Genomic DNA, 72089 nt, shown 5'->3' on the forward strand with positions numbered 1-72089 from the left:
ATATTTCTCGTGTTGTCAGACAAGTGTCTGCCCGGGAGAAAGCCAGCTTGGTCTTTATGTATCTCCTCAACTAAAACTTTTTTCAATCTTTTAGCCAATATATCTGCAAAAATTTTGTAATCCACATTAAGCAGGGATATGGGGCGGTAATTCTTAAATTGTGTCTGTTCAGACTCATTTTTCAGTATTAGTGTAATATAAGCTTCCTTCCACGACTCTGGCGCTTTCTCCCCCTCCAAAATTTCATTACAAACCTCCTTTAGTGGTTGAATTATCCAAGCCTTCAAAGATCTATAGTATTTTGAGGTTAAGCCATCTGGCCCTGGAGATTTGCCCAACTACATGTTCTGAATGGCACCTTCCACCTCCTGTTCTGTTATTTTGTAGTTCAACATTAACTTATTTTCTTGAGAGATTTTCTGAAGTCCATGTGTTTTTAAGAATTGGTCTAAATCAAACTCTTTCTGTGGCCCTTGTGTATATAACTGTTTAAAGTACCTCTGGAAGCATTTTCTAATTTCCACTGGATTCTGGATGTTCTTTCCTTCCACTTCCAAGTTGATAATGGTGTTAAGTTTTTGTCTTTTCTTCACTTGCCAAGCTAACAGTTTTCCACATTTATTAGCTGATTCAAATGTCCTTTGTCTCATCTGTTTAATTTTCCATTCTATTTCCTGATTCATCATCTTCATATATTGAACTTGGTATAGCTTTATTTCTCTCAGAATCTCTTGTGGCTTTGGTTTCGCTCTCAGTTTCTTCTCACCCTCTTTTATTTTTTCCAAAATTTTATCTTTTTTCTCATTTTGAGTTTTCTTCTTTATTACATTCTGTTGAATTAGAAACCCCCTCATAACTGCTTTACTTGCGTCCCAGATTACTCTTTTTTCGATGGTAGTGTTCATATTTATCTCAAGGTTTTTTGGGCCTTCTTGGTAACTTCTTGATCTCTAAACAAGGTGTCATTCATCCTCCATCTGAAGGAACTGGTAGGTGTTAATTTCATCTCCATTTTCACAGCATTATGGTCGGAGCAAGTTTTAGGGCAAATTTCCACTTTTCGAGTCTTAGGTGTCAGTCCTCTAGTTATCCAGATTTGGTCAATTCTTGTCCATGTCATTTTGGCTTCAGAGAAGAAGGTTCCCTCTCTGCCCAAGGGATTCTTTATTCTCCAAATGTCAATCAAGTCCATATTGTCAGTCATCTCAAAAAAGGTTTTTGGTAGTCTGCCATCTTTAGTAACTACCTGTCTCTGCGACTTATCCATGTTTGTAGATACCACTCCATTCATATCTCCCATCATGATAATGTTGTAATCCATATAGTCTAACAATGTCTCATGCAACTTAAAAAATTCAGATTTCCCCTCATTTGGTGCATATACTCCTACTATCAAAAAATTTTCTCCTTGTGTTTGGATTTCAATTGCCACATATCTTCCTTGGTCATCTTTAAAAATAAATTTCGGTGATAGGCTCTCTTTTGCATAAATTACTACTCCTCTCTTTTTAACCTTGTCCGATGAAATAAACTCTTGGCCCAATCTTTTATTAATCAATACTTTCCTATGAAGCCTTATCACATGTGTTTCCTGTAGACAAATCAAGTCCAATTGTTCCTTTTTCAATAGATGAAAAACTTTTTTCCTTTTCTCCGGGGAATTAAATCCATGAATATTCCAACTTAATAGTTGCAGGGACATGGTGTATTTATTTTGCTTTTCCTCCAACTGCACCAAGTAGTTGTTCTTGTTCTGTCGGTGGTATCACCTTCTCTGACTTGTCCAATCCCAAAGGTAGTGGTACTATGTCTTGTATTCCTGGTTTTAAGTCTCTTGGGTCTTCTTCAGCTTCTTTTTGCAGGTCTTCTCCGTGTTCTTTCAGAAATTTTCCTTTATCTTCCACTGATCTTATTTTAAACTTTTTCCCTTTAAAGGTAAAAGATAGGCCTTGGGGGAATTCCCACCTAAAAATGATTCTGTTTCCTCTTAACAGGGCCACTAGATCTCCGTAGTTGGACCTGAGATCCAAAAGATGTTTAGGAATGTCCTTAAATATCTCCACTCTTGATTCACTTATTTCCAAGGTCTTCTGGAAGTGCAGACTTAATATTCTGTCTCTCTCCTCTCTTGATCGGAGGGTAATCAAACAGTCTCTCACCCTGTTCTTTCTCCCCCCTCTTCCAAGTCTAAAAGCACTTACTATCTTGAAATCTAACTTGTCTGAGTCTAAGTTCCAAAAGTCTGCAAATTCCTGCATAAGAAAGTCAATCAGACTATCCTTCTCAAGTTCAGGTACAGCCCTGATCCTTAGATTTGTCTGTTTTTCTTTTAATTCAATCATAGACAGCAGTGACTTGTGGTCCTCCAGCTGTCTACATATCGGTGGTATCTTTTCCTCTACAGCCAATACTTTTTCCTTGGCTTCTTCAGCTGTTTTTCGGTTCAAAGTAGATTCCTGCAGCAGTTTCTCAATAGATTCTGTATTTGAGTTCACCTTCTGCCCTAAGTTATTAATGCTTGACGTGTTTTGATCAATTTTAGTTGTCGCTTCAGCAACTTGTTTGCTTAATTTTTCCAAAGATTCAAAAATTTTATCTAGTGCTGAAGCTAAACCCCCTTCAGATGCCATTCCTTTAGGCGCCACCTGAGCTGGATCTTCCCCTGGTGGGGCAGGGAGGCCAGGTGCTGACGGTCTACGCTGCTGCAGTCTAATTTTACCCGATCTTGTTGTTTTTTCCTGAGTCAAGTCTGCCATAACACTTTATCTAAGAATCAAGGTCAATCCCATGGTTTTATAGTGTAAAATTCCCCTTGGCCAATTTGGAGTGGAAAATTCCCTGGCCAATTGTAGCGATTTCAAAGTTCCTCTAGGGGGACACAGCAGCAGTCCAGACTTGTAACAATAAAGTAACTTTTCCAACTTTCAGAAATCCCCCCTTTAACCAAGAAAAGCAACAATTTCAAGTCTGGAGAGACCCTTCAGAGTCAAAGTATCTCTCTTACAGAGTTAGCTGTCAAAGAGTTGCATTGTCCTTTAACAGCGCGATTCACAATACGGCAGTTCCATTGTCCCTTGACAGTCCGTTCCCAGGCATTAAGTGGTGGTTTTTGTTCCCTTTCTCTCTTCTTTTTTTTTGCAGGCAAAAGATACTTCCCCTTCTCCCTCCCCTCTCCCGCACCTCAGGGAGGGAGTTCTCTTTTAATTGATGTTAAGATTTGAGTCTTTTTCAACACGATTTTCAGGGTCTTAGCTTAGACAGTCTTCGCTTTGATCTATTTACAGAAAAACGGAAGGCGGACTTCCTTTTTACGCCTTCCCGCTTCAGTGCCAAATTAGTCCTTTTTTCCTTAAATTTCCCAATCTTCAAACTTAACCTACTCACGGGTAGTTGTTTGTTAGCCGAATTGTCACAGGAAAAAGGTCAGCGCTCTCCGGCAACAGCTGTGCGGCTTCACTCCACAGAAGAAGCAGTTGACTCTCAGCACCGTGCCAGACTCCCCGTTTCGCTCCGGAACTCTTTACAGGGTTCCCTCACAGATTGGGGGGGCACTAAGGGTGTCCGCCGAGTCCCACGGTCACAGGCTTCACCTGCCTGTGGTTTTCAAAGGGGTCCCCGCTTCACCGTAGCGGCAAGACCCGATTTCCGCGGAGCTACTCCCTCGAGGCTAGAGGGAATCCGCCATTGCCGATGGCGGCGCCTCCGGAAGTCTGGCACGACGACATTTCCCTCCCTAGTGCCACCCTCTGTCCCCGACCAGAGATAAAAGAGCACAGCCAGTTACGGGCTATGCCCTGTATGCCCACGTCTGCGAGGCGGTGGTCCAGAAGATCATGATCGACCATGTCAAAGGCTGCTGACAAATCTAAAAGGATCAGCAGTCCTGACCCGCCTCGATCCAGTTGTCTACGGAGATCATCTGTTAGGGCAACCAGAGCCGTCTAGTCCGGGTGCTGACACCCTTCCTCCACCCATTATAAATATTTTCACGATGTTCTGTTATTTATCACCTATATATTACAAGAATCATCCGAGGTCTGCCAGGAGATTTTTGTCGTCACAACAATTTTTTAAATACTCCTTAAATACTACACATTCTAATAGGAAGGCCTCCGGTCTGTTTGTAAATTGGAATTTGAGTATCTTTTTTAATTCATTGTATATAATATCCCAGAACTCTCTTATTCTTTCACATTCCTACCACTTATGCATACATGAACCTGTTCAGGTTCATGATGATTCAGTTTTAGGGTGCTTAAGTTTTCACTTGAAAATTGGGGTTTGTTTTGTTTCTGTTTCACCCGTTTTGATTTTTGTTTCTTAAAAAACGAATCTCTACCTATTCTCTTCGCTGCTAGGGCCCTGTCATGACTGACAATGGGAACTTCTTATTGGACTCGAAATTTGATAAAGTCCATAACTGGCGTGAAGCGAATGTGGCAATCAAGATGATACCAGGTAGGTAGTCTTGCGACAGAAGCGTATTTCATGAGGGTTTTAAAAAGAATCCCTTGTAGCAGGCATATTAACAGCTGTACAACTGTGGAATTAAAAATTCTAAAAAGTTATTAATTAGTGGGTCCAGTCCTCTTCTTTATAAATGAAGGAAAATATATGCCTAATGCCTGAATAACACAAGAGTAGAATTAAGTGCTTTGGAACTTATTTTTGCCCCTGACTGTACATCATCTTAGTACAGTGATAAATATGAATTCTTAGAAAATATTTCTTTTACCGAAAGCCTAGTGGAGGCGTTAATGCTGTATTTTCAACTGTTAGACAGCAGGTGGCGCCATTGGTGTAGATTGCTCTATATGTGGTTATCTCAGATCACCTGTGTTAGGATATATTGTAGCATCATTTATTTTATTTTACTTTTTGTAACTTTATTAAGAGTTTCAAAACGAATATTTTGTAAATACAATAACAGAAAAACCATCTTGAGGTGTAGGACAATGGCACATGTGGATAACATTTTTCTACCATTATATAAAGCAGTGGTTCTCAAACTTATTTCTCTGGACCACACTTCCAGGAAAAAAAATTGCTCCTGCCACACCATTTATTATTATTATTATTATTATTATTATTATTATTATTATTATTGATAGGAAATACATTGGAAAACAGAAAGAAGCAGCTCCTAGCAGTGCTTGCTTCATAACATAGAATGTGACTGCTTTATAATATGCAGCTGAGTCATCCAGAAAGTGTAAAACATAAATCATTCTCAAAATATAATTATGAATGAGCCTCTTACATATATCTAAGTATGTATATGCACCTTAAGTGTGTATGCAAACTCAACAAAAGTTGTGAGCTCGCAGTATCGCCTGACGCTCATTCCCTCATTTTGAAAAGATATCTATCTATATTCTGCAAATAAGAAAAAATATTTCGACGCTGTGCTACAATATACTGCACTGAAATGTTTTTAATGTTCCTGTTTATTATTATTATTTTTTATTGAAGTTTTTATCTCTGCAAAATAACAGAAAGAAATGTTTACACATATGTACATGTTAGTAACACAAAGCATCCCACCACCTCACAAACCCCACCCCCATTGGTTCGACATAACTCAAAATGTGAGTTAAAATCTGACTCGCTTCCACCGTTTCTTGACCTTGATTCTATAACTTATCTTTACAGTTGTGTTGTTCTATTGTATTTGACAAATATTCTGATTTTACTGGCATTTGTAACCTTTCCCCTTACAAACTTCATTCTTTACATATCAGTATTTCTGTACCGGAGCAGTGTTTTTTCGTATATTCATTCATGCAACTCCATTCTTTTATTAAATTTTGATTTGTTTGACCTCTGATAGCTGCCGTCATTTTGGCCAGTTCAACAAAACACCCACAATAATAGATTGGCAAATCAAACTTATTGAATTTGTTGAACTGGTTAAATGTTCCTTTGGTTGTTCTTGAATCTTCCTGCCATGCATGCCACCCTCTCCTCCCATACCCTTTGAGAACCACCAATATAAAGGATCAGTATGATCCTTTATGATCCAGTATGATCCAGCATTTAGCAAAACGTGCATTTCTGGTCTCTCTCTAATTTTATTTTTTTAAAATTAAAATGTAAACAGGCCCAAAGATAGCACAGGTCAGAAATTCATTCTTCTCCCAGTGGGATGAAATTACAAACCTATGACTTGTATCTTACAAGTCCAGTATTTTCAGTGGTTATTAATACTTTATTATTAGTTGCATTCAGACATGATTTTGCTTTGCTTTTCTAGGAGTGGTGGAAACAGGCCTGTTTATCGACATGGCGGAACGGGTTTACTTTGGCATGGAAGATGGCTCTGTCAGCGTCCGGGAGAAGCCAGTCCACTGACCGCCACCCAGCCCCCAAATCTACTCTGCCTTCAGCCCATTGCATACAGTTTTATCACTTTGGTGCCAATTTGACATCTTGCCTTAAAGCCTGTTTGTCCCGATCTTGGTGAACGTAACCAAATGTCCAGCAGATCTCACTAATACTGGAAATGAATGTTGTTTTAAATTATATTTTTTACTATTTTTCATGTAAATCTTTTTTTAAAAAATCAATCATTTTGAGCATTTTAAACCTTTTTTTCCACTTTGGTTTTTATACAAAACATTTTACCAAAAATGATATTTTATACAGTACTTGAACCATCGGGTTGCTCGGAGTGTGTCTAGCGGGGGGAGAAAATAGAAGTTGCATTTTGTGGTATTTGCATAAACACCCCCCCCCCAAAAAAAATGCAATGACGCAGAAGGGTTTGTGCCCAGTTGGTACTCACAGATGCCTTATTAGAATCTTTTTCAGTTCTATAATTTATGCCTTTCAATGATTTTTACCATAACTGTTTTTAACAGGGAATGTTTAGTCTCAGTATAGATAATTTGCTGATAATTTGTGCAGCTGGCCTCCATGGAATTTGTACAGCATGGGATCTGCCACGACGCCCATTCCATGCAAAGAATTCATACCTTTAAAATAATATATTAAATAATAAAATAATATACTTCAGAAATGTTTCAGGCCCCCCCCCAACTTCCCCAATAATGGATGTAAGAAATTCGAGGCTGCCTAGCCATCCGTACAGGTGAAGATGCCCTGGGTTAATGCCCAGTTTAACAATTTTGGGCCCAGTTGGAGTTTCAAAGAGTTCCTGGTCCTTCCCTTTGCATGACGACATTTTCACAGAATGCTGCCTCAAACCACGTCCAAAGAACGAGCCTTACTGGAAGGATTGTATTAATGTAGCGAGAGCAAGGCACTTTTTTAAAAACAAAAAACCTGTTGTCTCTCATCTCTTAAGTGCTTTGCATGATAACTGTGTCAGAAATGTACGACTCGCCGTTTTTGTTTTAGGCACTGAAATTAAAGAGCTGTAACGCCAGCCATTTGTGTGTTGTTGTTTGTTCTTAAATGTCTTCCTGATCTGCCCTTTGGTCCCCGGATTGGGCCAAAGTGCCCCGTGCCTCATCTGCCCCAAATTGGTGCCTGAAGCAATTCGGGGACAGGGCTATGGGTTCTTCAAAACCCCGTTTTAAAAACGATGTCAGTAGAGGTGAACTGGCATCATGCAAGATTGGATCCTGACACTTAACAGGATCCAATCCTGGGCCCTGTTGCTTCAGGTAAACAACATCAAACCTAGTGTTACGTAAAATACATTCAACAAACCCACAAAATGTAACCGGCTGTGCATGCACATAAACAATGCCCTTCTGTATTTATCACAGTGGTACGCTGGTGGCGCTGTGGGTTAAACCACAGAGCCTAGGACTTGCCGATCAGAAGGTCGGCAGTTCGAATCCCCGCAACGGAGTGAGCTCCTGTTGCTTGGTCCCTGCTCCTGCCAACCTAGCAGTTCGAAAGCATGTCAAAGTGCAAGTAGATAAATAGGTACCGCTCCGGTGGGAAGGCAAACGGTGTTTCCGTGCGCGGCTCTGGTTCGCCAGAAGTGGCTTAGTCATGCTGGCCACATGACCCGGAAGCTGTACGCCGGCACCCTTGGACAATAAAGCGAGATGAGCACCGCAACCCCAGAGTCGGACACGACTGGACCTAATGGTCAGGGGTCCCTTTACCTTTACCATTACTATTTATCACCGTATCAGATATTTCTCTTCCACATAATCAACACATAAAGTACAACAAAGTAAATGGAAATCCCAATAGATCAGTTCATTCAGAGAGTCCAAATATTTGCTAGTTTCTGTTCCACGTATGTCTTTGTGTGTTCATAAAATCCAAATGGGAGCTTACTACAGTTCCACAGAATCTTGACAAGGATTTCTAGAATAATGCCTTGTTTCGCGCTCCTGGGCTTCATCAGTTGTTTCTGCAGAAACCACCATGTCACACCTTATTTTTCGCTCTATAGGACGCACCCGACCATAGGGTGCACCTTGTTTTAGAGGGGGAGAACAAGGGGAAAAAATTCTCCCCCTTTCTGCTCAGCGCCCCTTCAGCGAAGTGGCAGGAGAAACGGAGCCCCTTCCATTTCTCCTCCCGCTTCGCTGAAGGGGCGCTGCGCAGCTCTCCCTCTCTGCTGAAGCCAGGAGAGTCTTTTTCTCCCGGCTTCAGCAAAAGGAACCCGAAGCCTTTGGAGCGCAACAGGAGCTCCCGCTGCACTGTGGAGGCTTCAGGCGGCTATCCCTGAAGCCTCGAGAGCGAGAGGAGTCGGTGCGCACTGACCCCTCTCGCTCTCCAGGATTCAGCGAAAGCAACGCGAAGCCTCCGGAGCGAGGAGGGAGCGCTCCCTCTGCGCTTTGGAGGCTTCGCGTTGCTATCGCTGAAGCCAAGGAGCCTGCATTCGCTCCATAGGATGCACACACATTTCCCCTTAATTTTTGAGGGGGGAAAGTGCGTCCTATAGAGCGAAAAATACGGTAAGTTCCATTATCTTGATATACTACATACAAACATGTACAACTCATGAAGGTAAACGGCGTTTCCATGCGCTGCTCTGGTTCGCCAGAAGCGGCTTAGTCATGCTGGCCACATGACCCGGAAGCTGTACGCCGGCTCCCTCGGCCAATAAAGCGAGATGAGCGCCGCAACCCCAGAGTCGTCCACAACTGGACCTAATGGTCAGGGGTCCCTTTACCTTTTCCCCCTGGGTTATCTCAGCCTGGCTCCTGACCCTTTGATAATCTCCAAGACCACAAGAGGGCGCTCCAAGCTAACCCAGTCCAAAATCCTGCAACAGCTTAGTGACTGGGCAGATCATTTCTTTCTCCACATTCTCGTTTTTAAGGAAAAGGAGGGTGCTCTTCCAGAGTGATGCCGTTTGAAATGAAAACTCGCAGCTGGTCCTGCTCCTCCCAAAGCTTGCTAATCTGAATTCCCACGAATGCAGAGTAATAATGCTTTTGAAAAACAACACAGTTTTTCATTTGAATTTATGTTGAAAGGTAATTGTGTGCATGTGGTTGTAACCAAGATGACTGGTTACTTCAAAGAACCCTATGTTCCGCAGACTTGTGAAATACGTTCTCTGAGCAAAGAGTGGAGTTTCGCTTTATCTTTTCAACGTCTGACAAGGCTACTGCCGCTAGCAAACTCTCTTTACCTTGCAGGGTGATAAAACTATTTTTAATTCTGTTGTTTGTGGGTGGTTAATTCTGTTGCTTGTGCTCTCAGTTCTGTGAGCTGGCTAAGCATTTGTTACCACACTGCTTGAATACAATGGACCTCCTGCACACAAACTCCCCACTTCCTCAGTACACGGTCTGTGGCTTCATTTCCAGTTTTGAACAGATTGTACCTTCTTTATAGAAAAACAACGCTTCAAGAAAGATGTTTTAACATAATTGAAGAGTACAAGAACCATAAAGTTAACTTTCTGTGTGAAAATGCACTTTTTGAAAAAATGAATGAAATAAGCCGAAGATAAAAGAACATAAAGGAATACTGCCATATAGCAAGTTGGAAGATGCACCTTTTATCATTACTTTCCTAAAAGCTGAACCTTATCAACAACAACAACAACAACAACAACAACAATAATACCCTGCCCATCTGGCTGGGTTGCCCCAGCCACTCGGTGGCTTACAACACACATGTTGTTGTTTAGTCGTTTAGTCGTGTCCAACTCTTCGTGACCTCATGGACCAGAGCACGCCAGGCACCTCTGTCCTCCACTACCTCCCGCAGTTTGGTCAAACTCATGCTGGTAACCTCGAAAACACTATCCAACCATCTCGTCCTCTGTCGCCCCCTTCTCCTTGTGCCCTCCATCTTTCCCAGTATCAGTGTCTTCTCCAGGGAGTCTTCTCTTCTCATGAGGTGGCCAAAGTACTGGAGCCTCAGCTTCACAATCTGTCCTTCCAGCGAGCACTCAGGGCTGATTTCCTTAAGAATGGATGTGTTTGATCTTCTTGCAGTCCATGGGACTCTCAAGAGTCTCCTCCAGCTCCATAATTCAAAAGCATCAATTCTTCGGCGATCAGCCTTCAACACACATAAAAACATAATAAAACATCAAATATGGGAAGCCTTCAGAATACCTTCAGAATACCTTCAGATTTCTGCAAAAAGTCATATAGTTGTTTATCTGTTTGACATCTGATGGGAGGGCATTCCACAGGGCGGGCGCCACTACCAAGAAGGCCCTCCGCCTGGTTCCCTGCAGCTTCACATCTCGCAGTGAGGGAACCTCCAGAAGGCCCTCAGTGCTGAACGATGGGGGTGGATATGCTCCTTCAGGTACACAGGGTGAGGCCATTTAGGGCAGGGGTAGGCAACCTAAGGCCCGGGGGCCAGCTGTGGCCCAATCGCCTTCTCAATCTGGCCTGCAGACGGTCTGGGAATCAGTGTGTTTTTACATGAGTAGAATGTAAATTAATTAAAATGCATCTCTGGGTTATTTGTGGGGCATAGGAATTCGTTCATTATTTTTTTTCAAAATATAGTCCGGCCCACCACATGGTCTGAGGGATGATGGTCAGTTCACGGCTGAAAAAGGTTGCTGACCCCTGTTTTAGGGGGTCAGCACCAACACTTTGAATTGTGCTCAGAAACGTACTCTTGTAGTGCTGAGTCAAACCTGCAGTGAAGGCAGCTGAATGGATAGACTCCTGATATTCCAGTGTGCTTCATATATAGTGGTACCTCAGGTTACATATGCTTCAGGTTACATACGCTTCAGGTTACAGACTCTGCTAACCCAGAAATAGTACCTCTGGTTAAGAACTTTGCTTCAGGATGAGAACAGAAATCGTGGCAGCGCAGCAGCAGCGGGAGGCCCCATTAGTTAAAGTGGTGCTTCAGGTTAAGAACAGTTTCAGGTTAAGAACAGACCTCTGGAACGAATTATGTACATAACCAGAGGTGGTTGTTGTTGTTTAGTCATTTAGTCGTGTCTGACTCTTTGTGACCGCATGGACCAGAGCACGCCAGGCACTCCTGTCTTCCACTGCCTCCCGCAGTTTGGTCAAACTCATGCTGGCAGCTTCGAGAACACTGTCCAGCCATCTCGTCCTCTGTCGTCCCCTTCTCCTTGTGCCCTCCATCTTTCCCAACATCAGGGTCTTTTCCAGGGAGTCTTCTCTTCTCATGAGGTGGCCAAAGTATTGGAGTCTCAGCTTCACGATCTGTCCTTCCAGTGAGCACTCAGGGCTGATTTACTTCAGAATGGAGAGGTTTGATCTTCTTGCAGTCCATGGGACTCTCAAGAGTCTCCTCCAGCACCAGAATTCAAAAGCATCAATTCTTTGGCAATCAGCCTTCTTTATGGTCCAGCTCTCACTTCCATACATCACTACTGGGAAAACCATAGCTTTAACTCTGCGGACCTTTGTCGGCAAGGTGATGTCTTTGCTTTTTAAGATGCTGTCTAGGTTTGCCATTGCTTTTCTCCCAAGAAATAACCAGAGGTACCACTGTACCAATAAGACCGCAGTTGCCCTCTCTTACAGGGTAGTAAACATCGTGTGCCTGATCTTGCTAGGCTGCAGCCTAGGGGGAACTGTTGGCCCTCCAGATGTTGTTAAACTACACCTCCCATCATCCCTAGTCCCTAGCTGTGCTCCTGGAAGTCATAGTCTATCAGCATCGAGGGCCACAGAGACCCCGTGCCTGGCTTAAACTATGGTACTTGCATTCAGAGTAATTTAGCGCCATTGGCCTCAGTGGGACAAAGTGTCTGTTCACGCCATCCATGAATTGCATATCAATGAGGAATAACAATGTGGTAGTAATGAGCAGCTTTGCAAGATTATGGTACAGATCAGTTAAAGAAGAACTGCAAAGTATATTGTACGCGAATAGTGCTAAACACATGATGAACAAACAAGGCCAGCCACCATCCTTTTACACATTGTTTTACAAGACAGAACCCCAAGGAGCAAAAGGCAAACTTTTGATAGCAATGCAAAGTTCTTTTTTTAAAAAAAGAAAAAGAAAATGGGCAGGGGGCAACGTCAGTCATTTTCTGCATTTGATATACAATGGTACCTCGGTTTACAGACACTTCAGGTTACAGACTCTGCTAACCCAGAAATAGTACCTCAGGTTAAGAACAGTTCAGGTTAAGAACGGACCTCAGGAACGAATTAAGTTCGTAACCAGAGGTACCACTGTATATAAAAACATAAGTAAACATTATACAGTGGTACCTCGGGTTAAGTAATTAATTCATTCTGGAGGTCCTTTCTTAACCTGAAACTGTTCTTAACCTGAAGGACCACTTTAGCTAATGCTGCCGCTGCGCCGCCAGAGCACGATTTCTGTTCTTATCCCGAAGCAAAGTTCTTAACCTGAAGCACTATTTCTGGGTTAGCGGAGTCTGTAACCTGAAGCGTATGTAACCTGAAGCGTATGTAACCCGAGGTACCACTGTACAATAAAAAACCTTCCCTATACAGGGCTGCCTTCAGATGCCTTCTAAAGGTTGTATAGTTACAGTGGTTCCTTGGGTTACAGACGCTTCAGGTTGCAGACTCCACTAACCCAGAAATAGTACCTCAGGTTAAGAACTTTGCTTCAGGATGAGAACAGAAATTGCGCGGCGGTGGCAGCGGGAGGCCCCATTAGCTAAAGTGGTACCTTAACCCGAGGTACCACTGTACACTGAAACTGACAGTGCCAGCACTCTCTGTGGTGCTTCAGAAATACATTGTGTTTCCTGATAAATGCTGAAACGCGATTATGGTAGTGGAATAGCAATAATGGAAAGTGTTGCCCATCCATACCTTCCCCCCATATAGAGCTCTTGCAGTTGTTGCAGACAAGGTAAACCTTTTACTTTTTGGGGGAGAAAGCATTTTTGGACACTGGAGTAAGGCAACTGCAATAGGCAAGTTAATTTTCATGACCCGTAAAGCTGTCTGTGGACAAATGCCGGCTCCGTCGGTTTGAAAAGCGAGATGAGCGCCACACCCCATAGTCGCCTTAACCGACCAGGGGTCCTTTACCTTTTACCTTTTATTTTCCTGAACTGAAGGCAGTTGCTCTAAAGTGAACAGAATTCACTGCAAAGCAAACCAGAAATATAGTATACCCAGCAAAGATGTCCTTCTGTCTTGTTTTCCAGTATAGTTGTATGGCCACCTTCTTTGCATCAACAGAGAAATCTGGGATTGATTGCCACCAAAGACCACAAGGCACAAAACAGATTTGGAAACTGGTGGGCTTTCAAAGAGGGTGCAAAAGAGGTGTTCTCCTAACACATCAGCACGAACATCTGCAGGGAGGGGGCTTTCATGTTAAGGGTGGAGGAGAAAATTGAGTCTCTTCACATTGAAAGTTAAATCTACATAAATAGCACTGTCTGAAACAAGATGTGAACTGAAGCACAACCATCCTTCAAGATTTGTACTTCTCAAAATTTTGCAGTGCAAATCTCAAGCCAAGTAATGTGTTTGGAAATACATATACAGTAGTAGAGAGTAAGTGTGCATAAAAATGCATACTAGTGAAAATAACATACAGAAATGCAATATATTAATGAAAATTGCTTGCAGGAATGCATGTATTTGTCAAAAAGTGCATACAAAAATGTGTTTCTTAGGAGAAATTTTCCACTAAAATGCTGGTGAATTTTCATAAGGATTCTTTTAACTAAAATTCACAAATTGCTATATAAATGTGGAACACTTAAATTAAGATTTGAAAAATGAGAACCAAAATTGACTTCTTTGTCCATCCCTAGTGTACACAAGACTAAATCAAAGTATTATATGTTTCATTCTCCCCCTCTCTTGACAAACGTAAACCTTCCTTTTCAAAAGCATTTCTTCTGAAATACTTTCAGGTCACAAATCTGAGAACTGCTGCAAAAGAACAGATTGATAAGTCTTGCCATACTGAATCCTTCTGGGGGTTTTTAATGAAAGTGTTTCTCTTCAGGAAAGAGCATGGCACAACTTATTGCAATCATTTCTTGCATACACACAGACACAATTCCCCAAACAGACATAAATGAAATTTACAAGGGGCTTACTGATGTAGATATGAATAGGTTTATTTTCTAAATATCACTGATCTAAGCAGTCGTCTAAATATTTTAAGAGCGCAGTCCTCTTCATGTTTACAAAGCAGAAAGCCCCTTGAAATTAATGGGTAAGCGAGTTCAGAATTTCAGCCTTTACCTTTCCCATTTAAATCTCTGAGACTTGAAGTGTTTTGCTTTGGCTGGGCCAATGAAACCTTACACTTGAGACTCAACTGGACTGTTATTGAATGTGGATAGTAGAGCCGGCCCTACCATGAAGTAGTCTGAGGCAGTTGCCTCAGGCAGCAAATTATGAGGGGTGGAAAGTGGCTGGAACGGTGTTCCATATAGCCTGCCCTGCAGCCTCTAAGCTAGCTTGCTGCCTTAGTACGGCTGGTCACCAATAAGGCAACCCGCCTCACGCGGCATGTTCTTCAAACCCCATCGGGTTGTGGCTGGATCTGGGAAAGGGGAGTGTTGACGGCATGCCTTGCCTCAGGTGTCAAAAGGTCTTGGGCTGGTCCTGGTGGATGGAAACCTTTCTTTTCCTCCATTAATTCTCTAGTGTCCATATGACGTCCTCCAAATCCTTGCCTTCCCACACATTCCCATCCAAGTTTCCTCATACCAGGAATACTTTGGAAAAGGAGAGGGCCTGAGAAAATGTGGAGGGGGAAGTGTAAGGAGGCAGTGATTTTGAGGAGAACGTTGAGTGGACTGGCTGTTGTTGGGATACTGCCAGGAAGACGAAGGCATCAGGCGTCTCCGGACGATCACCGGTCTCCCGTGGAACAGCATCAGTCAATTAGCGACACGAGCCTCAGAGACATTCCAAGACCCGTGCACACCCTTTCAGCAGAGTCTCCACAACGGAAGATGAAGACAGGAGAGCATATTTTATTTTATTTTTTATTGATTTTAATTCGTTTTGCTACATCAAACATTAAAACAAACGAAAGAAACATACATAACACATACACACAAAAAAGAAATACATAAAAAAAGAGAAATAATAATAAAGAAAACAAAAAGAAAAACATCTCCCAACATAAGATACCAACAAATTAGGTTACATTTACTAAATAACACACAACACTAATTGACTTCCCTTCATCTCGGTTTCAGAATATATTATATGATTTTTTTATCTGCAGTTTCTTTTCCTTAAAAAACTCTTTACATCACAAGTGTTACGTCACACCTACTGTGATTTTTAGATTTTTTACCTCTGTTTCCATGTATTCCATTCTTTGTTAAACTTTATGTCTTTTTGATTTCTTATTTTCTGTGTCATTTTTGCCAATTCTAAATAATCAAATAGTTTGGATTGCCACTCGTTTATAGTTGGGATTTTGATGTCTTCCAATTCTGCGCTATTTACAGAGAGCATATTTACAGCTTTATTCAATGTAGTTCAGAACAAAGGAAAAACATGACTGCATGCCTCCGTGTCCAGGAAAACAGCCGGAACAAAAGCTATATACAAAAACGGAAGTACCCAGCGGGAAGCTGGAAGTAAACAGGCGTGTGACACGCAACAGCCTGTTCCCTTTAAGGTGGAACGGAACAATATCCTAATAGCAATGTCCCCTGAGCCAGGTGGACCACTGACCTGCAGTGGCGGAGCAAGCCGATCGGGCGCCTAGGGCGGAGCTCGTGCCCTGCGCCCAGGGGCAGGGCCAGCTGCGGCAGGACGCTCTGTGGGCCTCTGAGGAGTCTGCCTGCCTCCTCCCCCTCAGCCGCCCTACAGCTGAGGGGGAGGCGGCGGGCGGACCGTTTGGAGCAGCGCAGAGCCTGCGTGCAACCAAGCCACCATGTCACTCCCAGGAGAGATGCGTGGCTCTGGCACGCTGCAGGCCCCGTAGTGAGGGCTGGCCAGCATTTTGTCACCCCCCTCGGGGGTGACACCTGGGGCGCACAGATTCCTGTCTTCCTACCATTGCTCATGTGTGTATCATACTTTCCGTGAACGTGCATAATGGAGAGGGAGATTACAGCAGCAAACTCTGGCCCCAGAAAAGGCGTACCATATATATAATTTCTGTTTGGATATATTGCTTTTTATTATCATTTTATGAATGTCTTTGGGATCGTAGTGCTCAATATGTTACAAACCTTCAATAAAATTGTTTTAAAAACAAAAAAAATATGCATTTACTGTACAGTGGTACCTCGGGTTACATACGTTTCAGGTTACATACGCTTCAGGTTACAGACTCCGCTGACCCAGAAATAATACCTTGGGTTAAGAACTTTGCTTCAGGATGAGAACAGAAATTGCGCAGCAGCGGCGCAGCAGCAGCGGGAGGCCCCATTAGCTAAAGTGGTACCTCAGGTTAAGAACAGTTTCAGGTTAAGAACAGACCTCCGGAACGAATTAAGTACGTAACCAGAGGTACCACTATATTGCTTTTTATTATCATTTTATGAATGTCTTTGGGATCTTAGTGCTCAATATGTTACAAACCTTCAATAAAATTGTTTTTTTTTTAAAAAAAAATGCATTTACTGTATACCTGATAGTCTACCTATCATGATGCTGCCAGATTAGTAATAGACAACCCATTAGGAGTTTTAGGCAGGATAGGTACCACTTCCGGTCTTCCTGGGCTGCAAAGAATTGTTACACTCACATTGCTGTAATTCAGGCTTCAGTCCCATGCCTGTCCACTGGACTCGAGGGGACTAACTTCAGAGTAGACATGGAAAGGCGCGCCCTGTTAGCTTCATCGTTCTATGGATAAAGACACTTGGGAGATGATGTTTATGACATGCTCTGAACACCTGAGACACTAATGCTTCTTCTTCTGGTTCAACGTTTGTTGTCAAGCAGTCAGCCTCAGCTCCTCTTCCGAGACAGAAAACACCCCGCTGGGTGCTGCTTGCGATGCCTCCAGGTGCATTGCGGCTTGGGGTTTCGGTTCCTCAAAATGGGGCCCTGGCTGATACTGTTGCCTTGGAGATCACTAAAACTGGCCGGTGGGCCCACTCCCTCGACATCTGTTTATACTTTCGGAACACGTCAGGGCGAAACCGTAACCTGCAGAAAATGTTGGTGCACTCTTAAGAAAATTGGCTTATTCTCAGTAGAGGACAGATGTCACTGGATTTTTATGGTCCCAGCCCTGGGTGGGTGGATGAGAGAGGGGGGTCGCCACACATTTTCGATTCAGATAAATGTCCACTATAACCCTGAACGTTAAAGTTATAGTGTTTCTGGACTGTGACATTCTGGTGTGCAAGGCTATCCAATTTTTCACCCAACGAAGCAAAGCAAAGCACATCTCCTTTCACTGTAGGCCAGGGAACCATTTTGTTGTGGTTCTAGTCAGAGAGAATCATCAGCTCCCAATCTGTACTTCCATTTGTAAAGGGATGTTGGGAATTGTAACGCTGTGAGGGCTAAACTTCAGCGCCCACAATTCTCTGAGGAAAACAATGTGCTGAGGAAAACAATGAGGAACGGCTAAGGGAGCTGGGCATGTTTAGCCTGGAGAAGAGGAGGTTAAGGGGCGATATGATAGCCATGTTCAAATATATAAAAGGATGTCACATAGAGGAGGGAGAAAGGTTGTTTTCTGCTGCTCCAGAGAAGCGGACACGGAGCAATGGATCCAAACTACAAGAAAGAAGATTCCACCTAAACATTAGGAAGAACTTCCTGACAGTAAGAGCTGTTCGACAGTGGAATTTGCTGACAAAGAGTGTGGTGGAGTCTCCTTCTTTGGAGGTCTTTAAGCAGAGGCTTGACAACCATATGTCAGGAGTGCTCTGATGGTGTTTCCTGCTTGGCAGGGGGTTGGACTCGATGGCCCTTGTGGTCTATTCCAACTCTATGATTCTATGAATGTGCTTTAAAAGGTATATAGTATGTGCACTGCCAACATACGGTGATTTCTCCAGAAGCAGCTATATTACTGGGTACTGTGAAGTATTTAAAAAGGTGGGAAAGACTTTGGCGTATAGACATTAGGTTCGCCGCTTGTTATGTGATAAAAGAGAATTTTAAGAAGATGTTTTTCAGGTGGTACCTAACACCATCTAAGCTTGCCAAAATTTACAAACAGAAATCCAACCTTTGCTAGAAAGGCAGGAAAGTAGAATGAACATTTTCCCCTGCCTGGGGGACTTGCGAAAAATCTAAGGTATATATACACGGAGAACTTTTAAAAAATGCTAAAAGTGTGTATACAGAAGAAACCAGAAGCATTTCTATCAGGGCCACTGGGGAAAGATATACCCCAGAAAAAGAAAGGAATTTTCCTATACGCTACAGCAGCTGCCAGGATTGTGTTTGCCAGCAAATGGAAGAATGAGACAATACCTACAAAAGACGGCTGGTTACATAAATTAAGTAAATTTATGGAAATGGCAAAACTAACAGCATACATAAGAATGCAGTCAAATCAAAAACTTAGACAATGCTTCGAATAATATATGGATAAACACTGTTCAAAAAAGAATATGCTGATATGTTTAGATTAAAGGAGTAAAGCAGAAAGGAAACTATTTATAAGTTATAAAGAGATTAAAATACAAAACCCAAAAGATTGCAATGTTTTGTACCAAACTGAAAATATATGGAAGTCAAGGTGGAGGCGAACGGTGGGGAGTGGTGATGGGTTGTCACAGGGATGGGGGAAATAAATGGTGTTTGTGTAAATAGTAGCCTATTTCTGTTTGTTTACGTATTTTTCTTTTTTCTGTATCATCAAAATTCAAAAAAAGAAAATTTATATCTAAAAAAAAGGTAACCATTGTGTTCTTTGAATGCCTTTGTCTTTCCCCCCTTTTTTGCAGCAAACTGCAGTCCTAAACATCAATCAACCTTTATTGGCGTACAGAGAAGAAAGAGCTCTACAAATCGACAAATAAAACTTGGCATCTGCTCATGGGAGAAGATGCTTTGGGACAAAACCACACAGGCTTAGCAGAGTTGTTAGCAACGTAGTTTCATAGCTTTTCTCAGATAGCGTGCTATACATATTTACCAGGGAGTAAGCGCGTTTCCGTGCGCTGCTCTGGTTCGCCAGAAGCGACTTAGTCATGCTGGCCACATGACCCGGAAGCTGTACGCCGGCTCCCTCGGCCAGTAAAGCGAGATGAGCACCGCAACCCCAGAGTCATCCACGACTGGACCTAACGGTCAGGGGTACCTTTACCTTTAAGCCCCATTGAAGTCAATGAGCTTCACTTCTGAACTGGCATGCATAGGATCGTGCTGTTAAAGTTGGAGAGTAGGCCTTTCGTGCGCTACACTCTAGGACAGGCACCCCCAACCTGCAGCCCTCCAGATGTTCTCCTAGTCTTGGGTAGGGGGCATGGGTGTCCTACCTCAAAGGACAGGGCAGGGCTGATTACCCAACCATAATTTGTGTGATGGGGCTCCAGTAAATGGGCCAGTATGAGCCCTCAGGAAAGAGCTTCTGTATCTTCCACCCTCTCCTGAATAGGTAAACATCCATGCTCCTATGTCTCTCTTTTCCTAGGTTCCTTGGTTTATTGACTTTCTCTCATGTTCCTTGTGCATCATCTAAGTCATTTAGATTTTGAGTTTGGCTCAAGTGCACTCAGAGCTAGACCACTGGACCAAAAAGGATGCCATAGCCCAGGGTTCCCAGTAACCCCTGCCCAGAGAGTGGCAGGTGATGAGAGCAGGCCTGCCATAAGCATGCCAAGCCCTGTCAGAGCTGACACTGGTCACTGCAAAACCATTTCTCCTCCTATTGTTTTTAAAGGACATTTTACAGCCAGGAAAAGGCTGGCCTGTTACAGGTGATCGTTGAAATGTAGCCTTATGAGGCTTTGCCCTCGGGTGGGAAAAATATTGCGCCCGGGAAAGGGAGATGGGAGTCAACAGACACTCAAGGAATAGTTTCGGAGAAAAAGCTTTATTTCTACTATCCATGAACAGGTAGAAGGAGCAAGTGTGATAAGTCACAAAAAGCATGCACGAAATTCACAGTCCTGTGCACAAGCATATATACCCCTTTCCAGTTCCCTCCTCCTTTCTCCTCCCTCAGGAGTCCTGCCTTGAGTTCCCCTGAGCATGAACAGAAAGCTGCCTTGGGACTATTGGACTCTTGGCACCCAGCCAGTGTGGTGTAGTGGTTAAGAGCGGTAGACTCCTAATCTGGGGAACCAGGTTCGCGTCTCCGCTCCTCCACATGCAGCTGCTGGGTGACCTTGGGCTAGTCACAATTCTTTGAAGTCTCTCAGCCCCACTCACCTCACAGAGTGTTTGTTGTGGGGGAGGAAGGGAAAGGAGAATGTTAGCCGCTTTGAGACTCCTTAAAGGGAGTGAAAGGCGGGATATCAAATCCAAACTCCTCCTCCTCCTCCTCTTCTTCTTCTTCTTCTTCTTCTTCTTCTTCTTCTTCTTCTTCTTCTTCTTCTTCTTCCCAGGAAAGGGGGGGTGAGAGCCAAGGGGTCGAGGAGCCCTGGTGGTTCACCATGTCCAAGATATTGCAACCGAATGAGATAAGATTCAATTCTCAGGCCTGCTCTGTTTGTTTGTTTTTAATAAAATTTTTATTAGGGTTTTTACATTGCAAAATAGAAAAAGAAAAAAGAAAAAATACAAAATAAAAATAGTTAAAAAGAATCAATCTTTTCATCACATTATTTTTCATTTACTTGTTTCCCGGACCTCCTCATACCTCCCTTTTTTGTATTCCAATTCAATTTATTAGCTCAGCAGTTTCTTTCCCTCTTTATTCTACCCTGATCTTTAATCTTAAGTTATTATAACATTAAATTTTTACTTATAAAAAAACCATCTTTTCATATTCTTTTATACCATTACAGCTAGAAACCACTTAATTTCAATCCAACATCATTCTAGCATTCATTAATTTTACAATATCTCTGTAAATAGTCTTTAAATTTCTTCCAGTCTTCTTCCACCGACTCTTCTCCCTGGTCTCGGATTCTGCCAGTCATTTCTCAGGCCTGCTCTGACAGAGTCTATTCGTTAGCTTTTTGAAGCCTTCTTGTGCTGATAAAAGTAACGGTTTTGCCTTGCAACAGCAGAGCAAATGAGCAGATGCTTAGCTGCTGAGAAAATGATTTTGAGAAGCTTTGAGCCTGCTTTGGGGGGGGGGTGACTTCGGGCCTAGGTGGGGTCACCTGTCCTCACCTCCTTCACCATCATTTTTGCATTAAAATATATTATTCTTCTCTACAACAAAATGGTGCTTCCTCCTAAGGCAATGTGCTCAGCTTCAGGCCAGCAGAAGCAATCCTTATTTTATTCCCATAGGCATGGTTTGTGGTGTGATTTCAGTGAGTTTAAAAGGTGAACTGTAATGCTCAGCATCCTCCCTCCCCAAATAAAAGAAGGATTGGCAAACTGGTTGTTGTTGTTGTTGTTGTTGTTGTTGTTTTACTCTAACATATTGGGCATGTAAAAGTATGGAATGGAGGGGGTGTTCATTGTCCGCTTTGCAACTGAAATAATAATGCTCAGAGCCAATGTTGGCAAGGCTTGGTTGTGGTGCCTTGTGCAAAATACATTTTGGGTGGGACTCCCAATTTAGTTTGATTATATACCCAGTTACATACCTCGTGTTCAAAGATGAAAACAGTAATCTGAGAAAAGGAAATTTAATTACCGGTAACTATGAAGTACCTAGGACACGGGTGGCGCTGTGGGTAAAAGCCTCAGTGCCTAGGGTTTGCCGATCGAAAGGTCGGCGGTTCGAATCCCCGCGGCGGGGTGCACTCCTGCCAACCTAGCTTTAGGGACATGCTACTGTTGCTGTGGAGGGACACGGGTGGAAAAGCCTCAGTGCCTAGGGCTTGCCGATCGAAAGGTCAGCGGTTCGAATCCCCGTGGCGGGGTGCGCTCCCGCTACTCGGTCCCAGCGCCTGCCAACCTAGCAGTTCGAAAGCACCCCCGGGTGCAAGTAGATAAATAGGGACCGCTTACTAGCGGGAAGGTAAACGGCGTTTCCGTGTGCTGCGCTGGCTCGCCAGAGCAGCAATGTCACGCTGGCCACGTGACCCGGAAGTGTCTCCGGACAGCGCTGGCCCCTGGCCTCTTGAGTGAGATGGGCGCACAACCCCAGAGTCTGTCAAGACTGGCTCGTATGGGCAGGGGTACCTTTACCTTTATGAAGTACCTACCGGTATCTTCAGCTTGTACAATGGTACCTCGGGTTACAGACGCTTCAGGTTACATACACTTCAGGTTACAGACTCCGCTAACCTAGAAATAGTACCTCGGGTTAAGAACTTTGCTTCAGGATGAGAACAGAAATTGTGCGGCGCAGCAGCAGTGGGAGGCCCCATTAGCTAAAGTGGTGCTTCAGGTTAAGAACAGTTTCAGGTTAAGAACGGACCTCCGGAACGAATTAAATTCTTAACCCGAGGTACCACTGTATATACATTACAGATGCATATCTATATGTAATATTAATTGACACAATGAAGTCATATTAGAATACGTTTGCAGGAAGTTGCATGACATAAGACGATGATGTCAATGCATCAGTGCATGCCGTAGCTTCTGGGAAATTTCTAACAACACACAGCACCCTTAACAAACTGCAATTCTGAGGATTCTTTGGGGAAAGCTATGACTGAAGTAGCATGACACTAAATTAGGGTTGCCATCAGTCCGAGATTCAGCCCTGCAAGTAGCGTCCTGGAGCAAATCTGGACGTACGCCAACCAATGTTGTAAGTCTAGATTTTGGTGGATTTAAAAATATTTCCTTGAGAGTTTGCAAGAAAAGCTCAACAACTTCAGGCAAAACTAAAAAAAAAAAAAAGGCCAAACAACTTTGCCAAAAAAAGTTCTTAACTCTCAACTCTTGCGTCCCATATTTAAATGCTCTGTCATCACATCTAAGCAGGCTTCAGGGTAATCAATACATTGAAAGACTCACAAATCTGATCTTAGTACCCAATTTGCTGAACTGAGCTAGCAATTGAAGCAGTGGGGGAAATAGCGTCATAAAAATGGTTGCCTGGCCTGCAATGGAAGGATATTTGTGTTGCTTTGCAAGAACAGCCTTAAACACCAGAATGTCGCATCTCGGAAAAAACTATAACAGTATAATGTTATATCTGAACTGAAATGTGTGGGGAGCTCTCTCTCATCCATCAGTAGTGAGAGCCAAAAAGTCCAATGACATCTGTCCCATACTGAGAATAAGAGAATCAACATTTTCTACAGGTTACAGTTTCAACCTGACTTGTTTCAGAAGTCTAAACAGGCCTCAGGGGAGTAGCCGCATCGGCCAATTTAGAGATCACCAAGGCGACAGTATCAGTATGGGCCCCGTTATGAGGAACCGAAACCCCAAAACCGCAACGCACCTGGAGGTATCACAAACAGCACACCAGTCTCGGAAGCTGATGGTTGCCCAACCAGAAGAAGAAGAAGAAGAAGAAGCGTTTTAGGTGCTCCAAGCATGTCACAAACATGATTTCATATTTACCCACAGAAAAGCAAAGCTAACACTACAATGCTATCAGAAGTTAGTCTGAAGTTAGAAGTGGATCGTTGCCTGAAGCATTATAATGTGTTAGTAGCAATTAACTTTTTTGACCAGGCGAAAGGAAAATCTGGAAGAAAATGGTTCTCCTATGCCTGAGATCTTCAATGGATTGCCTCTTCCTTTGCCAGGCACTATGACTCAGAAATATTATTATTATTATTATTATTATTATTATTATTATTATTATTAATACATTTTTATTTATACCCCACCCTCCCTGGCCAGAGCCGGGCTCAAGGCGGCTAACACCAGTAAAATTACAATAAAAACATAATAGGGGGGGAGAAGAAGAAAAAAACACAATTTAAAATATGGGTTAAAATACAATTTAAAATGCAGCCTCATTTTAATAGTAGTCCATAGATCAAAACCATAAGGGGAGGGAAACATAAGGGTCAGTCCAAACCAAAGGCCAGGCAGAACAGCTCTGTCTTGCAGGCCCTGTGGGACTTGACTGTGACAGAGCGTTCCACCAAGTCGGGTGGCCCTAGTTGAGACCAATCTAACCACCTTGCGACTTGGGACCTCCAAAGTGTTGTCATTTGTGGACCTTAAGGACTGTTATGTTTGTTTTTAAAATCTATGAATCCCCTTTCAGACATGCTTGTTTTTATCAAAATGGAAGCACAATAGAAACAAAATATTATGAAGACCACTAAGGTAAAGGTAAAGGTACCCCTGCCCGTACGGGCCAGTCTTGACAGACTCTAGGGTTGTGCGCCCATCTCACTCAAGAGGCCGGGGGCCAGCGCTGTCCGGAGACACTTCCGGGTCACGTGGCCAGCGTGACAAGCTGCATCTGGCGAGCCAGAGCCGCACACGGAAACGCCGTTTACCTTCCCGCTAGAAAGCGGTCCCTATTTATCTACTTGCACCCGGGGGTGCTTTCGAACTGCTAGGTTGGCAGGCGCTGGGACCGAACAACGGGAGCGCACCCCGCCACGGGGATTCGAACCACCGACCTTTCGATCGGCAAGTCCTAGGCGCTGAGGCTTTAACCCACAGCGCCACCCGCGTCCCTTCATGAAGACCACTAGAAAAGTTTAAAAACAGTAAGAACTTTTATGGCTGGGGAGAATTTTTTAAAAAGGAATTTGGCTGGAGCAAAACATGCGAGCATGTTGGTTCCAGGTGAGTCTGCGGGGGGTTGCCACCAACAACGAAGCTTTGGTCAACCCCCTGCCCCCTGACTTTGTTTGGTAGACGCACTCAGAAAAGATCTTCTGAAACATACCTCAACATGCTAATAGGGTGAGCCTAGGGCCTGCCGATTGGAAGGTTGGCAGTTCGAATCCCCGTGACGGGGTGAGCTCCCGTTGCTCAGTCCCAGCTCCTGCCAACCTAGCAGTTTGAAAGCATGTCAAGTGCAAGTAGATAAATACCGTATTTTTCACTCTATAAGACACACCAGACCACAAGATGCACCTAGTTTTTGGAGGAGGAAAACAAGGGGGGGAAATATTCTGAATCTCAGAAGCCAGAACAGCAAGAGGGATCGCTGCGCAGTGAAAGCAGCAAAAAAGAGGGAAGCAAAAAAGAGGGGGAAAGTGAGTCTTATAGAGCAAAACAAATTGTTGCTGTTATTTGTTGTTGAATATATGCTTGCTCGGTCCCTGCTCCTGCCAACCTAGCAGTTCGAAAGCACATCAAAGTGCAAGTAGATAAACAGGTACCACTCCGGTGGGAAGGTAAACAGCATTTCCGTGCACTGCTCTGGTTCGCCAGAAGCGGCTTAGTCATGCTGGCCACAAGACCCGGAAAAACTGTCTGCAGACAAACGTCGGCTCCCTCGGCCAGTAAAGCGAGATGAGCGCTGCAACCCCAGAGTCATTCGTGACTGGACTTAACTATCATGGGTCCTTTACCCCCTCTTTTTTAATAGGGTGAAGGTATTCCTTCAGGTTTCCAGGTATCAAACAGCATAGGGCTTTTAAGGTAAGCACCAACCCGTTGAACTCAGAAACAGACCAGAAGATCTTCAAGTACCTGGAAGGTATCTGCCCAATGACTGGTCACAGTTAGCAGCCAAGTGTCTTGTTGCTAATCAGATGCAGTACCCAAGCAGTCTTCAATGGAAGCCCCACATACAACACTGTGCAGTACTCAATTCTGACAGCTCCCAGAGCATGGATGACTGTGGCTATCCTTGCCTAAAATAGGTTAGTGCACCAGTCTAACCTGATGAAAGGCACTCCTCAGAATTGAAGCTACCTGGATCTCAGGTGTGCTCCAGATGTGTTGCTGAACTTCCAAAGATCCAGTCAGCTTGGCCAGTAAAGGTAAAGGGACCCCTGACCATTAGGTCCAGTCGCGGATGACTCTGGGGTTGCGGCACTCATCTCGCTTTATTGGCCGAGGGAGCCAGCGTACAGCTTCCGGGTCATGTGGCCAGCATGACTAAGCCGCTTCTGGCGAACCAGAGCAGCGCACGGAAACGCCGTTTATCTTCCCGCCGGAGTGGTACCTATTTATCTACTTGCACTTGACGTCCTTTTGAACTGCTAGGTTGTCAGGAGCAGGGACCGAGCAACAGGAGCTCACCCCGTTGCGGGGATTCGAACCGCCGACCTTCTGATCAGCAAGCCCTAGGCTCTGTGGTTTAACCCACAGCGCCACCCACGTCCCTAGCTTGTCCAGTAGTCAGAGAATAATACTAATAATACTGATGCCAATACTGCTACAGTACTCATAGGCTTAATGCCAAAGTAGGCTCAACGCCAAAATGGGGATAATGAGTGTTAATAGTTCAACATCAGCTTGAGGGAGGGTGTTCTGAAAGGAGCCCTAGACAGTGGCTCTGATCCTACAGTTGGAGTGCAGTCCTTTCAAGAACAGGTTGAATACTATCTCCCTGAGCAGGAGCAGAAGAATTGCCTTCCCGCATAACCTCCATCTTGCTGGGATTAAGGCCACTGGCGTATGAAGGGGGCCAATGGAGCGTGCTACACCGGGTACCATTTTGGGAAAGGGTGTCATCGCGACCGCCCCCGAGACGCATACCGCTTGCCGCACCCTCCTGGGACGCACCCCATGCCACGTGCCACGCCCGCAGGATGCGTGCCAGCCACGCCCCCACCTGTTCTGCACTCCGGGGGGGGGGGGGTGACCATGTTGCTCCGCCACTGATTAAGGCCCCATGTACATTTTACATTTAATACTGTAGCGTGTCACTTTTAAAAAGTCACAGCTTCTCCCCCCACAGAGCCACAATTCCCAGAGTTCCCTGTGAAGAGGCATTGGTTTTTGGACCGCTCTGAGAATCGTAGCCCTGTGAAAGGACTATTGGTCTCCTAAGAACTATCAGTGCCATTCACCTCCTTAAGCCTACAGTTTCCATGATGTTTAAAGTGGTATGAAACTGCTTTAAACACATAGTGCAGACAGGGCCTAGGTTTCCCTTTATTGATCCTCTTCCAGTCTATAACAGATTCCAGGCACCAGTTCTTCACTTACGTTGCTTCACCTGAATCGGAATAGGAGAAATAGAAAGTTGAGAAATGAGAACTATGGCTGTCACCAACGTAATGAGGAGACCACACACACAACATTGCAAAAGGAGTTGAAAATTTGCTGTCAGAAAAGAAAATATTAAACTCGTGGACCTATAGAAAATATTTTTTATTCCCAATCATTGGGAATCAGCAAAAAAATACACTTAGGCAAAGTAAAGACTAGGTTCAGGTGTCCAGTTTAGCCTCTTTCATTTATCAAATGTTCAGCTTCTTTGAAAGATCGTATATCAACATTATAAAATGTTTAATTTTAAAGGTGTGGTGATACCATCAGTTTTATGTGCCACTGTTTGTGGGAATTAATTAACCACAACTAATTAAGACGATTGGGACGCGGGTAGCGCTGTGGGTAAAACCTCAGGGCCTAGGACTTGCCGATCGTATGGTCGGCGGTTCGAATCCCCGCGGCGGGGCGAGCTCCCGTCTTTCGGTCCCAGCTCCTGCCCACCTAGCAGTTCGAAAGCACCCCTAAGTGCAAGTAGATAAATAGGTACCGCTTTATAGCGGGAAGGTAAACGGCGTTTCCGTGTGATGCGCTGGTGCTGCCTCGCCAGCTGCAGCTTCGTCACACTGGCCACGTGACCCGGAAGTGTCTCTGGAAAGCGCTGGCCCCCGGCCTCTTGAGTGAGATGGGCGCACAACCCTAGAGTCAGACACGACTGGCCCGTACGGGCAGGGGTACCTTTAATTAAGAGGATTATTGCATCCTTAGTCCTGTTGGTGGATTCCTGATACTCAGTATCGTAAAGGAGATGAACCAGCAAGAATTTCAACTCACCAAATGAAGCTTTTGCATTTGGTCCTAATTAAATGTCGCATATATTCTGCCTATTATGAAAGCTACAGACTCTGAGCACTATTCAGCTGGTACTCTGGAGAAGCAGCGTACTTCACAATTTTGTCTCTTCATTTGGCAAAAGCAGTAAAATTAAAAATAGGTTGGCTAAAATTGTGCCACTGTCCTCCTCAGTAACTAGCACCCTTTTAAAATGCACTTATATAGCTAGACAAATGTAAACAAAGCAGCAATAATAATAATAATAATAATAATAATAATAATAATAATAATAAACCAATTCATCACTATTCCTACTTTATCTTCCCCCATCAAATGACTGTTTATATTTCGTCTATTATAACCTCTATCCAACAACCAGATATTATATCTAATATATATATTTTAACTGGAGTAGAACCAGGTTGCCGGTGCTTAAAATGGAAAAGGGGGAATATCAGCTACGAAACTGATCCCTCGGAGAAGGCTGACAGATACTGAGGAGTGTTGTCCAATTCAGGATGCATTCCTCCTAAGGGTGAAAATGTTAGTGTCTGTCTGAACACTGCAAGCGCAAGGCGACATTCAGGGAGGCCAACGAGAAAACCCCCGAGCCAGAGATATTTAGGGCTTGTCCACATTGACCTTGTGGATTTGAAACTGGGCCTCTGTGTTTTGTGTGGCAGCCACATGACGTCATCCTCAGCCCACACATTTTAGTCACCAAATTAGGATTTTCCTGATCCACAGGTAGACACACAGGAATGCATTGTGTGGCAGATTTAAGTTTTAGTTTTAGTGTTTCACGGAAATTTCATGCACACCTTTCCATCATGTTTCCGGCAATAGCCGAAACAATTCAGGGTGCCTTTCTCCACCAGTTGTAGCTGAATGCAGGTTTGAAGTTCATTTATTTTATTTCTAAAACAGCTCTTTCACGCGGAACTGCTGTTGAGCAAAGCACCTTTATTAAAATAAAGTTTGCCTTGCAGATACAGGAGGTGGGGAGTAAAGGATTTTCCACACAAGTGACTCCAAATCATTGCCTGGGTTATTTATTACCATAAGTGGTGGTGGTGGTTTTTCTGTTCTTTTGTGTAAATGTTTTATTTCATATATATTTTAAACGTGTGCACACACACACACAAATACCTGCATGCATACCCACAACAGACCTCAGGTTTCCAGAAGTTATGATGAGCACAAAGTACTAACTGAGTAAAAGGGACAGCAATATGCTGCACGAATACAGTGGTACCTCAGGTTACAGACACTTCAGGTTACAGACGCTTCAGGTTACAGACTCCGCTAACCCAGAAATAGTACCTCGGGTTAAGAACTTTGCTACAGGATGAGAACAGAAATTGTGCGGCGGCAGCGGGAGGCACCATTAGCTAAAGTGGTACCTCAGGTTAAGAACAGTTTCAGGTTAAGAACGGACCTTCGGAACGAATTAAGTACTTAAGCCGAGGTACCACTGTACAACACATTAAGCCCCCTCACTCATGCAGATGGGAAGCATCAATATAGATTTTGGGGGCGTATAATGGAAAGCGCTCGTGTGTGGATGACGGCACACAAACACACACACACACAAGCAGCTACCCACATAAAGTATTAACGCCCTAGCTTTAGAGACAAGGAATTGTCCTTTGTTAATGGTTCTGAAATTTGTTAAGAGAGCCCTCTTCCCCTCAGAGCTACTGTTCCCAGAGTTCATTGGGAAGAAGGGCTGGTCGTCAAACCACTCTGAGAATTGTAGTTTTGTGAAGGAAATAGGGGTCTCCTGACAACTCTCTGCACCCTTAACAAACCACATTTTCCAGAGTTCTATGTGGGAAGCAGAGCTATGAAACTACAGTCATACCTCGGGTTAAATACGCTTCGAGTTGAGCACGTTCGAGTCGCGCTCCGCGGCAACCCGGAAGTAACGGAGCGCGTTACTTCCGGGTTTTGCCGCTTGCGCATGCGCATGCGCATGCGCATGCGCTCAAAATGATGTCACGCGCATGCGCAGAAGCAGCGAAAAGCGATGCGTGCGTGCGCAGACATGCCGTCGCTAGATACATTTACCTCTAGATGCGAACGGGGCTCCGGAACGGATCCCGTTCGTATCTAGAGGCACCACTGTACTTGAAATATACAGTGCAGAAGAGACCCCAGAGTCATCCCCGCTCCTCCAGGGAACCCCAGACATTGTAGGGTGTGTGTGTGTGTGTGTGTGTGAGAGAGAGAGAGAGAGAGAGGGAGAGAGAGAGAGAGAGAGAGAGAGAGAGAGAGAGAGAGAGGGAGGGAGAGAGAGTGCAAGCTCCAGGATTATGTGGATTTAACTGAAATAAATGGATATAGGTTGGCACTGTAAATGTAATAATAATAATAATAATAATAATAATAATAATAATAATAATTTATTTATACTCCACCCATCTGGCTGAGTTTCCCCAGCCACTCTGGGCGGCTCCCAATCGAGTGTTAAAAACAATACAGCATCATAAATTAAAAACTTCCCTAAACAGGGCTGCCTTCAGATGTCTTTTAAAGATAAGATAGCTGCTTATTTCCTTCACATCTGGTGGGAGGGCATTCCACAGGGTGGGCGCCACTACCAAGAAGGCCCTCTGCCTGCTTCCCTGTAACCTCACTTCTTGCAATGAGGGAACAGCCAGAAGGCCCTCGGAGCTGGACCTCAGTGTCAGGGCTGAACGATGGGGGTGGAGAAGCTCCTTCAGGTATACAGGACTGAGGCCGTTTAGGGCTTTAAAGGTCAGCACCAGCACTTTGAATTGTGCTCAGAAATGTACTGGGAGCCAATGCAGATTATTATTATTTAGGGATGTTTAGGCCATTTACCCTCTAACTGTGCACCATGGCAACCAAAGGCACCAACCAACAAATTCTCACCCGTTCAGTGGATAAAGGGATGTAGTGACCATAGGAGGCCATATTTGCTGGGCCTTGAAAAGTCCTTTCAGAGCAAGTGGATGTTTTAACCAACCACGCCTACGGTTTCCGTCATATTGATTCCTTACAATTGATTCATTATGCCTTAGGATCAATAGCAAGCAGCAACCTGCCCTCTCCCCTCAACCCACCGCCCCATCAAGTATTATAATTCATCTGATTTTGCTTGATTTCCATTGATTGCGACCTTGAAAACAAGAAGCGGAGGGAGACACCATGCTTTTCAAGATAATGCGTTTATTTCTGCATTTATATTATTTCCCAAGGTTAATGTGATATCAGTAAGAGGAAAAAAGGACGTGGAAGAAGTTACAGACTGCAGAGAAAGGACATGCAATATGAGATATTCCCTACAGTCATAATACTAAGGGGATTTCTGATAGGGATGGTAAACAGGGGAATGACTATAAATGACCAGTAAAAGAAGAGCCTGCTTTATAGGGCCTATCCGGAACACTCAGACCTCCTAAAACTCTTCACAAGAGGACTGGACAACGTTTTGTGCGTCACTTCACAACTGTATGATTCATGGGTGTTGAAATCTGATGTAGGGAGCGTCAGGGTGCTGCTCAGCTTATAGGTGTTGTCTGTATCCGACGCTGGGGGGCTGGTTTGGACGCCCTCACTGACGGGAGTGCCGTCCACTTTCCAGGCCACGGTCAGGCTGCTTGGGTAGAACGTGCTGATCAGGCACACTGCAGTGGCTGAATCCGTTTTAAGTTGCTCCGGCGAAGGTGGGAAAATGATTGCCGATGGGGTGGAATCTTCTCTTCCTGCGTAAACAAACAAGAACACGGAATATTGCATCATTCAGGTGTACCAGAGGGCCAGTGAAAGACCACAGTGCTAGTTCAAAACATTTTGCTGCAAATGGCGCCGCTGCCCAAAAAATTGTGAAGGTACCAAGTGCTTGAGGCAATGAAAATCCACAAGCTTCCCCTCTACTTCTTCACCCCCAATAAAGTAAGTGAAGTATTTGCTGCTGTTTCATGACACCCCCTAGTTGGACGCCTTGATCAGACCAGAAATGCAAATAGCATTCAGGCTCAGATTTGCCATCATCATCATCATCATCATCATCATCATCATCATCATCATTATTGCTTCCCCCACACCTTTAGTGTCTCTACCCCCATCATTCTACCCAAACCTGAGGTCCAGCGCCGAGGGCCTTCTGGTGGTTCCCTCACTGTGAGAAGCCAAGTTACAGGGAACCAGGCAGAGGGCCTTCTTGGTAGTGGCACCCGCCCTGTGGAACGCCCTCCCACCAGATGTCAAAGAGAACAACAACTACCAGACTTTTAGAAGACATCTGAAGGCAGCCCTGTTTAGGGAAGCTTTTAATGTTTGATGTATTACTGTATTTTAATATTTGGTTGGAAGCCACCCAGAGTGGCTGGGGAAGCCCAGCCAGATGGGTGGGGTATAAATAAATTATTATTATTATTATTATTATTATTATTATTATTATTATTATTATTATTAAGGAGCAGCCCAACATTCAGAAACTGATTGGAGGTATAATGCTTTTATTCTTGCTGATGATGTCTGCAGATTAAACAGCTGTTAAAGGTACAGAAAAGATTTCAAACTGCACCCCTACGTCCCCTTATCTGGAAGTGAACCCTGCTGAATTGAGAATGTCTCATTGCTGTGCAAACATGGACACGGTTGCTCTGATAACCATAGAAATTCAAAATCCTACAGTGTTTGTGACAGTGTACTGCAGGAAAGTAAAATTTGGGCTCAGCAGACCCTCAGAGAAGACGCAGTGCAGAAAACTGATCTAAAGTTTGGCAGGTGTCGTTGTAAAAGAAATAGTTCAACACATTTTTAAAGTGAACGTTTTCCTAGTCGTATCTTTCAGTCTTTACTGAGTAAAGTTAAAAGTTAAAACTCCACGGGCCAGTATTCATATCTGGGTGCTGCAAAGGGCATTACAGCCCTGTCCTCTGGCTGGGACAGAGAATTTGAGCTCGTGGAAAGCTGCAAAATTAGAAATATTCTGCATTACTTTGGCTTGGGTAATTGGTGTGTGGTGCATTGTTATAAATTTTGGCTAGAGTGTAAGTGCAAATATTTCTTTACTTCTTCATACATGGTTCTTACATTTTATATCCTATAAATGAAACGTGCTGTTTAAACCGTTCGCTAAGCACCAATGCATAAATCACATAGGAGAGTTAAATTCTATATTCCATCTTAAAACTTACGTTTTTACCATATTTTACATTGTTTCTCCTTTCTTGATTACTTCAGAAATGCCCAAGTAACTAACAATGGCCCAAACCAGTAAAATATGAAGTCCCCCTATTAATTTCAACGGCAAATAATTAAGCATGTGGGCTTAACATTGATCAGCTAGTGCTCTAAGTTTCGTAAAGGACATACATTTCATTTTACTTGCTGTAACTGATCTGTGCAAAGTATTGCACCATCAAATTGGTAGGGACAAAATAAATACTATATTCGCTTTGAAAATAGCCTTGAAATTTCACTCTTTTTCTTTTCCCCCTAACTTTTCTTATTGCAGAATTCTGTCTCTGCTATAAATTAATAGCATCTTCAATCCCAGTTGCCTTTGACAGAGCGCATTGACAAAATGCCTGCTTATTATTATTTTTTTAGGTTCCTCTTGACTTATCTATGATAGAACAGATTTTGATTTATCAATGTATTTGTTGATCAATCAATACATTTGCACAGCACTATCAATATGCATGGTACGCCACAGCCAAAAGAAGGGGAAAAGGGTTTTGCTGTGCCATTTGGGCAAAGGTCCTCCAATTACGGTAGTCTATAGAGCTATATCTATATCTGTTTCTAACATAGGTTTTTGCAGAACAGTCAGACTAAAACCCCTGTGAAAATCAATGATAGAGTATTTCTAGCATCTTAGTTACAATGCTAGACTTAACTACAAACAAATAGGATCTCACCTAGAAATACCTGTATTTTCAAATTAATGTATTCTCAAATTAACGAGTCCAGAAATCATCTGTTGTGTTCTTGCTACTTTACCAAGTGCATAAATCACTGTTTACTGCTCCCATGGGATTTCTTTCCATTCATTCAGATGAATGTGTACTAAATCGATACCCAGTGGTGCCATACAACCCAATCCTATGCAGGTTTAATTGAATTTCCCTGCCCCCCCAAATAAGTTTACATATGATGGCAGGTTTGGTTCTATGCAGTCAAGCCCAGGAATTACCTAATTTTTACCACCCAGCCATCCATTGGGACTTAGGGGTACCAAAATATTCCAAATTGTGCCCATTTACATTGAAATAAATTCCCCTGAAATTAACTGGGCTGGTTTCCAAGCGCTTGATAGTGCAAAAAAACCACCTTCCCTCCCCACTGTAATTTATTTCAAATAAAGCACTTTCTATGAAGGATACATGTTTTTATTAGCAACTGCTGAACACCCAGTGTAAAAACCTGGTAAAGTGCAGAAAGGGGGAATTTGTTTCAACTGAATATTCAGTTCTTTTTTCTGCACTTCTCTGTCTGTGATCTGGTTTCTTCATCGAGTTTTCAACAATTAGCAGTTTTTTAAAACAGCAAGTCTGTTTTTGGTTATTGGTTTGTCTAGAGGCAACCCGATTTAGCTTCTGGGACGACTCCCTACGTTCTGAAAACCTTTAAACTGTTTCTTTAAATTGGCTCTCCATTGGATATCACTTGGCTCATACCAAATTAAACCAGTTAGAGATGTTATTCGCATCTTTACTGCAGCTTTGGCTAGAAATTCTGCTAGCATCGATTTCATGCAGAGCTCAAGGCATTGTGGGGAAAGAGGCAGAGGTGACACAAGGGAACAATAAAATACTCACTCTTTTATCTCCCATTTGGTCCCATTGCTGAGAGTGAATCGCAGCATTTTCCCGCACGATGAAGTTTTTTACTGACCACCCTACGGAGCTCTTAGCAGCTTCAGTTAGGGAAAAATACAATCCCAAACCCTACCTCAGTTTTCTGCCATCATCATCCATTCCCCAGCTTGTGTAGTTTTTCTCCCAATGCCCAGAAACTCGCCAACAACTCAACAAAAATGAAAATATAGATTTCCGACACACTGTACCCCAAAGCAACAGAGAGAGAAAACAAACTTACGCTTGATTTCTAACTTGGTCCCGCCACCAAAAGTGAACCACAGTGGTTTGCCATTGCTCATGCCCTCGGCAAAAACCCAAGTCCCTCCCAACTGTGGCCAGTGAAGGGAAGATTTCAAAGTTTTTACGAGTAAGCAAAATGGTTTCGCTCCTAGAAATCTGGAAACAACCTCAGGGATAAGAGGCCCACTTTATACCCTTTGAAAAGAACTTCACCAGTTTACGATTTTCACCTGAGGTCCAGCGCCGAGGGCCTTCTGGCGGTTCCCTCGCTGCGAGAAGCCAAGTTACAGGGAACCAGGCAGAGGGCCTTCTCGGTAGTGGCACCCGCCCTGTGGAACGCCCTCCCATCAGATGTCAAGGAAATAAACAACTATCCAACTTTTAGAAGACATCTGAAGGCAGCCCTGTTTAGGGAAGTTTTTAATGTTTAATAGGTTATTGTATTTTGGTGTTCTGTTGGAAGCCGCCCAGAGTGGCTGGGGAAACCCAGCCAGATGGGCGGGGTATAAATAAATTATTATTATTATTATTATTATTATTATTATTATTATTATTATTATTATTATTAATTTTGCTTCTTTTCCTTATCGCACCAGTGATCAGAATTCTGCCTCTGACAGAGTTAACTTTGGGCAAACATGACATTCCCTGGAAATACCTGATTCGCAAATTAATGTATCGCTGTAGAGTCTGTGGTCTTCTCATACTCCTACTCGTAGAATCATAGACTTAGAAGAGTTGGTAGATTTGGAAGGGACCACGAGGGTCATCTAGACCAACCCCTGCAATGCAGGGATCTTTTGCCCAATGTGGGGTACGGACCCACCACCCTGAGATTAAGAGACTCACGCTCCTCCAACTGAGTCAGGTGAAGTATGAGCTTTCACAAGTTCATACCAACTCAGTCCTATTACAGAAGTCATTCTAATCTTCACCTCAACTTTGGCTAGAAATTCCGCTAGCATTATTTTCATGCAGAGCCCCTAGATGTTGGCGGATGGGGGAGAAAAGAACGTAAAGCACACTCTTTTTCCCCCCTTGGTCCCATCGCTGAGAGTGACCCACAGCTTTTGCCCCATGGATTTGCCCCACATGCTGACATTTTTCACTGCCCGAGCAACTCAAAATTCCACTGCAATACACTGTTATCCGTTCCCCATCATGCGTAGGGGGTTCGCCTCACTGCTTTCCAACACTGATCAAAAATTACAGTAAAAACACAGACTTCCCACACTCAGCACCCCAAAGCAGCAGCGGAAAAATCAGACTTACGTTTCACTTCTAGCTTGGTCCCGGCACCGAAAGTGTAACACAGTGCTTTAGCAAGGCCTGCTCCCTTGACAAAAAGACCAAGTTTTCTTTCAGCTGTGACCCCTGGAGGAAAGCTTTCAAAAAATGCTATGCAAACCAGAACTTATAGTATTTGCTTCTTAGAGCATTGCAGAGCACCAAAAACTGAGGCACTAAGCACAGGACCAGCTGAACTGACTAAAAGATGGTCTTGCCTTGTCTTTTGCGTGTCGAGGTCCCCTCAAGCCACCCCTAAATAATTCACAATTCACACATAATTTTTGTTTAAGGTTTCGGGCATAATTTTGGCCATAACTTTATTAAAATACATAAATGTGAGTGGTTGCTTAGGCATTGGTTCTGACTTTCTGTCCCGGGACAGAACTGACTTCCAGATTCCAGTGAAAGCCAGTAAGGGAAAACAATATTGGGGGGAGCATGGAGCCGGGCACCAGACCCTCACCTCTCCCCGCATGCTCCCAGGGGTTTGCGCGGCCCAAGCCCCATTCAGGGGTACGGACGAAAGAATGGCAAGCCCCTGGATTCCTTTAACGGAATTCCCTTTCCGCAGCAGCATTGGAGGGGCAGGCACAGCCAACCCTTACCCCTCCACCAACCAATTTTTAACCAATGCCTAACCGCAACCTTGGGACGTGGGTGGCGCTGTGGGTTAAACCACAGAGCCTAGGACTTGCCGATCAGAAGGTCGGTGGTTCGAATCCCCGCGACAGGGTGAGCTCCCGTTGCTCGGTCCCTGCTCCTGCCAACCTAGCAGTTCCAAAGCACGTCAAAGTGCAAGTAGATAAATAGGTAGCGCTCCGGTGGGAAGGTAAATGGTGTTTCCGTGCGCTGCTCTGGTTCGCCAGAAGCAGCTTAGTCATGCTGGCCACATGACCTGGAAGCTGTACACCGGCTCCCTCGGCCAATAAAGCGAGATGAGCGCCGCAACCCTAGAGTCGGCCACGACTGGACCTAATGGTCAGGTCTCCCTTTACCTTTACTAACCGCAACCTTACAAGTTGTGACGATTTACTACGCAGTAGGCAAAAACCAAATGGCACCAGCCAATCAGCCAAATGGACAAAATTCCTACCAGGCACCCCTGCCCCAAAAGCAGACCCCCATCACACCCATAGCAAAGTCAACACAATAGCCCTAGATTAGGGAGGGTGGGAGGGTGATCTGATGCATGCAGCAACAGAGCCCAGTCAGTGCTGCGTGACTTAATTTTATAACCTTTGGTCCATCCCCCTAAATGGCAACACCAAAATTTGCCCAGTAACCCAACTGCCCAATCCCTGCAGATGGTCATCCATACTAACCCGCCCAGCAACAGAGGGGTGGCCTGTCAGACCCAACCGCAACACGTGCTCTCCATGAAGGAGAACACGCTTTAACAAAGAAAAACATCTGTTTTCTCCACTTAGGCTGCAAAACTAAACATGGCTATCTGGGAGAAATCTCATGAATAGGACTGCACCTTGTTCTTTATTATGATAGCCAAAATTCTCATTAGGACTTTCCTACATACATCCATGATAAAAGATTTTAAGAAATATGACGAGAATGGACTTTATTTTTTTTTTTTTGCCAAAGGTCAGAGAGGCTGTAAACTGCTGTTGCTAAATACACTCTAAGCCTACCTTGGGTCCCCAGATTTGGTTGGACTACAACTCCCATCATTCCCATTCACTGGTCCAACTAGCTAGGGATGATGGGAGTTGTAGTCCAACCACATTTGGGAGCAGACACCAAGTAGGCCCCAGATCTACCTAGGATTAAACCAAGGTTTAAACCTGAGGCACATGCAATTCTCCTCTTGCACACCTGTGAGGAAGAGATTGTAAGATTTCACTTCCATTTTTAATGAACTGCAGTATATTGTTATGTCTGAATCCTAAACTGTGGTTTGCCTAAACTGTAGGAAAACAAGCCAGCTTTATAAACCATGGTTTGCTACTTTAATTTTGGTTTGCAGCAGCGAGACTGGTGACTGGGGGCAGCTGCCGAGACCACATAACACCGGTCTTGAAAGACCTACATTGGCTCCCAGTACGTTTCCGAGCACAATTCAAAGTGTTGGTGCTGACCTTTAAAGCCCTAAATGGCCTCGGTCCACTATACCTGAAGGAGCGTCTCCACCCCCATCGTTCTGCCCGGATGCTGAGGTCCAACGCCAAGGGCCTTCTGGCGGTTTTCTCACTGCAGGAAGCAAAGCTACAGGGAACCAGGCAGAGGGTCTTCTTGGTAGTGGCACCCACCCTGTGGAACACCATCCCATCAGATGTCAAAGAGATAAACAACTACCTAACATTTAGAAGACATCTTCCCTGTTCAGGGAAGTTTTTAATGTGTGACATTTTAATGTATTTTTCATCTTTGTTGGAAGCCACCCAGAGTGGCTGGGGAAACCCAGCCAGATGGGCGGGGTACAAATAATATATGATGATGATGAAGAAGAAGAAGAAGAACCATAGCTAATACTCGCCACAGTTTGTCTGGGTTTGGATATAAAAGCGCAAATGTGATTAGTTAAAATGGAAGTCAAATTTTCCATTCCCTCCTCACAGCTATGCTGAAGGAGAGAGGATGGGGTGAGCTTATGAAATCAAGCCTTGTTCTTGGAATACCAAACCATAGTTTAACTTGCTATCCAAACTAGGCCTTTGTGAGTATCTGACATGTGTCTGTATGAGAGAGATGAGCCACTTCTCTTTTTTGTGAGTGTCCCTGCGTGGATTCATTTCATCAACAGCACAAGACATCGCTGACTTCCCTTCATGATCTTCTTCACCTTAGTGTTCAATTGTCTATTACGGTTCTCTTGTTCTGAGGCTTGGCTCACAGTTTTACGTTATCAACTTTGCATGGGTTTTGAGTACTCTGCAACTGATTGTATCGCAAAGGAACGTTGAGAGTATTAGGCTGATTTATGTTGGCCTGATAACAATCTAGGCATACTTCGATAGAAGGAAACTTGCAAACTTGCACAATAAGTGTACACTTTGGAGTCATATAATGTTTACCACTGGGCTTGGCCGACAGATGAAAAATTTCCAGAAAGACTCATGGCATGGAAGAAAATAGTCTTCCCTCAAAAATGCACACCAATGGCAGTGGGGGAAATAAAATATACACACTTAAAAAAAATAATAATCTAAACTTACTTGCCTACTTGGAGAATATGATATATATCTTGTATGATTTAGCTGTCTGGTACGTTTGTATGGACAGACAGAGGACTGTACTCTCAGGTAAGTCTGTATAAAGACACAGCTGTAGAATAAAAATGCATTAGTTTTATTAAAACAATATATTTAAATTCCCAGTATTAAAGATAGTCTTGCAAGCTGCTACACCGTAAGGTGTGAAATTAAGTATATATACCAAGTACAATTTCCCCCTATTTTTCTTTCAGCTGGGATGATAAGCAGGGAAAGAAATCCTTAGAAATATATGTATCCTGCAAGCTGCACTGGTTTTAATTTGAAATTATCCAGGAGGGAGCCTGATTAGTTTGCAAATGACTGTTTTTTATTGGTATCCCATCAAATTGTGAGACTGAGGTCTGAGTAAATGTGCATAAGATTGAGTTGGCTCTTTTAATTTTATTTATTTTTTGAAGCATGTGATTGCGTGCGCCGTCTAAGGTGGCGATCCTTGGCGTGCAAACAGTGCCGTTATCAAAAGTTCACAAGCGTCCCTATTTTCACCAGTGAAATATTTAAAAAGCCATTGCAGTGCTGGAAGGTTGCTCAAGCAATCTGTGCTTGCCATGACATCCTGAGAAGTTATTGTTCAGAGAGTTTTGTGGTTCACTCATATGTGACAGAGCTAAGAAGAGTCTGCTGTTCTCTACCTGCCCCCTCTTTAACAAGCAAAAAATAAATAAATATTTTTTTAAAGTTTAATTTTAACTGCATTTGCTGATTTCCCCCCACCCCCCACCCCCACAGCTGTTCTCTTGAAAGACTTCTGGGCTATGCAAATAAGATACTGCTCTCTGTCTCTATACATTACAAGGACAAAGCACTGTATTTTCCCGTGTATAAGACTATATTTCCCCCCAAATTTTTTAAGTTTATAATTGGGGATAGTCTTATACACGGAATGTTTAAAATATTTATTTCTTAATTTTGGGCTCAAAAAAATAGGGGTCGTCTTATACATGGGGGCATCTTATACACGGAAAAATACAGTAGGTTACTTATTCCAAGTTCCTTACTTCCTTTAAGGTTTGAAAATGAGCTCGGCCAGTAAACTTAATAAGGAACTGCTGTAACTATGTCCCTGTAGTCCACAATAAGAGGATCTCATATATCTTATTTTGGGGGGAGATTGTCCCTTTTGAGATTCACAATTTTTCTTCTCAAAGAGAATATTTATTTTCCGTCATTGTATTGTGCAAAAGTGTTGGTTTTGCACAACGCTTTTTAAATCTCTGGGAGCCCTAGATGGGAAGTCAAGAACTAGGGGTGTTTTGTTTTGGGACACCCCAAATCAGACAGCCCCACTTGTGGGAGAAAGCTTGGGAACATGCTAGCCCAATGTGTGAAAAAAATAAATAAGAGGATGAGATAGGGTTGTGGACCCCACAGAGTTTTGGCTCAGAATCACACCCAACCCCATGTTTGGGCACAAGATATGGCCCAGGTCATGTGACCATGCCAATAATATACAGCACCATGCTTAGAGAAATAAGCAATGGGAGGAATGAGCCATCTATGCCTCCCTTTTAAAAAATAATATTTTTATTCATTTTCCATTTTATAACATTTAATCACATCATCATTATTCACCACTCTTAAGAGCCTATTGATTCCCCTCCCTCCCGCCTCATGATTGATTGATTGATCTTTATTACGGCCATTGGCCCGTTACACGACAGTTTCCCATGTCAACATATTATACTTAAACCTCCAGATTTAAAATCGCCAAAACTTACAAAAGACAAACAATAATCGAAGCAAAACAAAAACAAAAACCACCATCATACAAAAACAGAAACCACCATCATACATTACAATAAATATCAGGGATATCAATGGGGGTATCGCCTAAAACATAGATCATTGTTTAAAACAATGGTAATAGCACCTAAAACATAGGTCATGGTTTAAAGGGGTTATCCGAGTCACACAGGAGACCGTTTCTCTTCTTTAGGGATAGGACGCTGATCAGGAATCTGGCAACCATGAGTGATTTTAGGGGGTCATCATCAGTTAGTAGATATCTCAGTTTGGCTTCAATCGTATCATCGGCAATTCCCTTAAGATATTGAGCAAGAAACTTGCTCCTGGCCGGTAAGTGAAAAGCACAGTCAAGGATTATGTGATGCAACGATTCCGGTGCCCCACTATTACAATCACATAAGAGTGATATCTGTCCATTGGAGAATCTATTTCTCAGCACGTTCGATGGGAAGGTGTTGAATCTTGCCTTTACAAAGGCATATCTATGAGCTGAGGAAGTTAGGGAATTCAAATAGTTTGGGAGCCTTAAGAGGGGTAATAAACCAAGATTTAGAGGTGAGCAGGTACCATTGCCCAAGATCATTTTCTGCTGCAAGTCCATCTCCTCTAGCTTACAGGTTACTGTTCTTTTAGCTGGGACTATGTCCTGCTCTAGTAATTTGGATGGGGAGATTCCCATTGCCATTATTTTCAGCTGTAAATTTTTTACCCATGGGCTCTGGAAATCATCTCTCCACATACATTGTATCAAGTACAAGTTTGGGAGATTGTGCCATAGAGATAACCAGTGACAAAGTATGTGCTTCCACAGAGCATTTTCCAGGGATACAATATTGAGTTCCATGCGTAACGCTGTATTACTTACACAGTTGGGCAGTTTCAATATCCCTCTTAAAAACTGATTTTGAATGACCTCCAGGTGAGATAGGTTGGCAAAAGTCCCCCAGACTGAGATGGCATAAGCAATTGTCGGAATCACCTTGGCCTTGAAGACTTTCAACGCCGATGGGATATGAAGGGCCCCATCGGTGAAGAAGAATCGCAAGATCGCCAAGGAGATAGCTTTGGCTCTATTTGTAACATAGGCTACATGGGCCTTCCATCTGAGGTTATGTTGTAACCAAACTCCCAAATATTGGAATCTATAGACTTGTTCGATGACTCTCCCATCAATTCTCCAATTATGGAGTTTCCGGCTCTTTGAGAAAATCAGGATCTTAGATTTCCCATAATTAATTGTAAGGGAATTTGCGTTACAGTATGATCCAAAGATTTTTAGGGCCCTCCTGAGACCTACTCTAGAAAAGGAAAGAATGGCTGCGTCATCCGCATATAGTAACAAGGGGCAGCGATAAAGTGCTAGGCGGGGTGCATGAATCCTTTCTTGGGCCTCTATTAGGGGAGTCCTCATGTCACTTATGAACAAATTGAACAGGAGTGGAGCCAATATACAACCCTGTCGGACACCTCTGTTAATGGGAATTGAATTCGTGAGATCACCCTCCGGGGTGAATCTCACTCTGGCCGCTGAGTTCTCATGGAGTTTGATTATTAGCCAGAGAAGCCTTCTGTCGATGCCCCAGCGGGTGAGTTTTTCCCAGAGGATGCTCCTGGGGATACTATCGAATGCTGCCTTTAGGTCAATGAATGCCACACAGAGTTGGCCACCCTTTGGGGTGGAATATTTCCAGGCAAGATGCTGTAAAATTAGAATATGATTAATTGTTGACTGTTTTGGGCGGAATCCAGCTTGTTCGGGCCCAATTAATTTTGTCTCTTCGGCCCATTGGATAAGTCTGTTCAACAGGGAGCGGGCATACAGTTTCCCCACTATTGAGAGCAGGCTGATGTTCCTGTAGTTCCCCGGGTCGTCTGGAGAGCCCTTTTTGTGGATGGGAACGATGACGGCGTCCTTCCATACTTCCGGAATCTTTCCAGAGTTGTTAACTGCATCGAAGATGTTCGCCAGGACCTTGGCCCACCAGTCCGCGTGGTATTTTATAGCTTCTGCCGGGATCAGGTCTGGCCCAGGCGCTTTCCCTGTTTTAAGGTTGACAATCAGGTCATGGATGTCTTCCGGATCGGTAGGGGGCCAGAGGGGAAGCTGATCTTGAAATTCGTCTCTTGTGTTAACGATACAGTCAGTTGTGGCAAAGTAATTTTTTAAATAAGATTCCCAAACCGGGGCGGGAATAATAGTTAAAGGGTATCTTTTAGTTCTTTTATTTACCAGGAGCCAAAATTGTCTGGTGTTCCGTGATGATGAGGCTTCTATAATTGCCCGCCATTGATTCACTTGCCATTCCTGTCTGGCTCCCTTTTGAATTTGCTTGTAGGCCGATTTTGCTTGGAAATATTCTTTTGGCAAGACCGTTGCCCCAGAGGCTTTATACTCTTTGTAGATGTTGCCAAGAAGTTGTTTAGCCTGTTTACAAGCACTGTTGAACCACAATGCACCTGTCTTCCTTTGTGTTCGATTTATTTTATGCGTCGGGACCGAGAAAAAAGACGTTAGATCTTCCGACAGGTTCGAGAATAGTCTTAGGGTTTGGTCATAATCATGATAATCCTCAATTAAGCCTGAATATGCTTGTTTTAGTCCTAGTTGTAAATATGCTGAGAATTTTTGAGCCTGTAGTTCGGACCATTTTACACTTTTGACTTGCAGTACTGAGTTCGTAATCAAATGTGTTGGGTGTCTGTCTCCATCTGGGGTCCAGTCTATAGTCATTGTGGCGACCAACGGTAGGTGGTCGCTCAGGTGAAGATTTTCAACTTTAAAATGGGAAAATTTGGGGAATATATCATGTGATACCAGCATATAATCCAGGACACTGTTTGCAGAGGAGCTTATGTGTGTGAACTCACCTGGAACGTCAGGCGGGCAGTTCCCGTTTAGAATCACTAAGTTTAGACGTAGGACCAATTGGTAAAGAAGGGTTCCTGCTTCATTTACCCTTTTGTCTTTGGAGAGTCTTTGATTATGGAGGGAGAGGTCATTTATGAATTCTGGGGTTATCCACCATTTGGCTTTGATTAGAGACTCCCAGTTTGTTGCAATGCGAGCATTGAAATCCCCTGCTATAACATTGGGTGTATTGGGGTATTTGGAGTGACAAAGAGTAAGATGTTCCTCCAAGATTCCCCATTTATTGTATAAGTCTGCAATGTTGCCTCCAGGAGGAAGATAAACATTTGTTATAACAAGTTCAAAGTTTTTCCCCGTAACCAGGGCTGTAATTGCAAGTGTGGAAGCATTTACAAGCGTGAGTTTTGCCTGTATTTTCAAGGAAATTGCTATAACTAATCCTCCACTAGGCCGGCCTCCTTTAGTAGACGGGCATGCCAGTAGTGATGTAACATCAAAACCATTAATATCTACTCTCCCCTCTTCCCATGTTTCCTGCAAGAGAATTACTTGGTGTGAGTTTATTAGTTTTACAAAGTCCGGGTCAGATTTTTTCCCCTTCCAACCTGCTATGTTCCAGCTTAAAAGGGAGAACGGGGGAAGGTTTGACTGAGGTTTGGGTAGTCACAGTGGAGAAGGGGGGAGCGCTGATCTTGGTGGGTTGTCAAATTTAAAGAAGTCAGTAATTTTCCTTTGAATAATGGTAAATGACTTCTCTCCTTTTGGCGCAGGTGTGCCTCTTGAGCTGTTGTGAATAGAGATAATATTTGGCGTTTTTAGCTGTCGGGCCCAACTAGGCTCTGAAGAGGTTCCTGCCAAGTCCACTGGAGCCGTCCTCTTTGGGGATCTAACCGATCCACTTGTGATCATTTGGTTTATATGTCCTGCTGGGTCTTCAGTCCACTCTGTGGTGACTCTTGACACTGTGGTGTCTTCCTCACATGATTGTTGGATTTTTGGTGGAGAAGCCTGACTTGAGGTGGCCACTACCGTCTCAGGACGTGGATGGTCTTCGATGTATGTTGATTCCAAGTCCAGCATGGAGGGATGAAGGGACAACGATTTATCCAGGGGGGTGTTATCCTGAGTTCCATTCTTTGATCGGTTAATCACGGAGGGAGCAGATAAGTCTATTAAAAGCAGGGATGAGTTACCAGCGTGAAGGGGAGGAGAAGAGTCTGCCTCCAGCAGTGGAACCTTCCCATCTACTGCAGAAGGCACCTTATATGCTGGGTATTGGGGAATTGTTGTTTCCACCTCCATGGGGCATGGCACCGCTAAATTAGAGTGGGTATCTTTCGTAGGAACTCCGTTGCAGGCGATCCTTAGGAGCTGAAGTTTAAGTAAATCCAGCCTATTTATAATTTCTTGTTGTTCCATCGCTGGTAATTCTCCAAAGGAGGCGATAAGCTCTCTTTCCTCCTGGGGTGTCAAAGAGTTACTGGCACACTCGTAGTGTTTATTTGTAGGAGTGGAGGTACTATGGGACTGGCCCAGACATGGGGTGTACAGCTCAGCCCTCTTTTGTGGTTCAGGGCGGGAGGGTTGTACCGTCTCCTTGGTTAATCCCTCCGATAGGAGGGGTCTAATTTTGGAATCCATGAAAACTCTCGTTGGAAAAATACCAAGATTATTCAAGAAAACTTTTTGCTTAATAATAAGAGAGGGGATTTTTGCAGAGTGGAAAGCCAGCATCATTCTCTGATATCTATTCTGGCGGACTAAGGGAAGCACAGCACAAAGGTCTATTTGTGATGCCTCGAGTTTTAGAAGCCATCTGAGGTGCTCTTTGGTCCCATGTAGCGTTGTCCAACTTAGGTCCCTTTCCCGGAAGGTTAGGGAAATCTTCCTTGGATGTAAAATCAGGGATTGGCGATTCAGTGCGGGGTTGAGATTGTATTTGCAGTTCTTCATACAATCAGTGTTTGGTGGAGCTTTCTGCCGGCGCAATGGGACATCTACTGCCCCATCTTGGGCTGTCTGTGCCGGCTGGCCATCCAGTTTTTGCTGAAGGCTATGCAGCTGAGAGGATAAGCCATCAATTCTCTTAAATATACAGTTTAAAGTTCTAATTATTAGATGGAGTTGCTCACATCCTGTGCAGTCCGATTCGGCTACCAACTCCTCCTTCGGGTAGGGACCATCCCCATTTGTGTTACCATTAGTGTATCCAATTTGTAACGTCTCAGGGGCCTCATCAGGGGCCTTATCCTCTGATGTTGTTTCAAGGGCAGTTAGAGGATCAAAACGATTTTGAGTTGCTATTGAGTAGGTGCATTCCTCGGGGCCTCTCCCTCCTTTAGGTGAACCCTTCCTTAATTGCTTAGGCCTCGGAGAGGATACTGCCTCGTCAGAGTCTCTTGGACGTTTTCCATGGCCCATAAATCAATTTTGCAGGAGAACCGTCGTGGGCTCTGTGCTGGGGAGCTCCTTAAATCCTTTAGTCTTCTTCACAAGAGTACTACCACTTCCAAGAAAGTGGTGCCATAAAATTACTCACAGTAAGGCAGTCAGTCCAAGCCTCTTCCTTCCCCTCTTCCTTGTTCCTAGGATTTTCGAGACAGCTCTGTTCCAGCAGTCGGGCAAAATTCACTTCGTAATATGCAATAAACTAAAAGCTAAAGAAAAGAGTTGGTCGACAGGGCAGAGGATTTATGCCCAGGAGAACCTTCACTTATCTCTCCCAGTTAGGGAGGCGGCGGCAGCCGTGGCGGCAAGTCCGGGCGTCGAAGCAACCCAGATAAAAAGAAAACAAGGATAACCCAAATAGCAGGATACTAAAAGACAGCCAGCACAGCCAGCAGATCATTAAAATTCACGGATAAAAACAAGGGAGGATAAAAACCGCTTAAAACAACTTAAAACTTTGATAAGGGTAAGCGAAATTACTCGGAAACTACCTTCGCCGCCATGTTCCCCCATGGACAGAGGCAGTAATCTCCTCCTCCCGCCTCATGGTTTTCAAAGTTAACCTCTATATCATAGCATTTGTGCATTTTCCAATTTGCATTCTCTCATTTGATACGTCAAAATTTTAAATAAATATAGAAAGCTAAGTATAGTTAACATTACAAATCTTCTTACAACCCTGCCAGTGTTTTTAAATCTTTACAATGATCCTTCAAGTATTGTGTAAATTTACTCCCATCTTTTTGGAATGCTTGATCTCATTGGTTTGGATTTTCCCCGTCAGCTTTGCCAATCTCGCAAAGTTCATCATCTTCATCTGCCACTCTTCTTTCGTTGGAATTTCTTGTTCCTTCCATTTTGGGGCTAAAAGAGTTCTTGCTGCAGTTGTTGCATACATAAACAGTTTCTTATCTCTAACTGATATCTCTTCACCAACAATACCCAGAAAGAATGTTTCTGGTTTTTTGACAAAAGTATTTTTAAATATTTTCTTTAACACATTATATATCATTTCCCAAATGGTTTTTACCTTTGTACATGTCCACCACATATGAAAAAAACCCCTTCCTTTTCTTTACATTTCCAATACTCCTTAACTCTTGACCTATATACATTTTTGCAAGCTTGGTTGGTGTTAAACACCATCTGTACATCATTTTCATAACATTTTCTTTTAAGGCACTACATGCGGTGAATTTAATACTTTCATTCCATAGTCTTTCCCATGATTCTAACTGGATATTATAACCCAAATCTTTAGCCCATTTTATCATTACCACTTGAACCTCTTAATCTTTAGTATGCCATTCCAACAGTAATTTATACATTTTTGATAATATTTTTCTTTTATCCCCCAATAAATCTTTCTCCAGCCTGGATCTTGTTGTTTCAAAACTCTTATTCTTCCCCCCCCCCCCATTAAATACATCATTTATCTGATGCCTCCATCCATGCCTCCCTGAGCTCCTTTTAGAGGCTTGATTAGTTTTCAAAATCTGCATTAGGGCAATTTAGGGAACTCTAGATGTCATAACCAGACCCTCCAAGTGTCCCTATTTTCCAGGGGCATGGCCTGATTTAAAGAAGCCATCCAGGTTTTTGATTTGGTCCCAGAATGTCCCGCTTTTCCTTTGTTGTTGTTTAGTCGTTTAGTCATGTCCGACTCTTCGTGACCCCATGGACCAGAGCACGCCAGGCACTCCTGTCTTCCACTGCCTCCCACAGTTTGGTCAGACTCATGCTGGTAGCTTTGAAAGCACTGTCCAACCATCTCGTCCTCTGTCGTCCCCTTCTCCTTGTGCCCTCCATTTTTCCCAACATCAGGGTCTTTTCCAGGGAGTCTTCTCTTCTCATGAGGTGGCCAAAGTATTGGCGCCTCAGCTTCAGGATCTGTCCTTCCAGTGAGCACTCAGGGCTGATTTCCTTCAGAATGGATAGGTTTGATCTTCTTGCAATCCATGGGACTCTCAAGAGTCTCCTCCAGCACCATAATTCAAAAGCATCAATTCTTCGGCGATCAGCCTTGTTTATGGTCCAGCTCTCACTTCCATACATCACTACTGGGAAAACCATGGCTTTAACTATACAGACCTTTGTTGGCAAGGTGATGTCTCTGCTTTTTAAGATGCTATCTAGGTTTGTCATCGCTTTTCTTCCAAGAAGCAGGTGTCTTTTAATTTCGTGACTGCTGTCACCATCTGCAGTGATCACGGAGCCCAAGCTTTTCCTTAAGATGTCCCTATTTTCATCGGTGAATTGTTGGAGGGTTTGGACCTGAAGATGCCAGGCATCTAATCTGCAACCTTCTGACTGCAAAGCAGATGTTCTGCCACTAAGTGCTGCTGCTGCTGCAAAACACCGACTGCTGTCTCTTTTTGGTATCTGAGACTACTGAGCTTGTTTTTGTACTGAAGTGTATCACTGTGTAAAGGTAAGCTTTGGCGTTGTCCACAGTAATATTCTGCTTCATCCTCGACGTGGACGCCATTGATGGTGAACGAGAAGTCAGTGGTGCCGTAGCTGCCACTGAAGCGATCTGGGGTCCCTTCAAAACGGTTTGTAGCATCATAAATCAGTAGCTTGGGTTTCTGTCCTGATTTAAACTGATACAAGGCTGTATATTTAGTGACAGAAGAGGAAGCTTTGCACTGGAAGGTGACTGTGTCCCCAGGACTTGCCTGTATAGAAGCTGGTGTCTGAGTGATGACAATCTGCCCCCTGGATTCTGGAAGGAAAGGAATAAAGCACACAGGTGAGTCCACAACATTTCCCTGAGAAACTCGGACAGAAGAAGGAATGTAAGCTCTTTTTATATGCAATAACAGCAGCAAGAATATTACTGGCCCAAAAATGGAAGCAAGAAGAATTACCGACGATTGAAGAATGGAGAATGAAGTTAATGGACTATGCAGAACTAAATAAACTAACAGGAAGGATTCGAAACCGGTGGGACCATAAATTCACGGAAGACTGGAGTAAATTTACGGACTACTTGAAAAGATCAGATGACGTTTGTAGGTTTGCAAGACGTTTTGTGAGGAGTATTATTGGAAGTATTGCAAAAATGGAGAAGGGGAAGGATGATTTGTTAAGAGATGTAAAGGCAATATAGAGTTAAGAAATGCATAAGAAGTGGTTAAAATGGTGGATCATCAGAGGTGCTGATGGAAGTCTAAAAAGATTGTATAAGTGATAAGTTTTGTGGTACATTTTATGATTTATATGTCAAAATCAATCTATATATATATATATATAGAGAGAGAGAGAGAGAGAGAGAGAGAGAGAGAGAGAGAGAGATGATAGATAGATAGATAGATAGATAGATAGATAGATAGATAGATAGATAGATGATAGAGAAATTCGGACAGAACAACACCTCTCTTACCGTCCAAGAAACACAAGATGAGCCAAATCAAAGGAATCTGTAACATGATGCAGCTGTTTATGAAACTCTTTCTCCTGTGTCCCAGATCGTTTCACCTCCAGCCAGTCCAGCTTCGTAATGAAGGGGGTAACTGTGGAGGAGTTATTAAGTGTTCAGCATGGAAATCTATGCAAATGAAGAGAAGGGGTGCGAGGGATAAGTGTTGCTTCATGGTTGTGCTTCAAGGCAGGAGAAACGCTTGTGGATGGAGTTCCAGGTCACAAAGCAGAAGGAAGTTCAGGAAGATGTGCAATAATCTGAAGGAGAACAATTCACGAGAAGTTCTCCCATCCTGAACTGTAAGATACAGTGGTACCTCAGGTTAAGTACTTAATTCGTTCCGGAGGTCCGTACTTAACCTGAAACTGTTCTTAACCTGAAGCACCACTATAGCTAATGATGCCTCCCGCAGCTGCTGCGCCGCTGGCACACGATTTCTGTTCTTATCCTGAGGTAAAATTCTTAACCCAAGGTACTACTTCCAGTTTAGCGAAGTCTGTAACACGATTTCTGTTCTCATCCTGAAGCAAAGTTCTTAACCTGAGGTACTATTTCTGGGTTAGCGGAGTCTGTAACCTGAAGCGTATGTAACCTGAGGTACCACAGTAGTTTGATCTTTCCAAAAATAAAGATAATAATAGAAAGAGATTTTGTGCTCCAGTTTTCCGGGTGAAAAATATCCCATCTTCTGGCTCTCTGAATTAGAAATCAAGAGATAATCCCGAGTTCGCTGAAGCAAACGTAAAAGAACAGCAGAACAGAGAAAAATTGCACTCTGCAACATAAAAGATAATATCTTTATACTGAAACACTTTTGGAGAAAATATTGGTTAGGATAGTAAACAGAAACCAAACTCAGATCTCAGGAAAGCCAACCAGCCCCATACTCCCAGGTACACGAACCCCTTAGTGGCTTTCTGTGGGATGGGTTTTAATGGGAAGAAGAGGATACAAAAATTGCAATTTGCCCCTCCAGGTGCCCCTGTGTGTGCATTTAACACAGTTTCAAAACCCCATCCACGGCAGCAAAATTAAAACCACAGGAATTAGGCTGCAAAACCTTGTTTTGAACAAATCCAGCTATGAAGTAAGTTGGCTCTCCCTTTCTTCTCCCACTTCACAAAGGATCGGGCAAGAACTTGTAAAGTTAGTTTAAAAATGGTATTTACTTACCTTAGAATCATGCATTGGTTCACAGCAACAGTAAAAAGGTAAAGGTACCCCTGCCCGTACGGGCCAGTCTTGACAGACTCTAGGGTTGTGCGCCCATCTCACTCAAGAGGCCGGGGGCCAGCGCTGTCTGGAGACACTTCCGGGTCACGTGGCCAGCGTTACGAAGCTGCTCTGGCGAGCCAGCGCAGCACACGGAAACACCGTTTACCTTCCCGCTAGTAAGCGGTCCCTATTTATCTACTTGCACCCGGGGGTGCTTTCGAACTGCTAGGTTGGCAGGCGCTGGGACCGAGTAGCGGGAGCGCACCCCGCCGCGGGGATTCGAACCACTGACCATTCGATCGGCAAGCCCTAGGCACTGAGGCTTTTACCCACAGCGCCACCCGTGTCCCTCCACAGCAACAGTAGCATGTCCCTAAAGCTAGAGCAAGCAGAGGGGGCACCACTTTGTGGTTTGCCTCACATGCCAAAATGTCTTGGGCTGATATAACATTAAACTATGGAAGTTTTGTCAAGAGCTGGCGATATCATGCCACGCGGACCTGTGGCAATGGCTGAGTGTCAGTTCAGAAACTGGCAACTGCTTTGCCACCTGCCAAAATGGCAACGGAAACGATGCCATCTTCAGGTCATGGCTCCAGCTCACAAATCAGGAGAAACACCTGGGAGCCAATTCATGTAAAGAGTCGTTCTCTTAGAAGGTTTTACTGTGCTTGAGATTTTTAATCAATTTTGCCAAAGCATTAAAAAAGTTATAGGCATTTGTTGGTTTCCTCATTGCGCACCCAGGCGCCCCCCACCCGACGGACTGTCTTAAGCCACAAATAACGAAGCATGACAAGTTCTATTTTGGGTCAAACCAGGACACAACTTTATTGACTACAGATGTAAGAGGTTTGGCACAGGCATTAGGTAGACCGCACCCCTTCTGGCCCTCCGGCTGGAAGTACCTAATATGGGGTCAACCGGAAGAGAAGGAGTTCTTTACCTACATCAAAGAGTCGTAAGACTTCTGGGTTGTACTTGGAGAGTGTGGTGGCCCTAGTGTCCACCTGGGCATCCAGACAGAAGCATCTCACCTGGATCCCTTTAACGGGATTGCCCACTTTCCGGAAGGGCAGGCAGAGACTACAACCTCCCCTCCCTCCAAAACTAGGCCTACCCAATGCCTAAACTGCCCCAAGTTGTTCCAGCTGCACCATTCTACCTGAGAAACTCAGCGTGGGAGGAGGTTTGAGCTAGTTGCTCCAGCTCAGCCAATTGGCTCTCACAAGGGAGAGGCGTTTGGTCAGGTGCGGAAAAAATGCAGAGGAATAGGCATGGTTGGAGAATGGAGAGAGCAGTGTGTGTGTGTGTGTGTGTGTGTGAGAGAGAGAGAGAGAGAGAGAGAGAGAGAGAGAGAGAAAGAGAGAACCGAAGAAAGCATCTTTGATAGCCCTACAAAATGGCACTTAATTTATGACCTTATGGGATGGTAGGAATTTTGTCCAAATGTGGCAATATGAAGCCATGGTGACTTGTGGTTAGGGAATGATGGTTCTACTGCTTTTGCTTTTCTCTGTTTCCCTATTTTTCCATCTTGAATTCAGTTTGCCAAACTTCTTCTCCAATTGGTTAAGCTTTTTTTTTTTAATCCTCATGAAAATTCACCAGACTTTTGTGCTAATTTCTCATTATAAATTCATTTTAGAATACAGTGGTACCTCTGGTTACATACTTAATTTGTTCCAGAGGTCCGTTCTTAACCTGAAACCGTTCTTAACCTGAGGTACCAATTTAGCTAATGGGGCCTCCCACTGCTGCTGCGCCGCCGGCACACAATTTCTGTTCTCATCCTGAGGTAAAATTCTTAACCCAAGGTACTACTTCCAGGTTAGTGAAGTCTGTAACCCGAAGTGTTTGTAACCCAAAGTGTTTATAACCCGAGGTGTTTGTAACCTGAGGGACCACTGTATAGCTATGGATAATGTAACGAATGTACGTCATCCTCACATTTAATTCACACTTTCTCATAATATATGCACCTTTGTATACATCATGGGTAGGCAAACTAAGGCCAGGGGCCAGATGTAGCCCAATCGCCTTCTCAATCCGGCCCGCGGACGGTCCGGGAATCAGCATGTTCTTACATGAGTAGAATGTGTCCTTTTATTTAAAAAGCATCTCTGGGTTATTTGTGGGGCATAGGAATTTGTTCATTCCCCCCCCAAAAAAATGTACTAATCCAGCCGCCCACAAGGTCTGAGGGATAGTGGACCAGTGGACCAGCCCCCTGTTGAGAAAGTTTGCTGACCCCTGGTATACATTTTTGGGCTGGAGAACTGCATTGCAGAATCAACTTTCGGTGTGAACTGAACCTAAACTCTTCCCCAACCCAACCTGTGACAATGGCTGGGTAACAGTTCAAAACCTGACAGCTGCTTTGTCACCCGCAAAGGTGGCGGCGAAAATGCAGCAATCTGAACCGTTTGCCACTGGGGAATTTCTGTGACATATGCTTGAAGGGTCAGCTGCAAATCTCAAGAGTACCAGCAATCTGGGTTTCCAGTCAGTTAGTAGGAAGCAAGTGTGTGTGTGTGTGTGTGTGTGTGTGTAATAGGTTTGTTTTTTTTTTGAAAGTGAAGTGATACTTGCAACAACATACAAAGAACCTAAATAAACATACTGCTGTTTCACAGGGACAGGACTAAAGCCAAGCATCATCGCACGTCAGCGATGGGAGAGGATGGGGACTTCATCCCATGCCAATGAGGCGAATCTCATCAGTCGACTTCAATCTGTCCATGCACAGAAAGGGGATAGTGATGATTTGGAAGCAATTCTGAAGTCTGAAGAGAACTTGAAGCCATGACCTCTTTCAACTCAGTCGTATGGGATTGGTCTATTTCTGTACACGATGTGGCCCAGAATGCCAGGAGGAAACAGCGACCTAAAAACTTTGGGGAAGGAGAGTCTTCAGGTCAGGAGCCATCTCGGATTGAGCTGTTCCACAGACGTTGGTGTCACGTTTTCTTTCTCCTGTTCCCTCACAGTGGTGGCTCTGTGTGCTAGTCCCGGGGGGGGGGGAGGTTACTGGGAGGCGAGGTCAGGGTCCTGGGTGAAGCGTTGGTAGACTGTCCTCCACGGGCGAAGCGGGGACCAAAGCGAGGAGCTGGACAAGGACAGGAACTCTGGAGGAACAGGACTGGATGCTGGCCGAAACAGCTCTTCAACGACGTTGCTCCCGCAACCTGGGACCGGGCTGACTCGCCTTTATCTTCTCTGAGGCCAGGGGCGGTTCCGGCCCCCAGGAGACCCGCCTCTCCTGGCCTTAAGGCGAGCACTCCTCCTGGGAGAAACCAGTTCCCTCCGCCTCTCTGCCCTGAGCCTCTGCAGCTCAGGAGAGGCTGAAGGGTTACTGGACCCAGGGGAAGACTCACCTTCCCCTGACAGGGCTGGGAGAGGCGCACCTGTAGGCACTGTGTCTTCAATCAACTCCGGAGCCAGAGAGGATTCACCTGGTGCCTGCTCCTGAGGATCCGGCACAGGTGCAGGTGTTTCAGATCCAAGGCCCTGCCCCAGCTCAGCCGGCCCTGGAGGCGGGGACTCCTGTGCAGGCTGGGGTTCCTCCGGTTTGGCCTCTGAATCGGATTCCCAGGCCATCACATTCTGGCTTGCCTCAGACAAGGTCATGTCCAAGCCTCCCTTCTGTTGGTTGACCTGCAGATGTCCATGACCCTCAGCCTAGTTCCCAGTCTCCATCCCACCTGCTCCCATTCTGCAAGCTGAAAGGAGGCTGCTAATGCAAGATGCACACTTCCCTTTCTTTCTTCTGTCTTAGGCTGCCGAGCTGGTTTTTGTACTGAAGTGTATCACTGTGGAGAGGAGTGCTGTAGTCTTGGCCACAGTAATACTCTGCTTCATCCTCAACATGGACGCTGCTGATGGTGAACGAGAAGTCAGTGTTACTGTAGGTACCACTGAAGCGATTTGGGGTTCCATCAAAACGGTTCGTAACATCATAAATAAGAAGCTTGGGTTTCTGTCCTGGTTTAAACTGATATAAGGACATATCGTTACTCATGGAAGAGGAAGCTTCGCACTGGATGGTGACTCTGTCTCCAGGACTTGCCTGTATGGAAGCTGGTGTTTGAGTGATGACAACCTGTCCCCTGGATCCTGGAAGAAGAGGAACAAAAAGCGCACTGTAAAATCCACAACATTGGCCTGAGAAACTCAGACAAAACCACACACGTCTTATAACTTACCCTCAAAGAAACTCAAGATGAGCCACATGAAACAAATCTGTAACATGATGATGCCTTTTATAAAACTTTTTCTCTGGTCTCTCAGATAATATTGCCACCAGGCAGCCCGGCTTCAGAATGACAGGGGTAAAACTGGGAGAGTTATCAAGTGCCAGGAATGGAAATATATGCAAATGAATAGCGGGGTTGCAAGGGATGACTGTCACTTCTTGTGAGGATTGTGTTTCAAGGCAGAACCACCACCTGTGGTGGAAGTTCCAGCTCATGGAGCAGGAGGAACCCAAGGAGCCAATTAATGCAAAATTTGCTCTCTCAAATTATCAAATAGTTCAGTCAATCCAGAAAGTAAATATTACATGGAGATTGTTTTCAGCTCCTGTTTCTGCATAAATAATTTCCTGTTTTCTGACCTTTTAAATTATAAATAAAGAGGCAATCCAAGTTTATTTATGATCCAAATATGAATCATTTATGAATTAATTTTAAGTTCCTTGTTTCTTGCTGGGAGAGAAGAAAATGGTGGTTTGTCCCACACAGATGATGAGGAAGAGTCTTCAATCTCCATGTTCATGCTCCCACAATTATTTTAAATTATCCACAGGGTGTGTTTCAGAATATAACAGCATCTTATATATCTTATCACTGCCCTAAAAGGAAAGGAAAAACATAAGGTGTTGTTTATTTCATATGCCAATAACAATGATAAAACAATTCAGAAATCACTGGCAAACTTCATTAATCTGGCAATCATAAAATTGATCACTACTCCTTCCATGACGACGTACATTTTTCCTCCTTTGAAATGTCATTTTCAGCCTCGATCACCTGCATTTCATTCTGATCTCATAAACATGTATGTAAAAATAGAGGGGGCAGAGTGAAAAAGTAGAAGAAAAAGAGACATTCATCGTAAGTTTTTCATATTATGGTACCTTGGGGTTGTTATTTTCTACTGTTCTCATGTGCTATGTGTACAACAAAATCCAATAAACAGTATTCAAAAATATATATCCAAGCCCTTAGTGTGGCCTCTACTTGAAATAGCCAAAGCCTCCAAACTTGATAATTTTCTGGCAGGTTTGCCATATGTCTGGAATTTCTGGACATACCCAGGATTCAGCTATCGGGAATAGAATCCAGGTGGAAATTGTGGAATGTCTGGGGAAATCCGGGTGTATGGCAACCCATATCGGAATCAGTGGTTTTGGCAATTTATGGGGGGGGGGGGGAATAGCTGTAAAATGTATTTTATTTTGCTCAACAACTTTGAGGTAATGATATACATGCTTGGTGAAAATTAAAATCCTTTGTTTGAAATTTTATACAGTAAATACCACTGCCAGAACCATCAGGCGAGGTTGCAGTTTCGCGAAACAATTCAACTGTGACCTATTGCGTTGCAATAAACGTTGGACTCCTAACTCCTCAAGTTTCTGGGTTTTTATTGGCATAAACTCAGGAGATAAGCCATTTTTTGCTTACAACACTCCGAGCTTATACAGTGTGATGGCCTGGGAATCAGATTCTGAGGCTGAACCTGAGGAATCCCAGCCTGCACAGAAGTCCCTGCCTCCAGGGCCAGCTGAGCTGGGGCTGGGGCCTGAGCCTGAAGGGTCCTCACCTGTGCTGGATCCTCAGGTGCAGGCACCAGCTGAGTCTGCTCTGGCCCCAGAGGTGATGGAGGACCCATTGCCTGCAGGTGCTCCTCTCCCAGTCCTGTCAGGGGAAGGTGAGGTTGCCTCTGGGTCCAGTAACCCTCCAGTCTCTGCGGAGCTGCAGAGGCTCAGGGCAGAGAGGCAGAGGGAACTAAGTTCTCGCAGGAGGAGTGCTCACCTCCAGGCCAGGAGAGGCAAGTCACCTGTGGACCAGGGCCGCCCTATGCCTCAGAGGAGATAAAGGCCAGCTAGCCCAGTCCCAGGTTGCCGGAGCAACATCATTGGTAACCTGTTCCTGCCGGCACCCTGACCTGCTCTCCTGCCAGAGTTCCTGACCACGCCCGACTCCTCACTTTGGACCTTGCTTCGCCCCTGACAGACAGCCTCCATACCTTTGACCTAGGACCAGACTTAGACCATGCCGCACGGTAACCCCCCCCCCCCCCCGGACCAGCACATACAGTTCCTTTGTTATGTCAGCGGGCAGTCTGTTAGACACCTTATTTACATTGAGTGCAGATGTGTTTCCATAGAGAGAATCTCCAATGGTGCTTCCATAAGGAGGAAATAGGCCTTGGCCTCTCCATCACCTGCCTGGAGGCCACTTCATCCTAGAAATGAGGTTCTCTGTAAAACTATGTATTGTGATAGGTTTGAGTGCGAGTTTGTGGGCGCAAGTCACCTATGATTCTTGGATTTAGCCAAAGTTAGAATGAATTAAGGTTTGCCTAAACTGTGCCAAGCACAGAAACCCCTGGATCCATCTTATGCTAATGAGTCAGGCCATCTTGTCAGAGGAGGAACAAAGGCTATTGGAGGAACATCCATCAAGAAAGCTATCAAGAGGGTGAAGACTGACAGGCAAGGAGGGGTGAGGCCTCCTCCTCCAGCTGTGTGTTAGTGGGCAGGGCCAAGAAGGGTTTGGGATTTCAGTTTTGGATGACGTAGGCTGGGAAGAGTCAGTTTTTATAATGTTAGCAAGGAGAAGGTGGAGGAGGAAAACCCTATTTGGGCTGGCTGGGACAAAGACACAGAGACCATGGCTCATCTCTCTGCTTGCAGACCCAAGCCTGCTGTGCTTATGAGAGAGAGCAAAGGACCCTCTTGGCATCTAATGCTGGGATTCTCTTCCCTCAGGTGTAAATAAACCATATGTGATAAAGGCACCACAGTCTCTGCTGTGCCTCGTGTCCAAAAGATAACACACACCCTGGGTAATTGTTATGTACTGAGTTGAATAGGATCCAAAATGCAGCAGTCTGATTGGTCCGAGAACAATAGGATTCAGAATGCAGCAGTCTGATTGGTCCTAGAACAATAGGATTCAGAATGCAGCAGTCTGATTGGTCCTAGAACAATGCAGCAGTCCGATTGGTCTGCAGGAGCCACCCAATCCAGCTCCAGATGGAAGTGAATCCACAACCTGATTGGCTTACAGGACAATTCCAGAATTAGCCAATCACATGCAGCCCATTGTGTAAATAACGTATATAAAGCAGATACTGTGGGGGAAACGATTCGTTCCTCCTCACCACTATGAGCTGAATAAAGAGCATGAAATCCACTCTAGACTCAGAGTATATTTCAGTAATGCACGCCTGAGACCCCTGGCATCTCGCCCCTCTCATGGATATTGAGATGGTCTGTAACAATGTCATAATGGCACAGCATTCCTGTTTGACCTTCATTCCAAGGAAGCCAAACCCGGAAGTTAGCGCTGACACTCCTGGAGCCTCTCTCTGCTCAGAGATTGGGGTGAGTGCAACACATGCATGAAATTGAGCTGGACAATGAACTTTTAAAAAAATGAAAATAAAAATGCATATGCTCATGTGTGCATGCTCTCTCTCTCTCTTTCTTTCATAACATTTTATTAATTTCCCTACAATAATAAGAATAAAACAATCAGCAATAAAAAACAAAAACAAGACGAAACAGATTGTCTTCTTTGCTTCCATTGTGTTATCAATGTACTACATGTCCATTGTAAAGTTTTAACCATTTGAATCATAATAAAATTACCAGTAATCTTAAAACCCTGCCAATGTATTAACCTGGGTACATTGCTTCATGTGTGCATGCTCTCAGGCAGCGATCCTTGGTGTGAGAACAGTGCTCTTCTCAAAAGTTCACAAGTGCCCTGTGAAATGTTTTAAGGTAGAAGGGGGGGGGGGCTGTTCAAGGGATTCATGCCTCATTGGCAGCTGCCAGGACATCCGGAGATGTTACTGTTCAGAGAGTTTTGTGGTTCATTCGCACGCAACAGAGCTAAGAAGAGCCTACCTGCCCCCTTCTTAACAAGTGGCCGATATGTCAGATGCAAGCTTCTGAGGAAGGGTTTATGTATTGCTTTGAATCACTGTGGAGAGGAAAGCGGTCGCTTTGCTGGCAGTAATAATCTCCAGCATCATCAGCTTCAAGGTTACTAATGGTGAAGGTGAAATCTGTATCGTAGCCACTGCTGCTAAACCGATCCGGAACCCCACTTTGGCGTTTATGCTCTTCGGCGATGAGGAGTTTCGGAGGTTGTCCTGGTTTCTGCTGGTACCAGTTGATATCATCATCGATGTTGAGAACGGTCTGGCATTTAATTGTAACCGTATCTCCAATGGATAAGGAGAGTGATTCTGGAGACTGAGTCAGCACCACAACGTCCCCTCTGGCATCTAGATATAGGGAGAAAAATCTATATGACTCTTCACATGATAAGAGTTAGCACTGGAATAGTCTTTCAGAGAAATCAAGGCCAACAAGAAATCTTTGACAAATATCAAATACCAGATTCATTAAAAATAACCAAATCCGTTTCAACTGTTCCTCTTACCTTGGATCCAGAAAAAGAGACTTATGGGGAAAAGCATTGAAACCCGCATGGTGTTCACTGCCTAGCCTTCAAGGTCCTTGCCAATGAAGCCCCAGAAAGGAAGGAGTTTCCACAAGGACTATCTTTTACTTACAAGCAGAAGAAGGTAAAAATAAGAACACCAGAGGACTTACAAAAGTTCCTGCATGACCACGGAGAAGATCTCCAAAAAGAAGCAGCAGCACATTGGCCTCTACCACAATCTGGGACACCGTCTGGAGGCGGACCAGGCCCTACACCCTCGGAACCAGAGGACAAAGAAGAAACACCACTCTAGGTGCAACAAAATAGTACAGGATGTCCCTGCAGCTACTTAGTTGGAATATAAATGGCGGAAACTCCCCGGAAAAAAGAAGGAAAATATTTCACATATTGAAGAAAGAACAATTGGACATTATTTGCCTACAAGAAACCCATGTGACCAGGCTCCACAGGAAAGTTCTAGTCAATAAAAGACTAGGCCAAGAATTTATTTCATCTGACAAGGTCAAGAAAAGAGGTGTGGTGATATATGCCAAAGAGAGCCTGGCACCAAAATTTGTATTCAAAGATGAGCAAGGAAGAATTTTGGCGATTGAAATTCAGACACAAGGAGAAAAAATTTTGATATTGGGAATATATGCGCCAAATGACGGGAAATCAGAATTTTTTAAGAAGCTGCATGAGACTATGCTGGACTATTTGGACTATAACAACATCATAATGATGGGAGACATGAATGGAGTGGTGTCTACACATATGGATAAGTCTCAAAATCAAAATCTAACATCAGATGGAAGACTGCCTAAAACCTTTTTTGAACTGATTGACAACTTGGATCTGATTGACATATGGAGGACAAAGAACCCCCTAGGTAAAGAAGGAACTTTTTTCTCTGAGGCCCACCTGTCCTGGACACGGATCGACCAAATTTGGACGTCTAGAGGGCTGGCACCTAAGACCAGAAAGGTGGAAATCTGCCCAAAAACATGCTCCGACCACAACGCCTTGAAACTAGAATTCAGACTTACTCAAACCGGTTCCTTCAGATGGAGGATGAATGACACTCTTTTAAGAGATCAAGAGATCGTCAAAACGGCCCAAAAAATGTTAAAGGACTACTTCGAGATAAATTTGAACACTACAGTAGAAAAAAGAACGATCTGGGACGCTAGTAAAGCGGTCATGAGAGGGTTTCTTATACAGCAAAATTCAATCAAGAAAAAGCTCTGGAATGGAAAGAAGGAGAAAATATTGGAGAAGATACATCAGGGAGAGAAAAAATTGAGAACCAACCCAAAGTCAAAGGAGGTGCTGAGAGAAATCAAATTCCATCAAGCACAATATGCTAAATTAATAAATCAAGAAATTGAATGGAAAATTAAACAGATGAAGCAAAGATCGTTTGAATCAGCAAATAAATGTGGAAAGCTGCTAGCTTGGCAGCTGAAAAAAAGGCAAAAGTTAAATACAGTTACAAATCTAGAGATTGAAGGAAGAATGATTCAGAAACCAGAGGAAATTAGGAAGTGCTTCCACAGATATTTCAAAGAACTGTATGCACAGGGGCCTCAGAAAGAATTTGAGATAGAACAATTTCTAAAATCAAATGGATTATCTAAAATAACTCAAGATAAAAGATCAATCTTGAACTCTAAAATAACTTCACAGGAAATCGAAGGTGCCATTCAGAGTATGCAACTAGGCAAATCTCCAGGCCCGGATGGGCTTACCTCCAAATATTATAAGACTTTGAAGGACTACTTGATACAACCTTTGATGGAGGTATGCAACCAGATTATGGATGGGAAGAGGGCACCAGAAACGTGGAAAGAAGCTTTCATCACATTGATACCTAAGTCAGAATCCGAAAAGACGCAGCTTAGGAACTACCGTCCCATCTCTCTCCTGAATGTGGATTACAAAATATTTGCAGACATTTTGGCAAGCAGACTTAAAAGGGTTTTGAATGAAGTAATTCATAAGGACCAAGCAGGCTTTCTCCCTGGTAGACATTTATATGAAAACACCAGAAACATCATTGACATTTTGGAACTTTTGCAAACCAATAGGAACACAAGGGCGGTGTTAATCTTTATTGATGCGGAGAAAGCTTTTGACAACATATCTTGGATGTTTATGAAGAAAAACTTGGAAGGGATGGGAGTGGGACGGGGGTTTGAAAATGGAATAGATGCTATTTATTCAGAACAGAAAGCTAAATTAATAGTGAACAATGTGGTGACGGAGGAATTTAAAATTGAAAAAGGGACACGACAAGGGTGCCCTCTATCCCCTCTTTTATTTATTTCAGTCCTGGAGGTGCTATTGAACATGATTAGGGAGGACCGGTTGGTACAAGGGATAGAGGTCGGAGTGAAACAATACAAATTGAAAGCTTTTGCAGATGACTTAGTTTTGACACTACAGGAGCCAGAACCCAGTACAAAAAGAGTTTTAGAACTTATAGCAGAGTTTGGTCGGGTGGCGGGATTTAAGTTAAACAAACAAAAAACAAAGGTTTTGACCAAAAATTTGACATCTACAGAAACAGAGGGGTTTCAGAGAGAAACAGAACTAAATGTGGTTAAGAAAGTGAAATACCTAGGGATTCACTTGTCTTCCAAAAACTTGAATTTATTTAAAGATAACTATGAAAAATGTTGGTTGGAAATCAAAAAGGATTTAGAAATTTGGTCAAGATTGAAACTTTCCTTGTTGGGTAGAATCGCAGCTATAAAAATGAATGTATTGCCGAAAATGTTATTTTTGTTCCAGACCCTACAGATCGTGGACAGAGTGGAATGTTTTGGAAAATGGCAGAAGGATATATCTAAGTTTGTCTGGCAGGGCAAAAAGCCTCGAATAAAGTTTAAAATATTAACTGACTCGAAAGAAAGAGGAGGGTTTGCCCTGCCGGACTTGAGGTTATACTATGAAGCTGCAGCCTTCTGCTGGCTGAAGGATTGGCTGTTGCTGGAAAACACTGATGTCCTAGATCTGGAAGGTTTTGATAATGCATTTGGTTGGCATGCATATTTGTGGTATGACAAGGTTAAAGTTCATAAACTGTTCAAAAACCATATTGTCAGAAAAGCAATCTTTGCAGTCTGGATGAAATATAAAGACTTATTAGAGAGTAAAACCCCGAGGTGGTTATCACCGATGGAGGCCAAGGCCAGAAAAAGGCCCAATATGGAGGCTCATTGGCCAAAGTATTGGGAAATAATTGAAAAAATTGGAGACAATTGGAAGCTGCAGAGCCAGGATAAATTAAAAAATAAGGTGCGAGACTGGTTACACTATGCTCAAATTCAAGAGGTTTTTAAAATGGATAAAAAAGTTGGGTTCCAAGTGGAAAAATCGAATTTGGAGACAGAACTGTTAGAACCAAAAACTAAGATATTATCAAGAATGTATAACTTGCTGCTTAAATGGAATACACAGGATGAGACAGTTAAATCTGCCATGATAAAATGGGCACAGGATGTTGGACATAACATTATGTTTGAAGACTGGGAAAGGTTATGGAACACCGGAATAAAATTCACGGCATGTACTGCCCTGAAAGAAAATATTATGAAAATGATATACCGGTGGTACATGACCCCAGTCAAGCTAGCTAAGATATATCACCTGTCTGATAATAAATGTTGGAAATGTAAGGAGGCAGAAGGTACCTTTTTTCATCTCTGGTGGACCTGTCCAAAAGTGAAGGCTTTCTGGGAAATGATTTATAATGAATTGAAAAAGATATTTAGGTATACCTTTCCTAAGAAACCAGAGGCCTTCCTGCTGGGCATGGTGGACCAGAAAGTGTTAAAGAAAGACAGAACGTTGTTTATGTATGCTACTACAGCAGCAAGAATTCTTATTGCAAAGAACTGGAAGACACAAGATTTACCCACGTTGGAAGAATGGCAGACGCAGTTGATGGACTACATGGAATTAGCTGAAATGACCGGCAGAATCCGAGATTTGGATGAAGAATCGGTGGAGGCGGACTGGAAAAAATTTAAAGACTATTTGCAAAAATATTATAAGTTATATGAATCCTAAGATAGTGCATGTTATTGGAAATGTTATGCTTTAGCAAATATGATTAAGTAAATAGCAAAATAAGTGATAAAAGAGAAAAGAAGACAAAGTGAACCAACTATATTATGTTTATTTTAAAGGTATCAAATTTGAGATATAATTTATTGAATAACGGTTACATAATAATTGAAAGTGGCAACAAGGTTTGAAACAAGGTAACAAATTGCTGATATGGTTATTGCAAAGAATGCAGATCTGGAAGGTGTGGGGAAGTACAATGTTTTTTTCTTTTTTCTGTAAAAAAAATCAAAAAATTGTTTCTTGTATTTGATTTATTCTGTATGGTTTGGAATGTACAAAATTATGAAAAGAAACGCAATAAAAAATATTATAAAAAAAAAATGAAGCCCCAGAATGGCACCCAAGGATTTATCACCACTGCCCAGAGCTGATAGGAATGGAATATGGGTGGAGCAAAACAAATGAGGCACTTCAGGCCTCATTTCCAGCATATTATTTGCATTGCGAAACACTTTATTACTTCTGCTTCTTCAGACCTCACACTTCTAGGAAAGGGTGCCTGGTGGTCTTCGCTTGTGTCATTGTCCTGTCCTGGTATTTCAGAGGGGCTGGGTCTTTTCACAGTCCTGAGGCCTTGACCCATGCAAACAACAACAAAATCAACAACCCAACACAAACAAACAAACAACCCAACACAAACAAACAAACAAACAAACAAACAAACACTCTTCCCTTCCTTGAGTCAAGACCCATTTACAAGGAAGACCCATTTACAAGCAAGACAAGTGCAGATGTTTGTTTGTGGTGTAGTGGTTAAGAGCGGTAGTCTTGTAGTCTGATGAACTGGGTTCGCTTCCCCGCTCCTCCACATGCAGCTGCTGGGTGACCTTGGGCTAGCCATACGTCTCTGAAGTCTCTCAGCCTCACTCACCTCACAGAGTGTTGGTTGTGGGGGAAGAAGGGAAAGGAGAATGTTAGCCGCTTTGAGACTCCTTCGGGTAGTGATAAAGCGGGATATCAAATCCAAACTCTTCTTCTTGTGTGCTGGTCTTGTGGCTGATCCAGCATTTCATGCTGTAAAGAGAAATGAGGAAGGGAACTTCATTCTACGCTATCCATGACAATCGGCAGCTTAACCTGAAGTCCATGATAGGCACTGGAAATCAGATTGCCCAACAGATTGCTCAGTGCACCCTCAGACGCATCTGCCCTACATCTCCACGTATGGCTGCGAGAACCTCGCAACTGAAGCTTTGGAGAGCTGCTGCCCCCCAGTGCAGGTGATACTAAACTAGATGGGCCCAATGGTCTGATTCAGGATAAACCAGTGTCCTATATTCCTGTCATCATCATAATTTATTACGGTCAAAGACCAGCATCGAAAAGCACAACTGGGACAGCTTTCACAAGAATAAAATAGACATGTAAAAGAGTGTACAACGACAGCTTAAAAATTAAAACCTAAGATAAGCGCATATACACATGTTGTTGTTTAGTCATTTAGTCGTGTCCGACTCTTCGTGACCCCATGGACCAGAGCACGCCAGGCACTCCTGTCTTCGCATATACACATAAAGACCTAAAAATTTGTGCTACCATACAAATTGCCCCTGACACCCTGGAGGGCGACTTCGACTGTTTCCCCAGCAAACTAATTTGTTTCCGGGGGTGGTCTGCGCCTGCAAATCTGCGTGCAGAATCTGGCGACCATCCAGGTCGTCTTGTGGTCTTTGCCTAAGGGGAGAAAATTGAGTTTGGACTTATCCGGAAGGTCAGCAAGCCTCACCAGCAGGGGGTCAATGGTATCTCTGCGTACCACGTCATAAAAAGGACATCTAAAAAATAAATGTTTGGGGCCTCCTATTTCCCCTAATGGGCAGGCGCAAAGTCTCTGAGCATACGGGACTTTTCCAAATGCTCCTTCCAAAACCGGCGAGGGCAAGGCCGAGCTTCTGGTGAGAGTAAAGGCCCTTCTTATGTTTCTTGATACGAGAAAATAGAGGTATGCTGTCGGGGCCGCTACATACCTCTCATTTTCTGCGATTATATAATCGTGGGACCTCAAGCAGTCCTGTTGTCTCTCTGTGTCTGTGATTCTTTGCCTGCCACAGATCTTGCTTGGCCCAGGCCCAAGTTTAGAAGGGCTTGAGGAGCAAAGCCCAGTTTCTGGAGAGTATTCAGAACTGCTGTCTGCCAGCCAGACTTGAACCTATTCCTGTCTTTGACACCATGTTATAGTGACACTGCAACTCCCATTGCTGACAACGTAACAATTACAGTGGTACCTCGGGTTAAGAACTTATCGTATTTTCCGCTCTATAGGACGCACTTTTCCCCCTATAAAAATTGAGGGGAAATGTGTGTGCGTCCTATGGAGTGAATGCAGGCTCCTTGGCTTCAGCGATAGCAACGCTAAGCCTCCGAAGCGCAGAGGGAACACTCCCTCTGTGCTCCAAAGGCTTCGTGTTGCTTTCGCTGAAGCCTGGAGAGCGAGAGGCGTTGGTGCGCACCGACCCCTCTCGCTCTCCAGGCTTCAGGGATAGCCCCGTGAAGCCCCTCCGGCAGGGAGAGGCTGCACGGGGCTATGGTTTCTTTAGCCCTGCGCAGCGTCTCCTGGCAGGGAGAGGTTGCGTGGGGCTAAAGAGGAAGCCAAAACAGCCAGCGGGATGGATCCCACTGGCTGCCTTGGCTTGTTCCATAGCCGCGCGCAACCCCTCCGGCAGGGAGAAGCTACACGGGGCTATGGCTTCTTTAGCCTGTACGCTGCTCTTTGAGGCTGGGGGGGGGAATAAGTTTTTTTCTTGATTCCCCCCCCTAAAAACTAGGTGCACCCTATGGTCCGGTGCACCCTATGGAGCGAAAAATACGGTAATTCATTCTGGAGGTCCGTTCTTAACCTGAAACTGTTCTTAACCTGAGGTACCACTTTAGCTAATGGGGCCTCCTGCTGCCGCCACACCGCTGGAACATGATTTCTGTTCTCATCCTGAAGCAAAGTTCTTAACCCTTGTTTGTTTTTGCCCCAGAGCTTTCTCCACCAAAACCTGCTCTTTAAAGCTGAATGGGAGGAAACCCAATGACCCCACAGTCTGCTTTGGCTTAGAATCGAACCCTACCCTATGTTTTGTTCGGGCGCAAGACACTGCCAAGGCTACGTGACCATGCCAATATTATACAGCATCACGCCAAGGTAAGCTGGGGAACCACCAAGGGAAGAAGGTTCAAAGGAAGAAGGCTTAGAACCTGGGGAGTGGTGAGGAGACAATGACGAGTGGTCAGAGGGAGAAGACGGGGAGAACTGGAAAGAGGAGGTGTCGGATGTGGAGGTGGCAACAGGGCTGAGTGAGCTGGGAGAGTCTGTGGCAGACAGAAGTCCAGAATTAGACTCAGAGGCAGAAAATGAAGCGGGATGGGAGGAGAGAGGCCAAGAGTGAGGCTGGTGAAGAAGCCAAGGTGTCTCCTGCTGCTGCAAGCTCCCCTCTCTGCAGTCTCCCAGAACCAGGAGAGGCATGAAAAGGGTGGAAGAGAGATATTGGCTATGTGCAGAAGCAGTCTCCAGTGGCTTGGGGAAAACACTGGAGAAGAGGAGACTTAAACAGCTGGGGAGAGTTGGGGACCTTCAGTCTCAGCAGCTGCTTCATAGGAGCAAGACCTTCCAGGGATAGGTGGCTGTGCTCATTCAGCCTGACACTCCGCCAGGTCTGTGCAGATTGGGTTTTTGCTAATAAAGCGTTAACGCCAACTCACATGGTGTGATTTACTGCCAGCTTGTTCATGCCTGACAATATACCACCCCAACATCTCTCTCTCTCTCTCTCTCTGTGTGTGTGTGTGTGTGTGTGTATACACACTAAAATTGAATAAGCCTCTTGGATTAACAAACAAGATGGCACCAACCACTGATCTGTTGGCGTGATCATTAGACTTTTGAAAATATGTGCAACAAAGCCAGGATGACCTGTGATTAGAAATGGAAGGTATTTTCAATTTCTTCTCTCTCTGCTTCTCAGTTTTCCAACCATGAATTCAGTTCTTCACGCTTCTGAAGCAATTAAAAAAATAATAATTATTGAAGATTTTCTCAATTTACAAAAGTACACGCCTTGTCTCTCTTTTCAGGTTGTACATTTGTTCTCACAAATCAGTTACATTTGTTGTGAGACATTAGAAGGAGGGGGAGAGAATGACCTGAAGCAATTTGAGAACATTCCTTTTTTTTTTTTTAAGAAAAAGGAAATGGAAATTCCTCAGCTTTTTGTTGTGAATTTCTCCCCATTAATATATTTTTGCATACAGTTTTGACTAATGTACACACTTTTGCTAGCAATTTTCCTGAACAAAAGGCATTTTTGCATGTTGCTTTCACTTTTATGTTAATTTTATTCTCACTTTCCCCTAATACATGCTTTGGTTTGGTGGGAGAAGTGCATGGGAAAAATTCAGCGTGAATTTCTGGTTGTGTCGCTGTTTTCACATGGTTCAGGAAAGTGCAAATCTGGTAAATTCGCCTTTAAATATGAACTGAATCTAATTTATCGCCCATCCCAGCCTGTGACAAAAACTGAGTTCAGAAACTGATGCCCAATATGAATTGGGGCAATTATGCCACGCCGAATATCAACACATGACATGCAACACATAACATGGAAGCTTTTGAGTGCTCCAGAACTCTTCTTTGGATTCAGGTTAGGAGAGAGGTACTGGATTCATCCATATCACTCTCTGTCAATGTAATCCAAGTCTGACAGGTCTCAACAGGGTATTTGCCAGGGGTTTCTTGCTTTTGCTGTTGCTGATAATGCCAGGGATGTAACCTGGAACAATCTGACCTGGAAAAAAGATGCTCTACCGCAGAATACTGTTGTTGCTGCAGAGCACCCACTGCCATTCCTTCCTTCTGTCTTAGCCCACTGAACTGGTTTTTGTACTGAAGTGTATCACTGTGGAGAGGATAGCTGTTGTATTGGCCACAGTAGTATTCCCCTTCGTCCCTGGCATGGACACCGTTGATAGTGAATGAGAAGTCGTTGCCGCTGTAGCTGCCACTGAAGTGATCAGGGGTCCCTTCAAAACGGGTTGAACCTGAATAAATCAGTAGCTTGGGGTTCTGACCTGATTTAAACTGATATAAGGCCATATAGTTACTGACAGAAGAGGCAGCTTTGCACTGGATTGTCACTCTGTCCCCAGGACTTGCCTGTAAAGAAGCCGGTGTCTGAGTGATGACAATCTGCCCACTGGATTCTGGAAGGAGAGGCATAAAACAAGTTAGTGGATCTGCAACATTTGCCTTAAAAATTCAGAGAGAAGAACGCAGCTCTTCAAAGTTACCCGCCAAGAAACTGGAGACCAGCCAAATCAAACAAATCCGTAACATGTTGTTGCTATGGATGACACTCTTTCTTGGCTCCCAGATACTATCACCACCAAGCAGCCCAGCTTCAGAATGACGGGGATAAAATTGGGGGAGATATTAAGTGTCAGGGATGGAAATCTATGCAAATGACTTGAAGGGGTGCAAGGGATGAGAGTCCCCTCCTGTGGGGATGGTGACTTAAGACGGAAGGAACCCAAGGAAGATATAGACAGGAATCAATGAGAAACATGAATGTGAAGATCTGAGCTCCTGAATTACAAAATAGTTTTGCCTATCTGGAAAGAAAACGTTACGCAGAGATCATTTTCTGCTCCAGTTTCCTGCATAATAGATATTCCACCTTATATCTTTTTTTTTTAAAAAAAATATTTTTATTACATTTTCAAATACAAAGTCGGAAATATAAGAAACATAGAAGAAAAGAAAAAAAACAAAAAAAGAGAAAAGAAAAAATCCAACTTTCAAAAACATTTTTACATTACCAACTGGACTTCCCCACATCTCCCTCACCCTGCGTTCCTTACAATAAACATATCAGCAAATTATTACCTTGTTTCATACCTTACTTGTATCTTTCAAATATTATACTTCTGGATTTAAAGTACTTTTTATCAATTACTTATACCTTGAAATAAACATAATATAACTTTGAATTTCAACCTTTTCTTGCTTATAACTTAGTTTCCTGTTCACCAAATCTAGTTGCTAAAGCTAAGATTTCCAAATCATGCAAATTCTTAACATTCATACAACTTATAGTGTTTTTGTAAATAGTCCTTAAATTTTTTCCAGTCCTCTTCCATTATTTCTTCTCCCAAATCTCGGATTCTGCCCGTCATTTCAGCCAGTTCCATATAGTCCATCAATTGCGTCTGCCACTCTTCCAGTGTGGGTAGATCTTGTATCTTCCAGTATTTTGCAATGAGTATTCTTGCTGCTGAAATTCCACCTTATATCTCACTCCATTAGAAGTAAAGGACACAATCCCAAATTCACTTACATGAATGCAAAGGAACACCAGAATAGAGAAAATTTGCACCTAGTATATAAAAGGCAGCATATTTATATGGAAATACTACAGGAGGAAAATATGGGTTGGTAGTATTACTTGAGGCAGAGCATGGTTTTTGTCTCACCAGAATGAAGACAGGTGTAGTTTAAGGTTTGAACTAGGTATTTTGCTTAACAATACAGTGGTGCCTCGGGTTAAGTACTTAATTCATTCCAGAGGTCCGTTCTTAACCTAAAACTGTTCTTAACCTGAAGCACCACTTTAGCTAATGGGGCCTCCTGCTGCTGCCGCACCGCCAGAGCACGATTTCTGTTCTCATCCTGAAGCAACGTTCTTAACCCGAGGTAATATTTCTGGTTACATATTACATAATATTTCTGGGTTAGCGGAGTCTGTAACCTGAAGCGTATGTACCCCAAGGTACCACTGTATCAGCCATCAGTTGTTATAGCAGAAGCAAGGAGATAAAGGGGAGGGGACACTAAATTCACAGTTCAGGAATGCTGTCCTGTAGTGGAGAGTACATTAACCCCTCAATGGCTTTCTCCTCTCAGTTCAGTGGATCTTGATTAAAGGTTGTTGCTTGTTCAAACATGATGAACTATAAAGGTAAAGGTAAAGGGACCCCTGACCATTAGGTCCAGTCGTGACCGACTCTTGGGTTGCGGTGCTCATCTCGCTTTATTGGCCGAGGTAGCCGGCGTACAGCTTCCGGGTCATGTGGCCAGCATGACTAAGCCCCTTCTGGCGAACCAGAGAAGCACACAGAAACCCCGTTTGCCTCCCCGCCGGAGCAGTACCTATTTATCTACTTGCACTTTGACGTGCTTTCGAACTTCTAGGTTGGCAGGAGCTGGGACTGAGCAGCAGGAGCTCACCCCGTCGCGGGGATTCGAACCGCCGACCTTCTGATCGGGAAGTCCTAGGCTCTGTGGTTTAACCCACAGCGCCTCCCGCATCCCTATGATGGACTGTAATCCTCTGTAATCCCCTCTAGTACCCTTGAGAGAAGCAGTGAGCTGTCTTGGCAACCCAAGCATCTCACAAAGTTACCCCTCTCCTGTCTTTTCAGGTCCTTAGTTCTCAGCTTAGGTCTTTCATTAATTGATATATTTTTTTGTCTAGTTCTTGTTGAAATCTCAAATAATGTGTGGATTTCTCCATTAGAGCTGTATCTCATCTCCTGAATTGATTCTCAGAGAGCCTGGGCACTGTAGCAGTTGGAACGGCACAACCCAACCACGGTCCAAATACCATTCAGTCAAGAAGTTCTCAGGATGAGCTTGAACTAACCACACCCTCTCATACCCCAACATACCTCACAGGGTTGCTGTAACAATACAATGGGAAAGGGAGAATTATGTAAGCCAGCCTGAGCTCCTTGGAGCAAGGGTGGCATTGATTGATAGACGGAT

At 43.8% G+C, this 72089-nt stretch overlaps 1 long non-coding RNA gene and 1 gene segment (V, D, J or C); one reads left to right on the forward strand and one right to left on the reverse strand.

Annotated features, from left to right (window-relative positions):
• Window positions 1–4303: 4303 nt before the first annotated feature.
• On the forward strand, window positions 4304–7387 carry LOC144325149 (uncharacterized). The gene is made up of 2 exons (XR_013390471.1): window positions 4304–4458; window positions 6254–7387. It is a non-coding gene; the product is annotated as an uncharacterized LOC144325149 (long non-coding RNA).
• A 24014-nt stretch (window positions 7388–31401) lies between these two features.
• Window positions 31402–60308, reverse strand: LOC114582010 (Ig kappa chain V region Mem5-like). The segment is given in 4 exon segments: window positions 31402–31957; window positions 35304–35337; window positions 59749–60050; window positions 60209–60308. Coding segments are annotated over 4 exon segments (714 nt in total).
• Window positions 60309–72089: the final 11781 nt, after the last annotated feature.

This window comes from Podarcis muralis, chromosome 13, assembly GCF_964188315.1.
Source record: "Podarcis muralis chromosome 13, rPodMur119.hap1.1, whole genome shotgun sequence".
Classification (NCBI taxonomy): Eukaryota; Metazoa; Chordata; class Lepidosauria; order Squamata; family Lacertidae; genus Podarcis; species Podarcis muralis.